Below are 72,089 nucleotides of genomic sequence, written 5' to 3' on the forward strand. Positions count from 1 at the left end.
ACACGCCAAACTGAGTACATTATTTTTTTTACTGATGTACTTTCGGACGACATAATACCAGGCGCGATGACTCTCATTTTAAGCCTTAAAACGTTTCACTGAGTCATGGAATGGCATGTGTTCCAATATTTCAGGTGATAATGCCAGGGCAAGGAGAACCTTTAGGTCCTTCTGTTGTAATCAGCCCCCCTGGATAGACCATGGATCTGGTTAAGAATTAGACGGATGTTAATATGCAGTGGTGACATTAACTGGCTACTGCTCTTACGATAACACATGAGCAGGGTAATGCGTTCGTGCAGCATCTAGTCCTCGGCGCTATCACGCTGTTTTTTTTCACCCAAAATTGTAATTGTGCATCCAACCAAACACGACGCAAGAAATCTATTTCGTGGCATTGTGATACACGTTACAGGACTTTTTTCGTCGGTATAAAAGAAAAGGTGGGGTTCTAACATTTCAATTGTATTAGCTGTTAGTGTAGCTGTTATAGTAGGCCTAATCGAAAATGAGTTCGAGCGTGAAATAAACTAATCATGTTACAGACGTCGTCAAAAAATCCACTGCTTTGGAAGTAATCGATAGTTAAAGCAAGAAATTGTTTGCTCATTTTTTAAACGATAACTCTGTAGAGAAATCTACAAGGCGAATCAACATTGGAATACGCTGAAACGTTAAATGCTTCTACTCTCCTTAAAACCGTAACATTTTTCAAAACCGTAACTGCACTGATTGAATGAGCCTTGGTTGGGGAGGAACAACGTTATGGTGATTATTCAGCAATATTTTGGAGACATTAAAAATTTTAGTAAAGTGGTACTGGCCTGTACGTTCAGTATCTAATATACAATTTTACCGCAAATAATTGATGAAAATTAAAAAGAATATTATGAAAGCTCCTTTGTAAAATAAGTGCGGTTCCTCAGTTATCTTGTACATCCTAGGAAGGAATACGTTTGGATATTTCATTACCACTGGAATTAGGGATATTATAGCGAGGGGTGAGGTACAAAAGAATAAGTATAAAGCCTATTACACAAGCATTACAAAAAAGTTGATAACATTTGTAAATTACCGAAGAGTTATAGGAGTAAAGTAAAAAAACAAAAACAAAGCTTATTGGTAAAGGCAAAAAGAGTAAGCTGCACGTCGCAGTTACATTTTGAAAATGACTGATAATGCAATTTTGGCTAGTGCATTGTTAAAGAGAAGTTCATTGTTTATGGTCACAATGTAAGCTGCAAGGAAGTTCAAATCTTGTAAAGTTCGAGGTGAACGCATTCTATTCCAGCTGATTATAGCCTGGAATTGTCAGGCCTAATCTATCAGCGTGGCTATTTGGAAAGCCCAAATGCACCTTAAAGTTTTTTCTAGCATTAACGTGATAGGTGTTTTAAAAGAGCTAAAAACCTTTTTAGACGTGATGGCAGCAGTGAACCTACTCAATTAGAGCCGTACATTGATGCGTCCCATTCAACAAAACGAGAAATGGAAACAACTAAACAAAAACGGGGCAGGCCAAAAAATTGTCTCACAAAATAAATGTACTTATTGTAGCGAAAGCTGCACTAAGCTACCTCGGGTGGTCTTCGCGGGATGGCCAGTTTGACCTTGATAGCTAGAGGTCAAACCGCAACCCTTTTGCACAAGCGCCCGGCATGAAGCAGCGGCCCGATGGCGGCAGAGAGAGATAGCAGGGAGATATGCGGCAGGGGAGAGATAGGCGAGAAGGGAACGGGGAAGTGATGATGATGATTGAAGATTGCTTTTGGTATCCCCTTTGTAGCGGGGTTTTGACGTGTAATCTTACCAAAAAAAGGAAATATGTTTTACACTCTTGGTTTAATACTAGTGCTGCTTTTAAGGCAGGTACAAAAAGCTATTACGCACAAAATGCTCATTTTTTCTTTTACAGGTGGTAGCTGTCCTGGGCAATATTCCCCTCTCTTGGTTTCGTCCACCAGCATTCTAACATTATTTTCGTCGTCTCGACAGCCTTGCAGGTAACTTCTAAAGTGGTAACGCTAAATCCTAAGGCTTGTGAAAGCCGAATATTTCCCTCATGTAGATTTGGTTGGACACCCTCGCATTCTAACACGATGTGCCGCATAGTTTCTGTTTCTTTTCCGCAGACCATGCATACCCCGTCATTTTGGGAATACTCCCCCACAAAGCTCTTTGTTCGCAAGCAACCTGCTCTAGCCTCAAAAAGCAAAGCAGTGCGCTGAAAATTATCGTAGAAATTTTCCTTTCTGATGTCAAATTTCTTAGCCCTGTACATCTCTAATGACGTTTTAGCTTGCAGTTTTTCTCTCCATTTATTCGTTTATATCTGCATTGCCTCTGTTTTGGTTACCTTGGCTGTTTTGGATTCTTCACTGTTCTTTCCGTGTTTAATCGTTAGCCTTCTAATCTTCCTAAGCCACTGCGTGTCTACGCTTTTCAAGTATAGGTACCTAAAAACCTTAGCTGTCCGCCTAGGTTGATCCATTGATCTCAGTCTCCTCTGAAAACATATCTTACTCTGCGCTTTTCGAACTTCGAATGACGCCCAGCCCATATCTCCCTGCGCTGCTTGGTCAGTGCTTTTTCTATGCGCTCTTAAGGCAAAACGGACTACGTTCTCTGGTTTACTTCAAGGCCTGCTAGAACGTCTGATTTTAAGCACAGCACTGCATTCGCAAATGTGAGACCCGGAAACATTACTCCTTACCACATTCCTCTCACTACTACATATTTGTTCTACCCCCACAGAGCTCTGTGCTTCATTATAGCTGCCTTTCGCTTTACCTTACCCTCAAGGTGCTCCTCGTAAGTCGTTTATCCACGCTCCCAAATATTCACATTCCTTCACTCGCGGTAATTCGCCATGTTGGACTGACGCTGCGTCAGTGCTAGCGTCATTGAAAACCATTATGATTATTCCCGATTTTTCTGCGGTAAAATTTAAACCGGGGTGGGTGGATTCCTGGCAGCTAATATTTATGAGTCGTTGCATATTGGTCTGGTTATCAGCTAAAAGAACAATGTCTTCTGCGTATAACATTCCTGGAATACGCTGTAGTACCACTTCACTTTGCAATATATGCGTTAGGTTAAACCCTGATTGACTTTCTTCGAGTTTCTTTTCTAACCCTGCCATGTAAAGCATAAGCAGTATTGGGCTCAAAGGGCATCCCTGTTTCAGTCCCCTATGGGTGTTGACCTGCTGGGCGCATTTCTGACCTTCAATTGTAAGGTGCATTTCATTACATTTATAGACTGCGATAAGCACCTGTAATAACTCGTCAGCTAATCCCTGGAGTTTCAGCATTCCCCACACCGGTTTTCTGTTTACGTTATCATATGCCCCTTTAATGTCCAATAACGTAATCTATAATGGTCTATTCTGCAATTTCGCAATTTCAATGCATTGAGTTATCACAAGCACATTACCATCCAATCGACTGCCTTGTCTAAATCCATTCTGCGATTCCCCAAAGATTTCACTTTCTTCCATCCATGCTTTAATTTCTGATTTTATCGCCTGCAGTACGAATCTATGCACCACTGACGCTACTGTTAGCGGTCTGGATGAATCAATGCTGCCTTTGTTGCCCCTACCTTGATATAATAAATTCATCCTGCTTTCTAGTCACTCCTCCGGTATTTGTTTCGTTTGTATCACCTTATCTATTGCCCTCTTAAATGATGACTTATTTGTAGGTCCAAGCAGGTTTATCAGTTGCATTGGTATTCCGTCTGGACCCACTGCTGTTTGGGGAAACCTTTTGCTCTACTTTTTTCCAATCAAGGTTGCTCAAATTTACATCCCTTTCCACAATCTTCTGTGGCGCTGATGTTATCAGAGAAGGCTTCCCTCACTCTATTGCCTTACACTTCTCACTAATTACTCGATGAATATGCGCCAATGCGTGCTCTCATTCTAAATGTTTCCTCTCCTCATCAAGCAAAAACTGTTGATGGATATCGTTTTTTGAGCTTAGTAATTTTTTTGCATGATTCAAAAACTTCTTCGATGCGCTTTTGTCCTTCTACCGTATTTCTGCCATCCATTGTTTGCTTTTCTGCTTCATCTCTGCTTGCACCGTTTTCTGCACTTCTAGTTTTTTTCCCCCGTAGATATCCCATTTTGCCTTCACTACCTACGGTCCCATACCAGTTTTTTTGCCTCTCTATGTTCTCTCGACGCCATTTTTCGCTGGTCATTACCCTCTTTTATTTCCTTATTCCACCAGCTTCTCGGCTTTCTGCTCCCTTTCCATCGGTTTCGTTGCTTGGCTTCATTCATCCTACGCTTTAGGAACGCTATCATTTTGTCGTGATCCCAGTTTTTGTCGGGGTATTTATTGATTTTGCCTTTCATCATATCAGTGATTATTTATCAGCGATGACGTGCGCGGGATCCGTGTCGCCACCTGGCGGAGAATGCCGAGAATGCCGAGGGCACCATCGCCAAGGAAACGTCAAACTAAGCGAGTCTCCTGTTGCTCACCAGCCTCCCTACATACCCCTGGATTGGGTGGAGGCGGGGGTCCACACTGCAGATAAGTTGCTTAAGCATGTCTATATATTGATTTTATACAGGCGGAGTTTCTGTGCATGAAGTCCGACCCAGTAAAGGCCAGTAAATGGCGGGGGCGTTCGAGTTGTTTGTCACCGCTTGTCGCCGTTAATGTGTCACCGCTGTTTGGGACCGTTGATGCATACTGTGAAATAGAATGTGCGCCTACTGCAGGGCCTCGTAGACGTTAAAATAATGCAAAATGTTTTCGACGGCGAGGTATGCCGAAACTTCTCAACAAGAAAAAAAGCGAGGTGCTGATGGATTCCTATGGGAATGCGTAAGAACCTCGCTATTTACGATCTACAAATATATCATCATTAAAGTTTTTATTTTTAAACCTCCCGGATAAGGTGCTACGAAACTGGCAGGTATCTGCTAAAATTAAAACATGATGCGCCATTTATTTTATACATATAATTTTAATAAAAAAAATTCGACCACGTCCACAACTGAGACGCGAACACTGAGCAAACTTGAGATGAGAAGACTGAGGAAACGGCGGAGAATGTGGTCTTCACTATCTCCACGGGCAGAACTGTGCAATGTATTTGTCGTTTCCAAACAGGTTTCTGTTACTGAGGTTCTTAGTTGCACACGAAATAAGCTGTCAGTTTTTGACAGGACAGCTGCAAGAACAACAACAACAACAACAACAGCAACAACGGGACTTTTCCGCAGGATGGGGGAATTTAAGGCTTTCGCCTTACAAATGTCTGCTTAGCCGATCGACCCACAACTTTCACTAAACAGCGCACATGGTATCAAGGCGCTGCTTTTTTCTCACCTTCAATCGGACGTCCACTTCTTCTGACGTCAGTGGGCATAATTAGAGAGTTTTAGCAGTCCGTTCGTTACGTTCGTTACGTTGCTACCGGGTTTACCGGGACCCGACTGCGCATGCGCGCGCACGTACCGGGCTCTTTCCGTATAGTGAGACGGAAAACGTGTTTTAGCACTCCGTAGCGTCGTACCGTTCGTTCCGTGTGACGGCTGATTAGCCGAGTTGTTGCAAAAATCCACACGCTAAAAATACGTAAATAAAGAACGCAGTTTCCCCTAAAGCATTGCAAATCTAAAATAAATCGCGCTCGGCCGGACGCATTGTAAGGCAGGGGCTGCGGTGGCGGCGGCGACGGCACCAGAGCGAGCGCAGGTGACGACATGGTCGCGCGCCGTTCACGTGGAGGAATGGCCATGGCCTTGCCCGATTGAAGCGCTAGACACATGTACAATTGGTACACGCGATTCGTATGCGACTGATCGTTACGACTGTCACAACGGCTAGTCGTACGCGTGAATTTGAGACACATGGCCCGATGCGGGTGTGCGATGCCTCGTCGGCGCCGCTCCGCCCACTGTTTTAAGTGCGAATGCACTTTATAAGCGACCCCAAACCATCCACCGCCGGCGGCGGCGGCGGCTTCCGCAGTGCTCCTCTATATTTAAAAAAGAAACAGCATCCGGCGCCAGGTTTCGATCCGAGGACTTTGCGGCCGCAGCGCGACGCTCTACCGACCAAGCCACGGACGCGACGCTGATGTCAGTGTTAGTGACGCGCCTTATATCTTTAACGCATTTAAACTACGTCGTCAGCGGCGTGCGTTGGCGACTCAGCGGCGTTATAGCGGCTTGATAACTGCGTGGTGTACACGTGATACTACAAACCCGATGGAAGAGATGGAAGAGAAGGCGGCGAGGCGGTGGGCTGCGGGGGCCGAGCGCAAGCGCCGCAAGCGGGCCGACAACCGTGCATTCGCACTTTCACATTCTCCCCCTCGGGGAAATGCGGGGGAATTTTTGCTCCATGGTCAACTACGGCGATCGCTGAGCTGAACTAGTTGATTCCGCGCGTTTGTACGCAAGAAATGGATAAAGCAGGCAACCGTGAAGCGTTTTCTGCATCGGAAACAGTCCGCGCACACGCCGGTCGCGCCTGCCAGCTCGGCACACTCAGCGGCTCGAACCAGCGCAGACCACGGTAGCAACCGCTTGTCGCTGCTCTTCCGAATCAGTCTGATCACTAAAACGAAGTTCCACCTGCGAGAAAGTAGGTGTTTCACATGCGAGAAAGGGATGATAGTGAGGTGAAACGTTGTGTTATGGAGTGTCATTCGCAGTTGCACAGATAGCGGCGATCAAATATTCGCCAGGACGCTAAGCCTAAAGTTTCCAACACCCGAGCAAGCCGGTTGCGGGCTCCGGATACGGTAACACGGAAGCAGAGCGACGGGAGAGACGCCGGCCGCGTACGGAACAAATGGCGCATGCGCAGTCGGGTCCCGGTAAACCCGGTAGCAACGTAACGAACGTAACGAACGGAGCATACGTACTGCTAAAACTCTCTATTAAGTGTTTTATTTTGCTAATGTCTATGTCTATGAGGATTTGTTTTCATGGAAGTGAATTCTTTTTGATGATTTTAATTCATAATGGATCTTATGTTTATGTATGGGAAACAGCCCTAACTATTTGCACTGATCGCTTGCGTTTACCGTGGGTGCGTAGAACTATCCAGCTAAATCGGCTTGCCGGGAAAAAAACAAGTGGGAATACTTTTCTTCCGTAACGCACCGCAGTTGGACAGTGAGAGTTGTTATACCAGGAGTGCTATTTAGAGTAAACGCCAAAGTGGTGGCAAAAATATAGAAAATGCACGAATGGCTCGAAAAATCAAATATGCTTAGTTCGTAGGAAAATTGATAAAAGCGCCCCTGGTTATCCCTTAAAACCCTGACGGAATAAGTTGGAGTGCATGGTGACACGTTGACTTGAATGATGTATTTGTTTGCGTCTTGCACAAAAGAAATATCTTAGGGATGAAAAGCGCGTAATTAGGCAGTAAGTAGGCTTACATTCAACCTCACTTTCAAATCAGCTTTAGCCTCAACCGCACACTGCCTCATATTCGTCCGTAGGGGGCTGCGTGAAAAACCCTTTAATTTCAGTCATCAAGCATATGGTATCATTTGATTTGAAATAAGCGCACCTGACGTCTATGCGGAGTTTTATTCGCCATTGAGACGACCATGGGGAGAGGGTAGTCAACCCTCATGTGCTTTTTATTGCTAATGTACTCTTTGTTTGTGAGTTCATCGGTCTGAGGTATTTCGTTACTTGAAAATATCTTTTTTTCGATAGAAACCAAACGCCTTTGCGTTGCAGTTACAAGTATATCGTAAAGATATATGTGATTAGCGCATTCTAATACGCCTGAACCTCCATAGAGCTCTACAGGGAGGCAGAGTTCTGCTCTGTGGTGTTCCCGAAACAGTCTCAGAAATCTTGGCGAAAGTCGCATTAGCTGAATAGTCGGTTCATCAAGCTTGGAAGGGTACTTTTCATTCTCGCCAAAACTAAATCCTGATCTCACACACTGATCGAATTTTGTCACGTTCGTGAGGTTTGAAATGGTGCTTTTCTGTAGTAGAGGCCTCGGTTGGTGCCTGTGCCGAGGGGCCCATTCTCAAGTAGCTGGGTGAACAAAGAATATATCCGTGGATCTCTATGAAACCACAAACAAATTAGTTTTATCCTCTGTGTTTGGTGTGATTCAGAAGGTGAATATATAGTTAGAAAACAGTAAAATAGGTCAATGTTTAGCGAAAATTCAGGCTGAGGTTGCGGAATTATTCATCAGTAGAACGCAGTGTCCGTTCTTTGCTATACAACTACATCGACAAATATGCGTTGTCACTTTATTGTGGAGTAGTCTTTTACAAGTGAACACATCTACAAGTGTTTTACGTACAGCGACAATTTCATTGCCTCAAATGTATTTTGGAGATTAAGTATTGCGCCGTAATTTAGAATTGGGGCAACTCACAAATTACGGTTCTATTAGAAGTCTTTAACACTGCTGTTACCTTCGACCGGTCTTTCTCTGTCCTGTATGAAACAGCCGTGGGAAATCTCAACATAAAACAACCACCAAGAAATTATTCGCAACAGTGCGAAGAGGAACATGGGAAAGAGGGACGATGCAAGCGCTGAAGTTGAACTTTTTTGCAAAAGCTTTAAGCATGGAGACACTGAAAAAAAATCCTCAAATCCTTAAAACTGCTCAGTGAATTGAAGGCCAAAGAAAGCAATTGTCAATGACTTCTCCACTACTGCATCGTGCTTGCGTCTCCTTATTCGCTGTTGTTTCTTCATCCTTTGGTGCGAATCACGCCGCAGTCTGACTGCAAGGCTGCGCAATTTCCCCCACCGTCAGATCTCCCTTCCGCGTGCACCTTTTCTTCTAACGTGCATCCACATTCGCCTCTCACGCGGCAGGCATCTCACTAATTCTTATCGCATTCTGGCAGGACGCCTGGTTAGCGCTGTGGATAGAGCGCCTGGTTCCTGATCTGCAGACCCATGTTCTAATCACACACTTAACCAAATGTTTTTGCATTGGTTTATGTTCTTTTGCAGCGGCGGCCAATTCGGTAACATTTGTGTTAATGCCGACGACAACTAAGGTAAAAACTAAGGTAACAACTAAGGTAACAACTAAAAAATTTAACGGGTGCATGGGATCCCTAACCTTAGTATTTTGAGATGACATTGTGGAACCGGCGAGCGCTTGAGCTTAAGGTGATGAAGACTCTGCCGCACTGACAGTGGCGCCACTCCTATCATACGATGCGTTGCTATTGTGTAGGTTCAAACTATGCGCGTCAGGACAGTTTTTGCCATCTTGTGAATCACCCGTGAGGCAGCGCCAAATACAGTGCACAGCCCCACGTTTCCATAGGTCAGGTTGAAGCTTCAGGCACGCTTATTTTAAATGGAAGCTTACAATGCCTTGCTGATGACACACTGCCGGAAAGCCAGCTTTACCAAACGGGTTTCACGAAAAGATGATGATGATAATAAGCGAAGGCACTTGAAGCGCCTAAAAAAAACCCTTTCGCGTGGTCGGAATGAAGCATGGGTTCCTTGCATTACGACAGCCGACGTCTATCAGATTTCGCCAATCCGACATAGTCGAAGCAGTTTAGAGTTTGGACTTTGACTCAGGTTGCCTTGGAGGAAGCTTTCTGTTTCAACCATCTTTCTCTTAAAGGGACCCTGCAACACTTCTTCCAATTTTTTGAAAGCTTAAATGCTTGCAGAACGTAGTCACCCTACACACTCAGTACTTAGATTAAAGGGTAGCAAAGTATCGCAGTCAAAAATTACTGCTCTATGCCATCAGATAACTAAAAGAATTTTTTTTTTCTTTACCGGTCTTGACGTTGGTCGACAGCTAAAATTACGTCCCTAAGGCCATGTAGCGGCGGTTTGCCTGTTGGCCTTCAATTCCAACAATGAGCGCTTTTCGATAGCAGCATAAAAAAAGCCACAAAAAAGCATAAATGGAAGGTGTAACTGGTGCGACGAGCAAATCACGCTGTGCCACTCCGTGCTGGCGATAACTGCAGCTTTTGCATTGATTCGAGACGCGACGCAAAGAGTGAAAGCGCTTACCGAAAGTGTTGCAGGTTCTTTCGAAAGTGGGGCTTTGATGTTATTCGTGTTTTATTTCGCCTCTTAGTTACCGCACCGCAACAGCGTGTTTCTAGCGGCGTTGTCGTGGGGTAGTGGTTAAAGAGACTCTGGAACACTTCAGATAAACGCTGTCACTCTTTCCTCCGCGTACGGAAGCACTGCGAAAACTATAGTAATCGCCAGCACCAAGCGCCACTGCGTGATTCGCTCGTCGCATCAGATCCGCCTTCCATATCTGCTTTGGTTTTTGTGGTGACTTTTTGTAGCGTAAGCTACACTGGCCGGGGTTGAGCAGTTTCGCGTTGGACGTGAAGGACCGTTCTGCGCAAGCGCGAGGAGCATTGGATTGAATTGGCTTTACTTAGATTGGCTTGGCTTGGTTTGAATTGAATTGGATTAAAGTGGATTGTATTGGATTGCATTGCCAATCCGATTCTAGTACGGGTGTGTAGAGAATTGGGACTTGAGCAAAGACGACTGGATTGGACTGGATTGCTGAACATTAACTCACGCTACGTATATCCTGGCATAGCCGAGCTAAGCCATAACTAACTTTTAAGTGGTTACTGAATGCGTTTACGGCTGTAACTGAAAGGAAACCGGCGAATAGCCGCTACACCACTCTAAGGACGTAATTCAAGTGCTCGAAGAACGTCACTACCGGGAAACAGAGAAAAATATTTTGGGCAAAGTTTTTTGGTTGTGTGATGGGCATAGAGCAATAATTTGTGGCTCAGGTGCTTCATGACCCCTTATTCTAAGTGCTCAATGGGTTGGGGGAGTACGTTATGAAAGCATTTAAGAGATAAAAATGAAGTTAAAATGTTGCAGGGTCCTTTTAATTCACTTGCTTGTCGTCGCGCGTCCTTCATTATGATTCGCGTCCCTGCCCCAGTTTTTACTTAAATTGCGTAATTTGTGCACACTTTTCTGGATTCCTCTTGCGGACTCCAGCTGTGCTTTCGCCATCTAGCCAAGCAACGTTTTCGCTTTATACCCGAACGACTGAGAGACGATCACTCAACAGTGCGTTGACAGCTGTTGACTTTGCTAAAATTGGTATCGTGCGTGCTCGTCTGTGAATTGTTTCAACCTGAAAGCATTATCAATTTCGGTAATACTTTCGGTTAAAAAAAATTGAACGACGTTCACTGCACAGTGATACGACCTGCGCGATTACAATGATTCTCCAATTCTATGGGTATGTCACGTAGTTGTAGCTTAGAACAAGAAAAATAAACGCGATCACGGGCTTGCGTTGTGTGCTTATATACGTAGGTGTGACCTCACAGGCATACAAGTAAAGCCTACTGCCATTATCCTCGTTGGTTCATGTGTTGTGTGGTTATGTGTGTTGTCACTTGTGTGAGGGGGCTGGGGTTAGAAGCAGCAACGAAAAAAAGCATGAATTGGAATTTTCGTATTTTAAATTGTGCCAAAATCTACAACTCTGTATGAATTTCATATCTGTCTCGCAGGTCCTCCCACCTCAAATGGCGGAAGGTGAATTCGACCTTCCTTTGGCCTGTATATCAGGTCCTCTACCGTGTGGCGCCCTTAATGCTCTACAATGGCAGATGCGATTATTTTCAGCGAGCCACGTGATACTCTCAGATGTCTTTTTGACACACACATCCTGCGATTCCTCATATCAGAAAGCAAAATGACGCTGGTGGTATGGCTGCTCTTGATTACGCTATCGGCGTTTGACACACGTGCGTACATAGTGCATCCTCCAAGCTATTTTCGGACATGTCCTTAGCCAAATGAACAGTTACATTTTTCTATTTCAGGCAATCATTAGTGGTAAACATACTAAACTTTTGGAAACAATGCCAAAGAGAATTGTGTTCCTAATTGCGGTGGCTGTCTTTTTTGTGACACACGTTGTAGGTTGCAGATGTGTGAACGTAATGAGCCACCATGACGTATACCAGAAAACGTCGGCATGCCGCTTTCTAATAAAGACGGAGTCATTTCAATTTTTGAAAAGGGAAAACGTATTGTGACATTTCAAGGTACACTAAGGTGTTTTCCACATTTCTTGTCTAGTAGAAAACGCGGCAAACATTCCTGGGAAAATGTCCTTACGCCCTTACTATGTGGAGAGGAACTAATATTGCTTGCCCACACATAAAAGAAGCGGGACTCGAACTATAGCGCAGACGAAGAAAAAGATTAATCACGTCGTGTGGGGCGTCAGGGCAGCACGTCATGCGCTTCATGCACGGGACGTGGAAAAGAGACCTCACATGTTCATGAAGTTCTATAACTCGTAATTTTGTCTCGTACAAAGTGCTGCCGAAAATTGTCAGAATGGGGAAAAACATAACTGACTTTTAAAATGCTTTGAACGGGTTTTTCAGCGTCTCAAAAAAATTTAGAACATTTTCAGTAAGCCCGTCGTCGTTAGATTGGCTGGCCCAAAACACAGATCACATACGAAACAGTGCAAAACCCCTTTTTCCTCTTTCGTGCGTTCTTCATAGTTGGGGTATTCTTTATGTGGTTATGTGATGTTACGCAATTAATGTCTCTGCTTTCAGCCGGCTTCCTTTCAGTCGTCAGAAAAAAAATATTCATTAGCTGTTTTAAAGTAAGCAGCAACAATCTTTCAGTCGTGGGAACAATAAAATCGATTAGCTGTTCTTAACAAAAGCGCAACAACATCAGAGCAGAGGTTAGAAAGTGGCCTGCTTTGATATTATTAAGAAAATTCACAAGAAGATCTCAAAGCGCTTTTAAATAGGCTGGCGATAGCTCAAGCATTCACAAGCATTTAAAGCATGAGGCAAAGAAAGAAAGTGGTATATGAACCATGATGCAGGGAATTCCTATGGAGAAAAAGAAAGTGATTGTTACAGGAGCCTATAGGACTGCTGCAATAGAGGACGAAGGCGTGCCTCTATAACTCGACGACCTCAGGCTTACGTAAAAGTCAAGTCACCACTATTAAAAACAACAATATTTAAAAGGCATAGATAATCTGTTACAGTTGTTAAGAGTAAACGCAATTGCAAATTCAGTGGTACGTCACGTTACACAGAAGAAGAAGGGTAAAGAAACACTGAGTCAACAGGTGAGACAAACTGGCTAAGAAATTCAATGTTTATTTTCCGAATATTCCCCTTCGGTGTACTCGAGAACTGCCTTCAGCACGCCACTGTGGTGCTGCTACTTGCTGTTGTGGTTTCTACTGGTGTTCGTCCCTCTTTCGAAAATATCAAGAAACGCTTATACAAATCACCCACGGCCAGAGACCGGTCGAACGAGATGTGATGGCCGCCGAAAAGCACAACAGCGTGCATTAATTTGCTCGCGTATTTCTCGTAACCGAACATTTCAAGGTAGGGGTTGCCGTCTCTGTGCCAAACCCGGCGCTCTGCTTTCTCGAACTGCTCAGATCCACTCCAATTGAACGATTTCAAGCTTCTTTCAATGTTGGTGGCGGGAAACACCGCGTCTAGCTGTGCCGAGTAGATGAGCACATTTAGGTGGTCAAGAATTTGTTTAAGCATTGTGGGGTGGTCCAAGAACAAATCGTTTAGGGCTATTTTGAAAGCTACCTTGGTCCTCGTAGCACCCAAAGTGCGGTTAGGGTTGACGTGAATTATTTTTTTGAAGGCTGTACTGTTAGCATACTGATAGAAACGAGAGAATTCTTTAGCTGTTTCGGGCCTTGCAATGCTGCCGTGATGTTGGAAACCGGTAAGTTCTTGATATAAACTCCTTTGACCCGGTTTACGTAAATTGAGAACTGTTTGGCGGAGCAGCTGGGCAGCTCCTGAATAATTTTGTTGCTTTACGAGCTGGTCAATTAAATCGAATCGCTGAGCGAACAAACCGCGACCACGTTGGTCTAGTAATCGGGAATAGTAGAGGAAATCGGTAGAGTTGATGAGGTCCAGGATTGGAAACAAGAGGCCCACGCCAAGCATGACTCCCCTGAAGCGCAGCGGAAGCTCTTGGATATATCTTGACATCACTTTTTCCGCCAGAGCAACAGCGACCCTCGCTGCAAAAAAGAACACATAAAACAATACAGTTAGCGCAATAGCAAACCAAGAATGAGAGACAGGTTAAGTCGTGAAAACAACTGCGGGCCATCTCCACTAACGTGAAACCTCATTGATTGATTGTAGGGTTTAACGCCTCGGCGCAACGCAGGCGATGAGGCGCGCCGTAGTGGGGGGATCCGGATTAATTTTGACCACCTGGGATTTTTTAACGTGCACCGAAATCTCGAACACAAGCGTTTTGGCTTTTCGCCTCCATCAGAAAAGCGGCCGCCGTGGCCGGGAACCGAACCCGCGTCCTCGTGCTCAGCGGTGCAACGTCTTAGCCACAGAGCTACTGCGGTGGGTTAACGTGCAACATGGGGAGGGCGAAGCATGCAGTGCATAAGTGTATTATTGGTGCCCTGGCGTTTATGCCAACGGAGATGAAACAGTTACGGGTTGAAAGTTAACAGCTTTGCTGTAAAAGTCTCTTGTCTTTAAAGCAGGAAGCTCTCCAGCGGGATGCGTACATAATTGTCCCGGTGTTTTTTTAGTACGCGTTACAAAGCGCTCCAGCGTGAGGCGCAAACGAGTGTCACGGGTGTTTCTTAATACGCGTTACGTTCTAGCGCGAGGCGTAAACGAGTTTCCCGGTGTTTAGTACCGTGACTACATGAGACGATGATTACGACGACGACAGGAGACGCTAAACGCCCCAGAATTTAAGGGCTTCGCCCCTAAAACTGCTCATATGGAACAGTGTACCTTACTTCGCTAACCCGGTAAAATAAGAAATGCACACTGGGGTATTTGTGGACCTCTTACTCGTGTCTGCATTGTAGTTTACAAGTTTAGTTTCGAATTCAGCTTTAGTTTGTAATTCAGTTTAATTTCAATTGTTTCCTTTAGTTTGCAATTGAGATGAAGTTCAGTGCGCCTATCCCATAACGTGAGACACCTGTGCGCACTTCACGGCGTCCTCACGAACTGCAGCAGTGACGTCACACGAATTAGCAGTGTGATGTCCATTAGCATGGTGAGAGCGCGCTTATCGCATGCAAAAATACGCAAAACAGGGCCCTGGGTGCTTGGCAGGAGTGTGAGGGAACATTCTTTACTTCTATCTCGTAACTAGTGATGCATCGCTAATGACTTTTTAAGTGTCTCTTTGAGGCGAGCTTTGGCTTTTCCAGTGTTCTGGCTAGGATGGCAAAGCTGTAACTTTGCGTATACTGTCTCATCAAGTTCCGGGTCAAGCCGTGTAGCTCCTGTTGAAACCAGTGTAAATTTGCTGATGGGTTCTTGGAGTATAGATGGCTGATGAGAAACATGAAGAGAATAGCGTAATAGAGCCTTTGACGACGGAGGAAAGAAGCGCACCTAAGCAGCAACCAAAGGAATTGTGATGCGACTTTCAGAACGTGAAATGATATTGCAACTTTAACTGAAGTACTTCGATAGTGCCAGAAGACAAGCAATTTTTATTCTTCGGAAGGTATTTTGAAACAGTATGTGGAAGCGTTCTTGTTACAAGTTTTCTGCTAAGCCTTTTTTTCCGATGAGAGAGGAGGAGGGTGGACGCGGCTACATGATCCAAAAAGTCTACCCGTTTGCGTACAACTAGCTCATCGAGTGTAGGAGTACAGAAGGCTGAATGGACGAAATGCGGCATTTATTGCATACAGGTATTTAATTAAAAATCACTGAAAGCAAACTCGGACTTCAGCACATCAACGTTTAGATCTCCCTAGAGAGCAACGAATAACCGTGATATAGCCCAGAACTGCTTCGAAACCGCCATTAGCGAATTCTTGACAGGTGTTCGCTTCGGGATAGACGCACCCCACGACCACGTCGTGTGCTAACGGGACGATATACTTCCTGAAGCTGGAGTGGCAGATTTCAACTATACGTGATTGACAAAACCCTACAATTCGCAGATAGGGTGCAATTCAATTTGAAGGAATGTTTTCCTGGAATGTGCATCTTTGCCATAACCTTTTCGCGCCCGCTTTGTGCGTTTGTAAGATGTTATAAGTACAGGATGAAGGAGATGGTGGAAGAGGGGTGTGCACGCTGAAAGCCCACCCTAACAGTGTTGAAATGCACGGGAACACCTAATTTAACAAGTCCCGAATTTCTGGACAGAGAGAATTTTCTCCGAACACGTACCCGTCATTATCTGACACTGTAAGACATCCGAACTATAACAGATTGGTGTGCGAAGCCCGTAATAATTAGCGACTGCAGCCAGGAAACAGGGCAAGCCGATAAATGGCACGTGGTGCGTGGATGTTTGCTGGTTTGTGTTGTGGGCTTCAGCTTTTTTGCTAGTCATTGCCTGGCAGATTGTTTTACAGCGAAGCTGTTTATGGTTAGCCTTCCGCGCATTTTTATTCTGCGTGTGTAAAACCCCAGGTCCAGGATTTGATACAAAATTGTTCCCTTCTACGGAAAGATCAGGTGTCATCACTTGGATACACATTTTGACTATATTGGTTACCAAAAGACAACATTTTGAAGATCAGTGTTTGCAGATTAGTAATAAAGTATTCTCAAAACTTTTAATCTTTCCGATCCTCATCGGCCATGTCTGCACTCGCACCATCCTTCCTTTGCCGTCATTCTAACCTCTGGCATGTTTAGTTTCGTCCGGCTCCTTTGGGGGGCAGTCCTTTCGCCAAGACAAATCGTCATTCTCCATTTCAAATTCCCCTACTCTGTTGGTTTAGCTGCGTTTGGAAACTTTCTGTCTGGTGTCGCATGATTTGGGAAGAGGGGAGTTAAAACAGAAAGCTACAATTTCTTTGCTAACACGCCAGCAATGTGTGGAACCGAAAGTCAATCGGCTTGTCGTTTCACAAAGAAACATGGTCTGCAGAAACGTAGAATTATCAATCTAAAAAGCTTGTGAAGTCTGATCGGAAATGTAGTTGTTAGCTGTAAAGTAACAAAATCCTTTCGATGCAGTGGAATTACAATGAAGACGTCAGTACCAAAATTGGGTCGTTCGCTGAGCAAAGAGTAAAAAAGATGTTAGGAAAATGTGAGCCCTTACGGATTTTAATTTATGTGGACAATACTCATTAGTCTTGTGATTGTTAGCGAAATTAGTATTCTTCTTGCACTACCTTTGAATTCATGTATATCCGTTACAAATACCCTAATCAATTCACACTTAGTACTCGCGTTTAATGCGTGTATTTATTAGTTACCTAGCCTCTGAATCATTTACAGAATGCCAACAAAATACTCAATATATATTGGGCATCTTGCTTATAGTTCTAGCCGTTTGACGATAGTTTTCAACAGGTGTAGCTGTGTGAAGCCGGAGGCAAAGTTGTAAGGGTGGTGTCCCCATTGTATTCATAGATAGATACACTTGTATGCATGCGTAGTATACACAGTGTGCGGCGTTGAACGATACGACGCTTACTCTGAAAGAAATCCTTCGTTAAATGCATCGTGGGTAATTGTTGCTAAACTTCGAGTGTCCCTTTTTTGACGATTAGTGTCATCTCTTCACGCACAAGAGAAATTTCTAGAATATACAAAATGCTCGCGCCTAAAGCAACTCCGCTATCCTTGATCTTCACTTTGAACGGACTTTTAATTTCACCCTCACTCAGCTCCAAGCCCGCCCCATGAAGTCGAAGTAATAACATTCAGCATCACATACTAAGTCAGCAACCTTTACATAGTTGCACCTAATGTTGTTACGGTGCTACTGACGGATTGTTGGAATTTTTAGGTATTCGTACAGTTGTCTTATCAGGTGTACGTAAGCAACGCCGCTTCCCTGGAATATACTGTTCGACAGGTTGTACGTCTTTCCGTTGCAGGGATGGCTGCGGGTGCCACTTTTACCTGGGGAGTTCTCCTGTGTGATGCAATTTGTAATTTGCAGCGATGACGATATCCCGTATCATTTATTTTGCAGTTATAACTCGACTAAAAAATAACTAAAACCCTGCGCTGTTCTCACCTCCGTAGGACTCTCCGGCGATGTAGAACTTTGTCTCGTGGTATTCAGGAAAGAGTCGCAGAAATCTCCGTAGGAATCGCATGAGATGAGTAGACATTTCCTCAATCGTAGAAGGATAATTTCCATGATCGTCGAAACTATACCCTGCTCCCACAGGATGGTCAACATATATAATGTTCATCTCGTTTAAAATAGTGTGGTTTCTGTAGTATAGCTTTCCTTCAGCGTCAATGCCGAGGGGTCCATTCTCCAGAAACTGGCCGAACAAGGAAGATTTTGCGGGGCCCCCTTGCAGCCACAGAAGAAGAGGCTTTTCTCTATAGTTGTTCTGCAACAAGAAGAGACAGAAATATCAGTTGCGAAATCGCCAACAGGTTTGTAATTCGTCAGAAAAGATTCATACTTAATCAATGCCGATAGAAAAAGCAAGGATGAGAAGTGAAGGTGTTGTATGTCCGGTTGGTAGAAGAATGCCGTATTTCAACGACATTTGCGACGAAGGAAGTAGATACGCTGCCGTTCTTTTTTATTGCTAAGACTGCCCGGTTCCTTGCGAATTTCTGCGGGGCGGTGCTGGCCGAGGGGGTGCCCTTGGGGTGTTTGCCATTATATGTTTCAAGTGTATCGTAGGATGCACATAATTTCCGCATTGGGATTTTTATTATAGTATCTAATCAGGTATGCATCCTTTTGACGCTAAGATCTTACCTTTGCTTGATTTGTTCAAAGCTAGACGTCCCTTACTATTAGCGGGTGAGGCAGTGGTCCTCTGCAGATTGCAGTTTTCAATCTCCCCAATTTGAGATCTTCTTTTCTGTACAACTTATTAAGGCGTAGACGTTTACGATCATGTGCAGGGCTGCTTGACAGACAGCACCTGCTTCCAGCATGTTTTTAACACTAATCCAGCTAGTGTGTTCTCTTTGTCGTTGTGAACTAACACTGCTGCATTGTTGGGCGCAAGACACCGAATATTGTCCTTTCTTATTGCAGGCCAATTGCTTTAAAATACCGATAACGGTACTTGTATGATGTTTAGAAATGTGTTGCGTCTGGATTTAAAAACATTTACACATCAGTTCACTCGTATTTTTTTTTATTTCCGGAGTTATTACAAACTGAGCGCCCCACAGAACGAATGTTGCACAGTGTTCTTTTTCAAAATATCACTTCTGATAATGTGCCGCTTCTCAAGACTCAAGTCGCGGTACAGAAGACTTTGATGAGTGTCAAGTTCTTTCTGATGGAATTTGGTGGGTAGGACGTATGGAGGAATAACTGTCCTGTTTGAACCTTAGAGTGGACAAAGCCTTCAGGGGTGCGGATGGGGCTGTCAGCTCCACTCTTGCAAGTTTCCACCACAGCACGCTCTCTTTCCTCTAATATGAGGAGATATGTAAATGGGAGAGGGATAGGCGTAAGGAAAGCGTAATGTGTGTATACTGCCTGGAGAGCGAGAAAATTTTACATATAAACTGGGCTAAACTCCTCCCTAACCCTTCCAGTTCTTCCTTCTTTTGTCATCTCTTCTTCTTGCTATAAACGGCAAGACATGCTGGATAGTCTCGTGGTATAAAAAGTTGTATGCGGAGTGTACTTGTGCATATTACCACTGGTAGCACGGATCTATGATATTACACAGCTTCTTTCCTTTCTTCTAGCTTTTCTCATCATTTAGTTTTGTAATGTTTCCGCATTCCAGGAAGAGACTTTCATGGGAGATGTTCATACTAATGTTGAGTTGTCAATGCACAGGTAATAATTTTTGAGCCATCAAATCTATACCGCCACAATGACAACAAACTAGGTGCAAAAATTCGGTAAGCGTTAAAGGAATGCCTTTGGGGGATAAGTAGCAGCGTGCTGTTCTCTTCTTGAGATGATGATAGCTCTCGTGAATGATTGCAATCAATTGTCCATGCTGCAATCCTAGCCACGTGTTTTCATGTTTACATACCTAAAGACGGTTTTCTTGTGGTCTGAGCCAAATAAGCGTCTTGCTGTCACAGGTAATATTTTGCTCTTGAAAAGACCTCAGACTAGCTTGTTGTCATGAAATTTCAATGCGCTGTCACTTATGACGAAAAATAATGGCGATAATGGGAATCTCAACCAAAATTCAGCAGAAGTTTTATGGAAAAGTTAAGACAAAATATTTTTCGTGTTTGTCTGCCAACAGGGATAACCACTGTATGTTAAGTAGAATGAAGCATGACATTATTTTCCTTTTAGCAAACGTTAAAGGTGGATTGAAGTGCTTGTACGTACACTTTCACTGTACTGCATGTGTCTACTGACCAGTTGTACACCAAACATGCTTTTTAGTCAGGGCCTCACGACTTTAACCGATGCATACTTGGGCATTTTAAAAGCACTAGAATCACAGTGAGCCATGAATATGAAGACACCTATTTATGAATGCTTGACGGTCTTGAGATGAATCAAGGCTCGAATAAGCAGCCAACAAAATCATAAAAAATAGGAACTATCAATCCCCAAATGTTGCAATCAATCTGTTGGGAACTTCATCAATCATATTAACTTTGTCGCAGTCCTAAAATCGCACCACCGTGTGTAGTCGTCCCCAACGTGCCGACATGTACACGTTTGGAACTGTCGTTGTTCGGAAGGCATGGAAACAGGGTAGGGAAATATAACTCCAAACTGTTTTTTGCGATAAAACCAATTATTTAGTGGATATGTATGTAGCAAATGCTTCAGGGTATACTTGATTCGCAAGCCCTTTATGATGTCCTCCATCTTATGAAGCCGTGTTGAGCAATCGGATGCCATCCAAGCCTACGGTGGGAGGGAGTAATGAGTACGCGAACAATGAAGCACTGCTCGCGAAGTTAGTCTCTCAAGTTGCAACCTTCGGGAGAGAAAGAGAGAATAAGCAGTTATTGAAGTCAAGAAATAAGCTTGTAGTTAAGCTTTAGGGAGGCGTTCTTAGTCCAAGGTGGCTTGAGCTCGGCGGCATCGACAGCCCTTTGGGCCAGCCGAAGCTGGACGTCAAGGCCGGTGCTCGCCAAGGCGCAGGTTGGGGGGAATCAGTGATGACCGTTCACACCCTCTTAACATTAGGGGTGGCGCTTCGGGTTCACTGTTCAATTTTAGTTGACAACACGTGAGGGCGATCGTGCTTTTGTATTTCCTCTGGATGGTGCCATCGTCCGCTTTGAAAGCTTCACCTGTAAAGATATAAGTGTGCTAACGCAATAAATCTTTAATCAGCGGTTTTCTGTTCGTACCCAGCCCTTGCAATATCGGGCTCAGTGAGGGACACGTAGCCGCGAGTAAATTTCTACTTGGTTTGGCAATCAATGCGGACTTAAAATGAAATTGGGCTCAACGCAAAACGCTTGTGACAGTGACACGGTTAGAATTCTTCTCAAATAAAACCGTGGTTGAAAGAAAAATGGCGATATAGCAGATAAATTTAGTGGTACTTTGAAGTGTGATTTATGTTACTTTTGAATATTTTGTATACGTGTCTGGTTTTTTTGTTTTGTTTTTTCTTTCTCTTTTTCTCTACACCTGTACGACTGTGTAATTGGTCATATCATTATCGTTGTACCACCTCCCACTCCTGCTTGGGCCATTTTTAAGGCCCTGAAGTATTTCATAAATAAATAAAAATGAAGTATATTTGAGAAGGAAAATTCTTGAGGGAAATATTCGGTCACCATTACTATACGTTGGAAAGTTTACTGCCTGGACTACTCTGAGAACTGTTTAAAGTTTGTTAGTCGTGTTAAAACTGATATTTGTTTTGCTTTTGTAGAACAGACGTGTACGATAAGGCACCTGAATCCTGTGTGTATTTTTTCTGGTACAACATACTTGACCAAAGTTATCATAGTACAAGGGGAAACTCGTTTGGCCTCCGAAAGCATTTCATTTACTTTTTATAATCTCGAACTAGTTGAGAACGTTTTCAGCCGGCTCGTCAAATCCTTACATTTCCTGCCCACAAAATAACTGGTTTAAATCTTACTCATTACAGACAGAGGGAGAAACTTACCGAGAAGATTTTTTACTATTGCGTGCTCTTCATTGCGGGGGTCTTCTAAGCAATTATGTTACGTCACAGAAATAATATAACCGTTTCTCGTCAGCTTTTTTTCAATCATGCACTCTTAGACAATTGTACACTCTAAGATCGACTGCGTTGGAGGAAAGTTAATTTAGCATAACCCCAATGCAGTCGATCGACCAGTTCATGCAGCCAACAACAGAATTTTGGCAAACAACGCTGTCGAGCACACGATCTAATCGATAAGTTCTGTCAGTGCGGTGGCATTACGCAGTGCAGGCATGACGACCTTCTGCAATATGCAAAGCCAAAGCTCAGGTCAGGTTTTTGAGTCACATGCTAGGCACTGTCCGGTTTTTTACCGAATTCGCTTTGCTGGCGATAGGAATTGCTCACTTGACTTTGCTGTGTTAAAGCTGGATAACAGGAATGGGTCAGTAATGAGCTGTTTTGAACTAAACCGCAAGAATATATAAGAAACTAAAAAGTTGCCTACCTTATGTTGTTAAAACTGTTCATAAAGAAACCACAGAATTCTCGTGTGTGCTGGCGATAACTAGGGTTGGCACAAAAATTTCAGGCGGGAGCGAAAAAAGGAAAGTGCTACAGCTATACAACCCCGCTTTAGGGCATTTATAGAGACAAAACAAATGTGAGATTGTTGAGTAAAACCAGTAGGACTTCTTCATGAGACCGTAAATTCACGAAACAAGTATGTTTTGGGTGTTGATCCCTTACGCTGCTTAGTTATTTTATTTATTAGCCCGGAGTTGTGTTTCTTTTGTTTGGCAAGCTTCAGCTTATCAGCAAGTACTGTCAGCCCCGTTCGTTATAACTGTACAGTTTGGACAGTCCGGATTGGTGCCAGTAAACCCAATCACAAGTTTCGTGCTCCATCAACGTTAAATGGAATAAGTGCAAAAAGTCACTTATTGAACAAGTGAAACAAACTGTATAACAAACAAATTAAATTTTTATTTTCAGAATATTCTCTGTAAGTACACTCGGGAACTGTCTTCAGCACGCCATTGTTGTGGTGCTGGCGGCTGGTGTGGTGGTCTCAATTGGTGGCGGTCCCCTTTCCACAAATTTTAAGAATCGCTTATACAAATCACTAATGGCCAGAGAGCGATCGAAGGAAATGTGATGGCCACCGAAGAGCACGTTAACGTACATGACGGACCCTGCAATTTTCTCGTAACCGAGCAGGTCAAGAGAGGCATTGCCTTCTCGATGCCAAACTTGGCGCGGTGCTGCCACAAACTGCTTAGAGCCACGCCATTTCACCGATTTGAAGCTTCTTTCAATATTGGTCGCTGGAAACACGGCGTCCATCTGAGCTGTGTAAAAGAGAACATGCAATTTGTTAAGAACCTCTATTAGCGACGTCTGGTTGTGTACAAAAAACTCTCCTTGGGCTAGTTGCATCATTACTTTGTGCCTCGAAATGTCCAAAATGTGGGAAGGGTTGACGTGAATTATTTTCTTAAATTCTGTACTGTTAGCATACCGATAATAGCTGGAGAATTCCTTAGGTATTTTAGGCCTCGCAATGCTGCCGTGATGCTGGAAACCGGTAAGTTTTTGGTACAAACTTTTTTCGCCCTGTCGTCGTAAATTGAGGACAGTATCTCGGAGCAGTTTGGCAGCGAGCGAATAATTCCCCTCCCTTGCGACCTTGTCAATCATATCAAATTGCTGCGCAAACAATGCGCGACCACGTTCGTCCAGTAGTCGGGAATAGTAGAGATAATCAGTGGAGTTGAGCAGGTCCAGGATTGGGAACAAGAAGCCGACACCAAGCATGACTCCCCTGAAACGCAGGGGCACCTCGTAGATATATCTTGTCATCACCCTATGCGCCACAGACACGGCGACTCTCGCTGCAAAGAAAGAGGAATGAGAATAAGTGCAATTATAGGCAGTGCAAAGTTGAGAAATGGATGTGGCACGAAAAAAATACATGCATCTCCACGAAGTTAATCATGACGAGTGGGCGAAGCACTGGGAATCGTTTTTACCGTAAATCACCCGTGGCATTGCCCACTCGCGTATGTAAGTGAGTGACAACTTGTGTATATGGTATATACAATTGCAATCCAATCCAATTCAACCAATTGCAGCCCAATCCAATCCAAATCCAATCCAACCCAATCTATTGCAATCCAATCCAATCCAATACAATACAAATCCAATTCGATTCCAACCAATCCAATGCTCCTCGCGCATTCGCAGCACGCGTCTACAGGAGCCAAGCGAAACTGCTCAACCTGTCTCTGTCTTTAACCTTTTGTGAACCTTTTATTTTGTTCTTGTTGACCTTTCGTGAACTTTTTGTTCCCAGATGTTTCTATTTACACGGTACTGGGCGTCTCTCTCTCTTCCCCTTTCTCTCTGTAACCTTTTGCGAACCTTTTATTTTGTTCTTGTTAACCTTTTGTGAACCTTTTGTTCACATATGTTTCGATTTACACGATGCTCTGCGTCTCTCTCTCTCTCTCTCTCTCTTTCAACCCCTTTTCCGTGAATTAACGTTGATAGTTATGGTTTTTGCTTTTTTGCCGCGTTTTGCAACCTTTTAGGCGGTTTGACATGCACATATTGGGTTTATACTGATGTGCGCATGGACGCCAACGGACGGACATTGCGCAGTCCTAACGTGTTTCGCACTTAAAACACGTTATGTGTAACTGTGTCTGAGTTGACATAGTTATATATTAAATACCCACTAACGTGAATTTGTAAGAGTCTTATTCTGGGCTGTCCTATGTACCTTGGCCCGGGTTGTTTGATCACTATAAATAGTGTCCTTGAATCCGCTTTGCCACAATGCTCTTAACGATCAATAGCGGTGTGACAGGGAACTCAAAAATGTCATATACGCTTCTACATTGCGCAAGGCGGACCTCCATGTTTGTATTGCGCAATGTCACAGCGCCAGCCACATATTTGGAGTCGAATCTCACTTCTGCGTGTCGTCATTGTCCAATTTTACCGCTTCGATTGCAGTGACCAGCATTCTCCGTCAATTGTGGAGAAGCAGGTTCGCGGGCATTTTTTATACTGAAGTACTGAGCTTTACTTCATCTGCGAAACCGAGAAGAAGGAAAAAATAAGCCGTTCCACTCAATCTGAAAGCTGTCACAAGTGCATAGTAGTCATTCGCCATAATTGGCTGTATCCGCTAACTGCTACCACCCCATGTAATTCCAATTTCCCGCCTTCGCAGTGCTCTTGCGACCCCTGCCTGAAACTGCAACAGCGGGAGTTCTGTTCTCTTTGTGCTTTTCTCCCCGCACGTGCCAGCGTTGCACTGCCACATTTTGCGTTTACTATCGTAAAAACCAACCCCACGGGCGTCCTTAACTAAAGGAACGCGGGCGCTGCCGGTTAATTACGTGTATTTTTCCTCACATGTACCTATAGTTTCCTTTGCGCTAAACAACGGGAAGATGTATGACAAGCGGCAGTGTTTCACGAGTTTTGAACGCTTTTGACTATATAAACCGCTTGGCTTTCGAAACCTCTGGGGTACGCCGGGAACAGCAGCGTTACTCCGGGACGCCGCCTTGGTGTTATTTATACTTGGGTCGAGCGAGCGAGCTAGAACGACTAGGCGAGCGCCTATAGTGCTCTGCCCCTAAATACAGAGGCTTCAACGGACTCTTCAGGATCTACTTCAGTGACGTCCCACCAGTTGGCAGTGTGGCGTCACCACGGACTGGCGAATACGTCGCCACCGCCGAAGTCACCACTGGGGTAAAAGGGGAGCACTTCTCTAGCCAAGGTACGCACAAATTAGCCCAAGGTATACTCAGAACAATGGTGAGGGTCTCTATGCCTCCGTTTCTTAACTAGTTAGGCAATGACTATCAGGGGCGTAGCCTGGGTGAGGGGGGGGGGGGGTTGTTTTGGTGTCAGAACACGCCCCGAAATTTTCAGAACACTGCAGCTTCACCTCTTATCTTTCGTCCTTTCTCGCCCATGCTATTTGCTCCCAACTTCAATATATGTAATCTAAAAATGAAGCTATAAATGTCTTCGATGAAAACAAGAACGACTACGATTTTTTTTTCCTTTTTATGCTTTGCTGGGGGCATAGAAAACCCACCGAAAACCATTTCTGGCAATGCCGCAGATGCCTATGACTTTTCAGTCATAGGCGAACCTTATGAGACGAACCTTGGAGTGTTGAGGCTTTAATTGAAATGCTGTTAACTTTGTGCAATACATTTGTACGGTTCAAATGTACAGTGCGTACTTATATTGAAATTTGTGTCGGTCGATGAGCGTAATTTTGCTAATAGGTCTGTTCGGACTTTATATGCGCAAAATTTTTCAGGCGTCCTGCTCATCGTCTTAGTCATTTTTTAAGCTATAGTAATTCCAAAGGGGAATGGAAGCGACCAGTGCGGGTTTAATGTTTGCATATAGCATACATTTCTATGAGTACATTGTGCATAACGGTCGACATGCTTACTTGTTCACGTTCTATGTCCACGTTTGAAGCAAGTGCGCTAGTTTTAACACCAGTCGGACCTCATCTTTAATTTCATGCTAACTCAGCCTCAAAACCACAGAATGAGAAGTTGAAGAAGAACGTCCAGCGTCGTATGGCCAGCCTGTGACCTTTTATAATTTCAGCCAACGCCGTTAAGGTGAGATCACTGCGGTGTTGAGTCCTGCGTGATTCTCAGTTTTTAAAACACATATATGTAATCAATGCTGCCTTTCTAGGAGATTGTGTATCTGGGCGCTTTCCCTTATCACTAGATATTAGAGTTGAGAATTTTGCTTTGTGAATTTGCCTCTGTAACATGCCTCGCACTTGGCTGTTTCGAAAAATCCTGCCCTAGTGACCCAGTACGCCATGTCACAAATGTACTCCAGAAATTTCAAGCCTCTAGGTCTAAAAGTGTTGTATGGGTGTTGATGAGTCAGTGAATGAATAAGTCTTCGAGTCATGCACTTCTTTTTATAGGTATAGATTGGCTTCACCGTTTGGTTTGCGCTATGAGGCAGGCACAAACGGCCCAACCAGCGCGTATTCGATGGCGAGACTGAGGGACCAAGCGCCGGCGAAGCAGCCGTTAAAACGTGTGCCTAGAAACATAATGCCGCCGCAGCGAGGCTACAAACAATCGAAGCTATAAGAAAGAAAGGCTCAGCTTGAGCGCTGGCGGATGAGGGTAACTTTCATCGCAAAGTGCGACCTTAAAAGATGTGGGGTAGTCAGATTTTGCTCTAGAATGATTAAAGCCTCGTGCTGCTCTTACCTCCGTAGGACTCTCCGGCAATGTAGAAATGGGACTCGTGGTATTCAGGAAATAGCCGCAGAAATCTCCGGAGGAATCGCATAAGATGAACAGTCATTTCCTCAAGCGTAGACGGATACCTTTCACGGTCGTCAAAACTGTACCCTGCTCCCACAGGATGGTCAACATATATTATGTTCATTTCATTTAAAATGGTGTGGTTTCTGTAGTATAGCTTTCCGTCAGCGTCTATGCCGAGAGGTCCATTCTCAAGAAACTGGCCAAACAAGGAAGATTTGGCGGGCCCCCCTTGCAGCCACAGGAGGAGAGGCTTTTTTCTGTAGTTGTTCTGTAACAAGAGGGGACAGAAATATCAATTGCAAGATCAAGAAGCAGGTTTGTCAAATTCACTCTAACGCTACACAATCATTCATAAATGGAACACGGTGTCAATTCCCCACTATCCTGCTGTGATGATTTCATGTCGGCATTTTTCCCCTAAGAACTCAGCCTAAAATGGTCGTGAAAGGCGTTTTGAGCACATTAAACGGACGAGCGAAGTCGTTAGGTTAGTGCTCAACGTCATCTGTACAAGATATAACTATACGTGTAGTGGAAAACACTTACTTCCGTTGCAAAGTTTGTCGCCGTTTTCCCACCCTTTCCTGCGTGCCTTTGGACACCGCCATTTAAATTCATGTACGTCATCAATTCTTCAACGTGCGCCACGAAGCAGAGATCCTGCTATTGGACGGGCTTTTCTCGCTCTCTCATTGGTGAGCAGCGTCGTCTGCTCAGAGTCGGCAGATTGCGGCGGCTCCTTTGGGTAATTAACGCTTCCTGAATCGCTCTTGCACGCTATCATGTTCGTCTACATTAAACTTTTTTTTACTCTGTTACTACGCTTCTTTGTAAGGCCCACTCACCTAGGATGGCACGACGGCGACAGATCGGTGACGCTGACTTCCGTGTTGGCAGACACGACGCCGACGGCGACACAAACACGTCGCTTATGGAAAGTCCGCGTAGTGTCATTGGCTCACCGACGCGAAGACGCAGACGAAACCGGTCGGCCGACCAATCGGCCGAGCTCTAGCTTTTGCGCACGCACATCGCAACGTGTAGAACTTTGGTTAGGGCCCCTTTAAGCGCCAAAATACAAGAACAGACTGGTGCTGGGGCCCCCTATCCAGCGCTTGAGATCTGGGGGTCTCCCGGGATGGAGCCCAGTGCCTCGGAGGAGGTGTTGCGTTGGGGTGTCTCTATGACCTGTGAAAGTCCACAGCCGGTGTTTAACGTCAGTTTCTGACCGAGGAAGCACTTAAGCAAAGGTTTATCGTGTCTCTAAGTGCCTATTTTGACGATATCGGTTTTTTAGCCCCTGTTTTGACTATACCGGCTTCTTAGCGCTTCAAAATACCTATTTTGTGTCGTATACATTACACCCCGTTGATCAGATCCCGGTTCATTCGACTTCCCGGTATCTGTGCTCACAACTGAGGACACTAAAAATGCCCCATAGAGCTGCGGTGTTTTTTTTTTTCCGGTTACTACATTTTCCTTGATAGCAGTATTTCCCGGTAAGTTCAAAATTTTAAAATGTTTATTGAAGTACGACCGGGCGATACGTTTTACGGCGAACAGAAAACGCGCTGAAGTGCGTGCGGACGCAGCCTCAGCGCGTGCGGTGCAGCAAGCAGACGCCACGCGGCGGCCGGGCCGCCTTGGTCACCGCGGTGGCTTTCAAGCAATGCTGGGCTTGCGAGTCACTTGGTACGTAAGCCAACGTCGCCTGTACAACGACGTCCCAACGTGCGGGACGCTAACCTTGGAAGAAATAGTGGCGGAATCACGCCATGAAGCAGCGCTGGCGCTGGACGAAGCCTCCGAGAAAGATGGCGGCGACAACGGGGAGGAAGAGGTGGCGTCTCCCGCGTCCACAAATGCACACGCCGTGGTCGGCTTGGAAGCTTTCGCGCGAAGGATAATCCAAGTGCAACAAAAGTCTGCAATGTTTATAAAGGAGCTCTTGCTCTGAAAGGGCCGCAGCATGCTCCAGCAGACGTTGAGAAACATGGCCAAGTGAAAAAGGCCATTAAATACTTATGTTCGTCTCTAGATTGCTTTTTTTTACACCACCGGATCATACGTTTTCCCTGACAATAAAAAAAAAACCTTTTTGACCCTTTATCGGCGTCGGTGTGCACAATCTTCCTAAATGGTTTTGTGCATTTCATGGAGGAATACTTTTCCGCAAAGATTTATTGGTTGTTTTGTACAGGGAAGCATATTTTGTGGCAACTTTAAAGACACCCCATTTTCTCTGAAATGCCGATTCGCATCATTACTGTTGGTTAGGAAAAAACAGTAAAAATACTTTTTAGAGATTCTTAGGGGCTACATACATCAGCAAAAGTACTTGGAGGTCTGTGCGGGTGGGCGAAATAATGACGAAATTTCGAACCACATTCTCTCTCTATTTGCGAAACCCCATACACCCGGAGTTCCAAGTCTTAAAGTTTAGCACTTCTGGCTGGGCGTTTCTGAGTGAGTGAGTGAGTGAGTGAGTGAGTGAGTGAGTGAGTGAGTGAGTGAGTGAGTGAGTGAGTCAGTCAGTCAGTCAGTCAGTCAGTCAGTCAGTCAGTCAGTCAGTCAGTCAGTCAGTCAGTCAGTCAGTCGGGCGCTTCCCTTTATATGTATAGATATCGCGGGCCTTGTTCTTAATGCACGGCGAAACGCGGCAAACACTATAATAGAGAGTTATAAAAGAGCGAAGAACCGGTCCCCGGTAGCGTATTCCCAAACCATATCCCGTAGGGGCCCAGGCCGACCACGCCTCCTAAGCAGGGGCGCAGCCAATGAGGTTAAAAAAATTGCAATTTTTTAACCTCCTTGGAGGCAGCACCATGACGTATCTACCTATATGTGCGCGACTTCTTGCGAGGTGGATTTTTTCTTTTTTCCCCCTCCCCTCGTTTCGGCTGCTTTGCGGGCGGCCGATGGTTTCGCTCCGAGGGCGGGGCTGGCCTGCGGCGCTGGGGAAGCTGACGCACATGTGATAGAAGTTAACTTTTTGTACCTGAGCCCCTGATCTCTCCGCGCTCTTCTTGAGCGCCTGCAAGTTGACGCTGACCTCCGATCGAGTTCCTAGATAAGCGCTCGGCTCGGTGCTCGAAGTGCGTGCGCGCGGATGGACGCTTTCACGCGCATGTGGCAATTATACACGTTCCGGAAAGCAAACACCCTCATTGAAAGCTCATTCTACAGCACACAGAAGGGTATACAATTGAGTTGGGGGCTCTTTCACTATATACACACCTCAAAACACGATTCGGTGTTTTGAGCGTCCATCCGCGCGCGCGCACTTCGAGCACCGAGCCGAGCGCTTATCTAGGAACACGATCGGAGGTCAGCGTCAACTTGCAGGCGCGCAAGAAGAGCGCGGAGAGATCAGGGGCCCAGGTACAAAAAGTTAACTTCTATCACATGTGCGTCAGCTTCCCCAGCGCCGCAGGCCAGCCCCGCCCACGGAGCGAAACCATCGGCCGCCCGCAAAGCAGCCGAAACGAGGGGAGGGGGAAAAAAGAAAAAAATCTACCTCGCGTGAAGTCGCGCGCATGTAGGTAGAGACGTCACGGTGCTGCCTCCAAGGAGGTTAAAAAATTGAAATTTTTTTAACCTCAATGGCTGCGCCCCTGCTTAGGGGGCATGGTCGGCTTGGGCCTCTACAGGATATGGTTTGGGAATACGCGTCCCGGTATGCTACTCGGTAGGCGCTACTGCACGTGCGCACGGGCGTGAAAACTGATTGTGCGCATGTACACGTATACCGGGTACCCTGCCGAGACCGGTTATCCGCTCCGCTACAACTCTCTAATAGAACGCAATTTTCTTACCGGTGATTTGATGTGCAGAAAGAACATGTACGATAGATCTTCTTTGTCCACAGTAATATATCCAGAGTAGGCTTTCAAATGTTCGCAAGGTGGCGGCAGGCATACCCTGGTCGACCTCCGCATTTCTCCCAGTTCTTGCTCAGGTATATTGTCGTTTGTCGGGTACAGCACAACATCGACTGGACGACTGAAAAAAAAAAGTTTGACGAGATATAGGTAAAAAGGCCGTTTCATTCTTGCAAGAGTTATGAAAGCAGAAAATATTCATGTTGAATCAAACTCGAATTTAATACACTCTAAGGTATCGCCGAAGATACGCGTCATCACAACGTTCCCGAATGACCAATCAGCGTTACTAAATGTGCCAATTGGGCCAATGACATGGCTCAGCATGCGATTAAAGTAAAAAAGAGAATCTGCGCGGGGACAACAGCGCAAGGCGTTAATGTACTATCTTGATCACAGTTAAGGTGAACACGGGAGCGAGTGTCATTCCGTACGCGGGAGCCGCCTGTCGGCGTTCCAGGTACCTTCGGACACGCATGCGCAGTTCGCTCGCAACGAGGCTATGTGAAGTGCGTGATAAGGTACCCGGAACGCCGACAGGTGGCTTTCGCGCAGGTAATGACACGGGCTCCTGTGTTCACCCTAACTGTGATCAAGACAGTACGTCGTTGTCCCAGCGTCGATTCTATTAGAGCAAAGCTTTACTAATTTCGTCGATGGTTTTGGCCGTCGCGGTAAGGTGGACCTTCATTTTACCGCAGCTGGTCCGTATCCATGGCAACGCACCACGTGACTCGCCGGCCCGAACTCCGCCGACGGCCGCGTTCGCCCAATGCAGTACAGAAAACTGCCGCGTTCGCCGCTGCCGCCACCGCTCCCGGCTTGGCCAACACCCCATGAGCTCTCCGCAGCTGATTCGCGCTTGACCACGTGGCTCGCCGCGTGCGTGCGAGCTGGGTCATGAAGAGAGCGACGACGGGCCGTCTTCTCGTAGCGTTTCGCGGTAGCTGGAGGCTTTGAGCCGCCATAGGGAGCGGCGCCTGACCGTTCGGCTCGGAAAACGCCGTGAGCGGCACCACAACCGTATAGAAAGGCAGGCTTTGGACGTATAGTATAATAATTCCATATAAATAAAAGGTTAACCAAGGGGAATCAAGACAACCAGGCTAAGTCAAACATTCGCTTTGCATATCCACGGTTAGCTAAGCTAAGCCGCAGCCATTTTTTAAAAGACGGTACTCTTTTTTTTGGGCAGGGCATATTCGTCGCACTGGTACTGGCGCCCTGGCTCCTATCATGGCCCGCACAGTGCCCCAACAGAACTAGTTCTTTTCGTGCGTGGTCCGGATGCGGCGCCCCATCCTAAGCGTGCTCTAGAATCAACCCGCCTCTGACATAAATTACATCTGACTGAGTAGAACAGGCTATTGAACCCAGTCCTCTCTCCCTCTAAATCATTTCCCTCCTCTTCCAGCTCTCCCTCCCTTTTCCTGCACTGTAGGGACCGTGTGCTTGGCCCCTCAGTATGGGCCCTTGGTCCTGCCAGCACACCCAAACCCTCCTGGTTTAAGATAAAGTATCGTTATTGCATTGTTATTGCTAAACGCGAAAATTTTAGCCGGTCTGTGCGTCCGCGTGACTTGCTCTCTGTCTGTCCGTCGACTTAGCCATCCGGCCAAAAGTTGAAATAATTCTTGAATGAGAATGTGATATAGCCAGAACCTTTCCCAACCAATAAATCGGAAACACGCTTCATACTTGCCAACATTGTTGAGCAAAAAGAAAACGTTAGGCATATTTGAGGCAAAACCTCAATGCACTTGTGGTGCTCGAGGTGTTTTTTATTTGAAGATGAACGTGTTTTCGAGATTTGCGACAGCGGGTACAAAAATAAGCTTTGAAAACGATACTTTGACCCAAAATATACAAAAAGAGCTCGCCCGAGCGTCGACCTCGTGGCAGTGCTCCAAGGTCAACAGTAGCACAAGGTTCCAGTAGATGGTACGAGCAGTGGAAAGCGGGAAGATTGAATCGACTTTATCAAACTCCCCCATTTTTAACGTGTGAGGAACGAAAGGGAGGAGAAAGGCATGAAAAGTGGGCGAGGGAGAGAAGATAGGCATGTACGTAGCGGATGCGGCGGAAGACTGTCGTCTTTCGACGACATTTTCAGCGAAGTGAGCGGATACGCGGCGATCTTTTAGAGGGGTAGCTATACTACGCTACACCTTTCGAAGTCATCCATCGCGTCGGAACGACTTCTAGCCGCCGGCGCGCAAGCTGCGCCTTTCTTATCGCTTCACTCGCTACAAGCTTGACGAGAAAGGGTTAAACGGCTGCTTCGCCTGCACCTTCTCGCTCAGTGGAGACTGGGCTGTCTGTGCTTGCGGTTATGTGCCAGCGAACCACGTGACTATACAAGGGTTTAATGACTAACATACAAAAACACTGCGCCGACTGAGTTTACAGGAACGAAGACTAGGGTAACACACCGTGCACTCAAACGAAAGCCGTGCGTTGCCGGCTGCTTTGAAGCGCATGGTTCCTCAGCTTCGCGATCGATGAAGCGCCGGCTGGGCTTTCGGTGCATGCCCTTGAGTACGCGCGAAAGGATGAACACAACCATACAGTGGAGATAGCTAGACGGCAGGCTGTGAAGTCTGCAGCAAAACCTAGTGTCACTAGATAAGATGCAGAGTACCGTCACTGAGGCCGTAGAGTTTCATACTATTATACGCTAGAGGGAAATCTGGCGCCACTGTCTAGGGGAGCCGCGCTTCAGCGAGCGTTCCATCATGTACCGGGCAGGCACGTTCCACTTGTACTTGTCATGGCTCACGGACAGGCTGAAAAGTTGGCTCTGGCTGCGAAAAACCGACACTATTACTGTAGAAGGTTCATCAAATTTGTTTTGTTATTATAAAATTAAAGCTCCGGAAAGATTTATTTGCCAGTAAATATTTAGAAGCTTCATGCAAGATGAACATGAAAACAATGTTACCCACGGACTATTTTGGCTTCGAGACAAAAAAGAAGCCATGCGCACAACCAAGCCAAGTATGCGAGGAACGTCTCTAGCTGCAATGTCGGCGCCCACGGCGGCCCGGGAATGCAGCGCCAGATTTCCCTCTAGTGTATATTAGTATGAAACTCTATGACTCAGGCACGCAAGTGAGCAACGGCAGCCATTTTGTTTTTTATCAGTGTTGGCAGGTTGCCGTTTTCCCAGCTCCACCGCTAACTTGGACGAGGTCATTTGGAAACATTGCCGAAGACACAGCAATACGGCATCTTCGGACGCATTCGAAGCGCGTTATCTTTGATTCGCATTCGGAATGACGCCAGTCGCGCGCAGCCGTAGAGCAGGGATGGCGAGCTGAGACTACCATAGTTGACCGATAGAAAATGCATAAACAACAAAATGACGGTGGCCATGATCCATCGCAGTGTAAACAAGTGTCACGTGATGTGGACTGAACAATGACCGCGGCGGCAGCACGGACCAATAGGAGAAAAAAGTGCCGATACTCTGTAACCGGGACACTAGTAAAACCAAGCCTTCGCAGAACACTGTTTCCATGGTCTTCGCTTTCAAATGTGATTACCGGGTTTGGATATATTAAACCTGAGACAATTTTAATCTAATCGCATGCTGGGCCTCGTCATTTACCAAGTTAGCATGTTTGGTGAGGCTGATTGGCCGCTTTGGAACGTTGTAGTGGAGCCCACCTGCGGTGATTTCTCAAAGTGTAGGTTTAAGGGGTAGTAGCAGAAAACTGGAACATCGAGTCGAATGCCGCACTGTTTTAATCTCCATTAAAAGTGAAGTAAGGTTCTGATAGAAGTAAGGTATATGTAAAAATGTGTCGCCTTACGCTGAAAAAAAATGCGTTTGAACTCATTGTAAACCGTACAGTTTTTAGATGTCTGCGTAAGGTGCTGCAACTTTTTCTTTCGCAGTTTGAATTCGTTCAGGCAGGTTGGGGATTTTACCGCAGGTGCGCGGAAAATGGAGTGTCGCTGGCAGCGTTTCCTCAGTACTTGCGGAAAACTCTTTTTGGGAGACTGCATACCACTGCTGGCACCATTCATCAACCAGCGGGAAAGCAAATTCATGCGGGTATTATAAGCGTATGTTTCCCCCTGCGCATGTTGCCTTCTCATTGTCCATACATAGTCTGCCCAGCTGAGCTAGTAGACCAGTAACTTTGGCTGAAATCCACCACAGAAAGTAACAACATCCTCTGGGAAGGTTAAGAAGGAGCTTCTCCCACCCTTTCCTTGTGCTTCAGAGCAGGCCTGGAGCGTTGCCGTTCATCTTGTCGCTGGCCTAGTATGTCCTACCAACTTGCCTAACAGTACATGCTTTATTTGCCAAATATAGTTTGACTTCTGCGCTATACAAACCACGCGTGCAAGGTAGAGTGTGTGCGACCTTCGCGGCGACCAGCGGTAGTAAAACGCAGCAGATAACGATCCATTCCGCCAGTAAAGGTATTAGCCCAGTTCAGCTGATACTGGGGCTCTTGGATTGTTAGCCCGAGACTTGTCGTAGACTTCCTCTGGTACAGCCTGCACTTGTTTTACAGCGGAGCTGTATATATATGTCTCGGTACCCCATATAGCGTGCCAGGAAAGTCGCGTCGACAAAGAATCGCACGCTCTCAATACAGAGCCAGTGGGAAATCCTTTGTAGTTGTTGGTCTAGGGTAGATATTTTGAACAAAATCAATGCACTGAAATAAGCCGCTAAGATTACCAGAATAATACGCGGAGTTTCATTTCCTTGGTGTAATTATTTCACGAATAAGTTGTATATGTTATAAAATTTCCGTCTGATGTCAATACACAGCTCTCTACGGAGGGGAGTATGATTGCAGAAAACGGCTGTAACTCTTGTGTTTCGCAACTGTCACGAAACAAATTGTACGGCAGTTGGCCGCTAAAGTGACTCTAACATTACATCGTTTCACAGACTCTTCGTACTTACGTTGTTCACATATAAGTTGTAAATGTTACGAAACTTCCGTCTGCTGTCAGTGCATGGGCTTCTACGAGAGGGGACCGGATAGCCCCACGTTCGTCCCCTAGAATGAAACTCTAGTTCTTCCAAGTTTGATTCATATATTTGGCTAGCAAGCATGTTCCGTCGCAAATTCCAAACAAATGTCTTTTGTTTTGTGCACTCTTGGGGCTCCCCCAGCGTCACTGGTAATCCTTCTTCTTAAGTTGGAAGGGCACCAGGATATGAATTAGGTCATATGAAGGGCGCTTTAGGTAACCCTTGAAGCTTCAATAAACAGTTTAGTCACCTCAAAAAACAAGATGGAAAGGCTGCCGCTCTGGCTTGAACATGAGCCGGAATGGGAGCATTGACAGAAGACCAACCAGATTTAGGGGAAATCCCCAATTCTGCGAAGGAAAGTTTTACATCCACCTAAGTGCAGGCATACAGCTTGACGAGGACGAATTTGCTCCAACTGCGAAGTTTCTGAGAAAGCTGTGTTGCTTTCCTCTGCAGCCGTATGGCTGCATTTAGGTGGATGTAAAACTTTCCTTCGCATTGCCAGAAGACGTAACCAGAAATTTTCAGTTAGTAATTTCTCATTTCCGAACTTTTCGCAAGCCTCAAAACATTTAAACTATTAAACTAAGTAACAGCAATCCAATTCTGAACACACTCCCACATCAGATGTATCTACAAAAACGGACCGCTTTTTACGTCGGTATCAGTTTTTTTTCTGCCAGTGAGCGGCACCATTCTACTGCCTAGAATAATATATTTTGGCCTCGTTTTTTATTGCCTCATTAATTGCCTATGCCATCGAGCGCGCCCATCTTAGCACACATTTTGCGGAGTATTTTCCGTTGTTTAACTTCTTTGCAAAACGCAAATCATCCAGCGCATACTGCGCGCCACGTTTCTGGTTTTCTCGTTCACACATTGCGTAAGTACCGCCCATGGCTGTACAGCATGGTTCATTTTAACCTTTGCGTTCAGAATCATAAAGAATCCCGCGTAGCTTTTTGTTGTTTAAATACTCAATCAAAATCCCAGTTTATAGTAAGCGTGCGAACGACAAGAGATGAAAAGAAGAGGACACAAACAAGGCGCTGTGTTTGGGCCCTCTACTTGTCGTCTCCTGTTGTTTGCGCTGTTACCATGTCATGTACCAACTCGCCCAAACGTCCGATTTAGCAAGTTCCAAGGGAACTTATGTACATTATTATTAGGAATCTAGTAGGGGGACTTACGTTTTGTTGAGATAGCTGCAGTCCCACTTGCGATCATTGTCGCCACACTTGCAAACAGCGAATATACCAAAGAGGAGAAGAATGACTGCAGGACTTTTACAAAGCTGCATGACTGCAAATACCGGAAGAGAAAAAGAGAGTAAACTAGGCGTTTGAAACAACAATTTTTTGTAACGGTTTGCTATTGCACACTAACACTGTCGTGGAAAAGGCCTGTAGAGATTATTGAAATGAAGTCAGGAGTGCACGCAACCGTCTCCTTAATGGGCATATTGTTTCGAGGTATTTCAGGGAATAAATGCGGGGATTCAATGAACAAAAATGAGTCATCCGAACCGCACCGGTGTTTGAGTTCGATGACCTGTAACCAAAGCGTCACTTGTGATTTAAAGTGGCACTCAACAGGTCTAAATAGTTCAAAGAATGAGATGCTTCGAATGTAAAACATTTCCTGTACATAAAAATAAACGCAGTCATGTTGAAAACAGTGCGTGATTATCGTATCCACATTCAGCGATCGGGTGCTCTCAGACCTCCAACTCCTGCCTGCTGGCTTCCTTACATCGCACTTACGGCATTGCACTCCGCACTGCACGTTTTCAGTCCTTATTCCAAATAATAGTGGTTGTAAATGGCATTGGCAGCGCACATAATCCATTTGGCTGCAGCAGTTCGATACCCATGAAAAATGAAAATGCATGGCTGTAGCAAATACTACTTCTAACACTCCTGGTGGGGAGTATTCGGGGGGACCTTAGTTTGTAGACAGAGCTGAAGCATTAATACCGCCACCAACATTGCTCGGAAAGACCCACAGAATAATTAGAGCTGAGTTTATTGTTATTGTTACCAATTTATTATTTCAGCACAGAAGCCTAGAATATTGTGCCAAAGAAAGCTTTCGATGTCCCCGCTTCTTGATACTCAGTCGGTCAGACAGACAGACAATGAACTTTATTGAATGTCCTGAGGAGCACTGCTGCCGTTCAGGGCGGCAGCGCTGCGGGCCGCTCCCACGTGGGGACGGGGAGGCCGAGCCTCACCGCCGGGTCGTGGGCCCTCTGGACGGCCCTTAGCTGGTGCATTAGATCAGGGCTCTCCAAGTCGGAGCGCCATTATTCCTCGGTTATGCGTTGAGAGCCCCGAAGTGAGGGACACCGCCAGAGCATATGATCTAAATTGCTACGTTCGCCACAATCCGGGCAGTCCGGTTCAAAAGTGTCCGTGTAGAAGCTGAGAGTGGATAGACTAGGATAAGACCTGGTCCGCAACATTCTGGGTGTGGCTGCCTGCGGCCTGGAGAGTTTCTCGTGCGGAAGAGGAAACGTTCGCCTGCCCAGCTTATAGTGCTGAATAATCTTGTTGGTGGTTTAATTTTATTCCAATCTGTGAAGAGTCGCACGTCTCATATATGTTATTGTAACGCGCTATATTTCAGAGATGTGGGGCGGTTCTAGTACTTCGTCCCAACAGTTTTGCATGCCTAAGTTTGATGTCGACGTCTTGAAGGGCAACCGAAAAGTGGTTTGGTAGGCCTGGCGGATAATTATTTAAAATTTTGTTTTTTTTTTTTCATTCTGTTTAAGTGCCAGGTATGGCGTACGCGGTATGGAGGGGCTTTCCTATTGGTTCAACGGATTTGGCGAATGTAATTGATGGCGTTCCAACGTTCTTGGCCGGGCAGCTGCAGCGGGACATGAAGCATTGTAATTCAATCGCGTCTGACACTGCCATTTGTTTAATGCGGGATTTACTGTCTGAAGATGATGTGACAAGGTCGTAGACCCGTTTCCTGCTCGAAATTTGCGGGGCCCGAATTGAGCGTTGCTGTTCTGAGTACTACAAGGAGCTAGGATGTGTTTCTTTGGGAGGTAAGCGTACTTCGGACGTCTAAAATCACCTATGCAGACTTTTTTATTCTTTTTTTTTGTATCACGCTGCAGCCTCCGATTTATACATTCAATTTGTTATGTGTGATTACGCGACTTACGCATCATGATTGTCGCATCATCAAAACTTGCTGGGTGTTTTCAAAAGGTGTTCAGAGTCTTCTCATGCAAACCAGCAATAATTACGCTTTGATAAATTTTCCTTGCTGCCAGCTACGCCAAGGAACAATAGTTCCTATTGTACTTGTTCTTCAACTTGTTAGGGTTCAACTGTGGCAATTTTTCGCAGACGTTGGCCGGTTCCCTATGAATAACTCTTACACGCTGTCGCACTGTCACTGCTTCTTGTTTCTATCTTTGACGTTTCTCGCGAACTTCGTCATCTTTTCTTTTGGAGTAATACGTAGCCAACCACAGCCGCCCTATAGCTCGGCACGTTGTGGTTGGGGGGGTTGATATGTTCAGTGGGCGACAGGTCCTTGCTCAATTTTTCTGGCGCGTTTCGTTAAAAATCAAAGCCACTTTCCGAGAAGATAGATGACTAAAGATGATTTCTCCCGTGCAACCAGAGTCAAAGTTGTGGGCACGCGAGCCCCCACGTGTCCTGTGCCCCGCGCGTGGAGATGACGGTGCATAGTGCGCGCGCAGTGAACGCAGGGGGACGAAGTGCGTGTCAAGCCATGAAACCCTGGACATACGAAGAGGAACCTGGTGACGCATAGAAGCGGCTCTCGGGTAAGCAAACGGGGGGGGGGGGAGGGGTGCACGCGGTAGGCACGCGAGAGCATGTGCCATCTGACGCGGCAACGACTACCCTGGCACGAGTGGCGGAGGCCATGCATCCAGATGCCCGAGTAGTCGAGTAGTCTAGCCACAAGCCAGAAGACTTCCTGTTCCCCACGGGGCCGGGCGCCATCCAACGGGAGGTCTTCCAGCACCTACTCAACTTCCTTGTTACAACAGGACTAGAGCTGCGTTTGTAGCCATCGAGTCATGGACAAAGCGAACGCGATATGGACTATCCACCACTCTCCTGCCACTCTTCCCTTCCCCTTTCTCTCTTCCTATCCTTGAATCCCCAATCCCTTTCCCTGGACTGGGTTGTATGAGGGTGAACTCCCCGTTGAGTTCAACAATATCCCCAGGCCTTTTCTCTTCCCTCCTTTGTTTATCAATCACCACCACCCCACGCGAGAACAGATGCGGCCGCGGGTGGCAGAAGGGAGCGATGGTGGGGCGGCGAATCACAACCACGACGCCCGGAACAGGAAAAGGCAGCCAACGTTCATGGTGGACGCTCATCACCGGACCGAGGCCCAAGACAACGAACACACCGTCGTGAATAAGCCGTAGTATGCTGTGACTTGGTGGGCGGGCAACGCCTTCCTTGCCGCAATGGCCAATGTGCGCGCTTTACGCGCTCCCTTGATGTACGCGATTTTAGTGGCTGAAAACATATTTTTCTTTTGCTTTTTATCTTTGTTTTCCCGTAATAAACCGGTGATTTCTTTTCATGTCGTCGGAGTTACTTCGTCGGGCGGGTCGGAGGCCAAAACGCAGGCCCTTATACTACACCCGGGAGCATGCAGGGCTCGACGTGCAACACCGCCCATCACACTCAACGGACGGCCTCTTCCCTGGCGGCTGACCGTGAAGTACCTGGGGCTGCTCCTCGACTGCCGGCTCACATGACTGCCGGCTGTCAAAGGCGTCCGGGCACGTAGCGAGCGGGTGCTCCAAGGGGTGCGGCAGCTTCTGGCACGAGGCAATGGCTGTTAGCAGCAGGTGGCGCAGCGCGTGTTCCACGGCATGGCCTCCGCAGCTGTGCTGTACTCGCTTCCACTCACCTACCTGGGACCTCGACGCTGGCAGGAGTTGGAGATCGACCAGCGCTGTGACATTCGCCTCTGCCTGGGCTCCCCTCCACGTTCCCGGTGGCGGGCACTTGCACCGAGGCGGACACCTGGCCCATCGACATGCGGGCCTTGCAGATGGGGCTGCGGCACATACAGTGCCTGGTGACCGCACGCGACGGGGCTGCGCTCCTGCAGAGGTTATGTAGCCGACCGAACTCGCACATGGGATTGCTGCTCACTATCTTTAAGAATGGGATTGAGATGCTGATCCGACCACGCCTGGAGCAGCTGTCACCAGACGCCGGGGACCTGCAGATTACCACGACCCTCCGCGGGGTCCGCAACATGCGGACCACACCGCCCCAGACCATTCGCCACGAGGCGGCCGCCCTGCTGCAGGACGAGCTGAGCAGCTACCTTCATCTCTTCACGGACGGCTCCGTAAAGCACAGCACGTGTGAGGGGGCGGCTGCGTGCGTGGTGCCTGAGCTGGGAGCCAGCCGGGCCTCCCGCTTGCTTTTCCCTACTTCTTCCACACGGGCGGAGCTCGCAGCGCTGCACCCGGCCGCCGACCTCCTCCGCAAGAAGGGGCCCCAGAACCACACCGGGGCTGTCATCCTCACTGACTCCAGGAGTGTCCTGCTGCGGCTGCACGCGGCCGACCAGCTTACTAAACAGCAGCGGCTACCCAGAGCACTCCCTTGCAGCCAAGCTGCACACTGTGGCCTCCCGGGGCTGCGGCCTGCGGATCCACTGGCTGCCGGGCCACAGTGGAATCCGGGGCAACAAGGACGCCGACGCCCGAGCCAGGGAGGACCCCCAGGAGGGCACCCCAGTTTCTTAAGGCGTCACCGCCTTCGACGAGGCCCGCACCGCCCTGGCCCACATGGTGCAGGCGATGCACCCCGACACTCGGGATGCCCGCTGCCTGCTTCTCCGCATGCGGCTCGACTGCTGCAATGTGGCGAGCGAATGCACCGACACGGGCGAAAGGACTCTCCCACATGTGCGTACTGCCCGGAACCAGAGACGCTGGAGCACCTACTCTGCTTCTGCCCCCACTACGCGGGCCCGAAAGCAGAGCTCCACTGAGCGCTCCAGCGTCGAGGCCTTCCCAGCGCCGGCATGGAGGACCTTCTGTTCCCCAAGGGGCCTGCGTAACCCAACGGGAAGTCTTCGCCCATCTGCTCCATTACCTGGAAAAGACCGGCCTCACGCAGCGGCTGTAGCCCCGAGAGCAGTGCCCGAACTCATGTGCCCGGACTGACAGCTTTCTAGGAATGACTCTTTAAGGGATGACTGCCTGACTCTAGGTCTCTTTGTACCTTTTTTTCTCTCTCTCCATCTGTCACTCTCCACTTTATCCTGTCACTTCCCCTTTACTTCCCTTCCCCTGCACTGGGGTGTATGCAGGTGAGCTCAGCTACACATATTCCCAGTGCCTTTCCTTTCCTTTTCCTCTCCCGCCAACCACAAACGAATACCAAGAAAATGTCCAGCGCTCCTCAGCGCGTGAATCGTTGCGACCTCCGAGTGCCCGGCTCGTGCAGTGGCTTTAGCGAAAAAATACTACAGCGCTGTCGTCAAGTGCTACCGCGAATGTAAAAGAAAGAAAACTTCAGCGCTAAAGCTAAAGCTGAAAAGACACCGTGCTTAGGAGAGGTCACCGCGGCCGCCGCATTCTTTAGGAGCCCTTATGGATAATTGGAGACATACCCGCCGCGGTCACTCAGTGGTTAAGGCGTTGCGCTGCTGTGCACGAGGTCGCAGCTTCGATTCCCGGCCGCGGCGGTCGCTGTTCTGATGGGGGCGAAAAGCAAAAACGTCCGTGTGTACAATATTTTGGGCCGCGTTAAAGATCCCCAGGTGTTCAAAATTAATCCGGAGCCCTCCATTGCGGCACGCCTTATCGCCTGCGTTGCGTCGGCACGTTAAACCCTACAATCAACCAATCGATAACTGGGGACATGGCTACGAGTGTGCCAGTCCTTCCCGAGACGACTTGGACATCCCCCCGCTGCTGCGTCGAGTCGATGACGAAGAGCTGGAGGAAGTCTACAATGCTGAGGAAGACTTCGTGTACAGCACTCTTCGTGACGAAGACGATGACCTCTTCGATGCATGTCACGGCGATAACTAGCACCGCCACTATGCCAACAATAACTAATACTAAAACTTGTCCGTGTCCGGCAATACTCTCCCGCTACTAAAGTAGTTTGCATCAGTGCAAGCTTCCCTGAAGTTTTATTTTTCTTTCAGGTCATTTTTTTCGTTTCCGTTACACGACATCGCTATATCACCACGGCAACAAGCGACAGACCGCCATGTATACTGGTCACGTGTCACTGGTACATAATAGAAACATTTGACAATTTTAAAAGGAATGACGTACACTGATGCTCTCCGGTGTTGATACTGGAATGCACAAAATCAAACCTACCTGCGTTCACCTGCGGGGAAGCTGAAGTAGCGTTTTCTTTCCGTTGTCTCCGATGGGGGCGGACTTCAGCCTATCCTTCGCCGACGGAACTTTGTTGATGCAAGAGTCTTTTCTGTTTCAACTTTGGCCATCTGTGGTTACATCAAGCATGCCAAAGCCGCCGGTCGTTTTTCGACAGCCGTTGAGGTGACAATACATCATTGTATCCCTCGCGTACTGCTGGTCATCAGATACGTCTTTGTGTATGCACTTAGTCAAACGACCTCTACCATTTTAAGAAAACGCGTAAGGAATGTTTATCAGCGTCAACAGGTGTCACACAGCATGTGCTTCTGGCAAGAAGTCTTGTTTTTATGAAAGTTTAGTTTTTCGTGTGTTGAAATCTACATCAGGCGTTCTAAAAGGTCAAGCATGACGAGTTGGGTAAAATAAATCTGTTTAAGAAATGCGTCGTTTCAAGAAGGATGGGTCCTGATTAAGGTGTGCGAAAAGGCTAAAAGAAACTGTGGATATTTCTTCGCAGAGGCTGGGAAGGTCGCCCAAGAACTCAACTGCGAAGAGGAATCATGTACAAGGTTCCTCGTGTACTGAAAAATGGAAGCTATTTCGCAAGGGTCAAATAGAGGAATTTCCTATCTAGTTTCAAGTCGCCGGGCAGGATTGTGTGCACTATATACGGGGTGCGTGCAAAATAGCGTACCGTTTCCTATCTCTAGAACCTGCCAAGGCACCCATGCTAAATACGCCGTGACTGCACTGCATGTTTGTCGTCTTAGAACGTGCAGTCAGAGCTGTATTCCGAAACGTACACGTAGGTTTCCGAACATACCAGTTCACAGTTTTTCTTTCAAATGGTGTTCTTTATGAGCACACACATGTGCACAAACCTACGCACTGACTCAAGTATGCACGCCCGCATGCTTTAACCTTTCGAGATACATACGAAGGAATACGTTTGCGCGAAAGACAAGGACGAAGATAGAGAGGAAAAGACGAGCGCAACTTCAACCTTTATCACGTATGAAATAGCAACACACATATATAACTCCTACCGGCACCGAATTCCTAGCACGAGCCAAAGATCAAACCGAAAGAAAAATGATTGAAGCCTACATAATTAGAGACTATGGGGATGACTGTGTCAGCACGCCCTTGGTAACCCTCCCACCGACAAAGTTAACTTCTTAGAACTTCATACGCACCCTCGGTGTTGGTCAACAGTTCCATTCTCCCAGCCCTGTTATTATTCTATTTTAGTTGTTTTATGCCTTTTGGCTCTGATTTTATGCTTTTATTCTTTCATCATTTGTGTTAGGTTTGTCCCGTGTTGATTTTAAAAAAGGCGTGTGTAGTATATAAGTTTGATCTAAATGTTTTAGGTTCTGATAAGTCTTGAAAACGCAACCTGTGTGTTGTTCACCACTTTGATTTTCCCATTACTGTTATCATTTTATTCTTAGTGGTGTTTGGTTCTGATTTTATGCTTTCATCTTTGATTTTAAGTGCCACACGTGTTGATTTTGAAAGACACGCACACTGTTTTGTTTTGTTTGTTGTATTTAACATGTGATTCTTGTTACGCCAAATTGGGTGGTGTGGCTGTTGATAGGATTCGGGGTGATACCGGCGGGAGGTGTATATGTTCATGGTTATTTTATGCAAAATGAACTGGGGAGTTGCGCTCGTCTTGTCTCTCTATTTCGTCCTCGTCTTTGGTGCAAACTTATTCCTTCGTACGTCATCAACCGACGAGCCAACAATCAAGACCTTTCAAGATACATTTAACAGTGATACTTTCAAGATATTTTAACACTGATACATTACAATGATCTGGTATACATTCCATGTATACCAGATCACTGTATTACAAACCGTGCTACGTCGACGATAATGCCTGTCTTTTTATGTGCCTTCTTCATGTCCATGTTTCGCCAGTTTCGCGCTGTTTGCAGTACGGCGAGTGCATACCAACTTGCCCGTTTTGTATTATTACCCCGAAACAGGATTTTGGAACTTTTAAGTAGAAAGGGGGATGTCGGGAAGGCTACCAAAAGCGGTTCTCGAGCTGCGTTTTCCAAAACCGAATCAATACCCGAATTGGGAGCCGCAGTTACCACATCAGCAGAACCTTAAGCTGAACCTGGAACCAAATCCTTAAGGGAACTTGAAAACTGCGCAGCCCTTTAAGATAGTACACGGGGCCGTATTTTTTCAGTTCGTATACTATAGCTTCAGTGGGGTGCTTAAGGTGATGGTATAAAAACGAAGTAAACCGTTACATTCTTGACTCGTCTAATGTCTTTGCAATTCCGGTTCCTGGACTGTGCCTTTCATCAAGTATGCCGTTCACGCAGAGGTTCACGTATGCCTAGTTCAGCTTGGGCTCAGTACACATACTTAAACACATAAGGCGCCGCATCCCCAGGGAGGGGGATCGGCATCGCAGAAAAAACACGTAGACAAAGAAATAATTTTAATCTATTTATTGAAAACAATGTGTTTGAATCATAAATTCAATCATACAAAACCATTGGTCCAATAATGCGAAACCAAGTTTTACAATTCAAACAGTGCACACTTTATTTGGTTACGGCTGCTTTACGAAAAGACTTCATCCGGTAAAGTATTTAGACGCGAGGGGAAATAGTAAATGCGAAGACGTTCGCCATATCTAGAGCGCACCCATGGTACAAAAATGCTTAACCGCGCGCGAAGTTGACGTACAAGAATATAGGCTGAGGAAAACTCATTTGTGCAAACATAATTAAGCACTACAGTCTGCTTGAAAAGGTGCGAGAATTTACGCATACGGAAAAGCATAAAATGCTCACACTGGTATCCCGTTGCACGCCGTAAATAACAGACTTCAGTATAGATTTGAGAAAGGCGTCAATCTTGTTTTTTCGAAAAAAAAAATGAACTAAAATAAAACATACGCCATACCACACAACACTGTAAACCAATGCGGGAACAATTTTTTTGCGCACATATACCGGGCAGAGGGATTTTACAGAGTATAATAGACAGGACACTTTTCGAAGCTTTGCACAAATAAATGCAGCATGGCTGTTCCAGGAGAGGCCGCAATCAAAAAGTACGCCTAAGTACTTCACAGTTGATACAGGTAGCATGGGAGGCAGGCGCAGTGTACGCAGTTCGAGTCATGAAGAAATACAGCACAACAATGCGGGATCAGTTCAGCGAATTGTGAAAATCAACCAACTTTGTCTTTTAAAGCAAAGCTTTTTACCTCTACCCCCAAAGTTTTCTTTTTCGACCATTGGTGTCATCAGAAAACTTCCGCGAACAAATAAAAGAATTAAACTGGTACCGCCAGGAATCGAACCTGGAACTAATAGAGTTACAGAGGGAGAGCTCGTTGTCTTTCCGATTTAGCTACGAGCCCACTTTTTCTTTATTTATTTCCTGTATTTTCTAGGTTTACACACTATTATCGGTTTAAAACCCACCGGCCAGACTTTGGCTGGGGAAAACTGCTAAAAACGCCAAAACTTGCAAGGTTCCCAAAATCATGCAGCCACTCGGTTTCTATACATTGCATCTCGTACACTTTGTGGAGTAACTTAACGTTCTCTGCAAAATACTGAGACACAGTCTTCGCATCTACATCGGAGTGCCTTACAGCCATTCGACTTCGCCATATTGCGTACAGGCCTAACAGCATGACAAGGTCACATAGTAAGCCATTTAGGGCTTCTACTGAAAGAAACCGGATACCATGCGATGTGAGTGGGAACTCTTTCTTTAACGTCCTCTGCAGGACGTCCCAAAAAAAGATGGCGTCCCAACACTCAATGAAGACGTGCTCTATTGTCTCTGGTTTCTGACAGAGGAGGCAATTAGTTGGCCAAGGTACAAACAATCCTTTTCCTTCCATCCATGTTTTAACTGGGAGGGTTTCTGTATGTAATTTAAAAAAGAATGTCTTCACTGAGGCCGGGACAACCATCTTCTTAACACGGCAAAGAACATCCTGGCCAAGGCCCAGATTGTACAATGCCCGATACAACGGCACAGGGAACAGCATCTCTTTCAGGTGCATGATTAAATGTTTCCTTTCAACCGTTGACAGATATTCAAACGAAAAACGTGCACCCAGAAATCTGACAGCAAGCACCACTTCTTTCAGGTACCCTTTTACCACACAACAAACATCATCACTTGACGATACAATGTATTCGGGAAGCTCTTTCACCAGTGCCACTTGTAGGAAAGTACGGAGAAATGGGTCTGTGGTGTCCCTCAAAAACAGAAACCTATTCACAATTTGCCGCACAAAAATGTGTGACAGACCTAACCCTCCTTCCTTAACTCTACGAAAAAGATAAATCCTGCTCATTCGCTCCCACGTGGATCCCCACACAAATACAGCGCACACTCCGTGTATCTTTTGCACGTGCAATCGTGAACAGTGCAGCACCTGCATCACGTACCATAGTTTCGCGAGAAAGAACAGATTGCATACACTTGCCCGTGCAAAAATAGACAAAGCCCTGCCTCCCCATTTGATTGGCTTTCCCCGCAATTTTTTTGTCTCCTCCTGCCAGTATGAATTGGTGTCCTGATAGCAGTCCAGCGGCACACCGAGATAGCGCGATGGTATGACCGTCCACGATACGTTTTCAAATACGTCTGGCGTCGAGCTCCATTCCCCGTGCCAATAACCCGTGCACTTTTCCCAGTTCACCGAGCTGCCAGTGACGGAGCAGAATTCTTTGGTGGCTGCTACTGCACTACCCACACTTCTCTTGTCAACACAAAACAAAGCAACATCATCTGCGTATGCAAGAAGACGCACCTCACTTGAGTGCAACTGAAAGCCATGAATGTCCTGACTATGCAGAATCTTCAGACAGAAAGGTTCAAGAAATATTGAAAAAAGAAGGGGGCTAATTGGACAGCCCTGCCTAACAGAAGACAAAACAGGAATTCGCTCAGTGACGCTTTTGTTAATAATTAACTGCGTAAAGCAGTTGCTATAGGCCATGGAAACTCCCTTTATCACCACCTCACCAAGGTTTACATGTTTATGAACACAGATTACAACCTTGTGACAAACCCGGTCAAAGGCCTTTTCGAAGTCGAATACTTCTACTTTTCTGAATAACATTTCGCAACACTGTAAAACGCTCCGCGCCTCGTGAGCATTGGTCACAATGCTCCTCCCGCGGATACCACACGTCTGGTGCGGCCCCACTATGGTCTTGATTACTGTTTGCAAACGTTTCGCAAGTACTTTAATTAAAATTTTGTAATCAACATTAGCCAGTGTTATTGGCCTGTAACCTGACACTGACTGCAGCTTTACGATGTCCTCGGATTTCAGTATTAACACCGTATGTGTCCTTGAAAATGACGGCGGAAGGGATTGCCTCTCATACGCCTCTTTAAATACAGCATACAAAAAAGGGCAAATTTTCCCGCAGTGTTTCGTGTAAAACTCAGCTATTAGCCCGTCTGGCCCAGGTGTTTTGCTAGTTTGTAATTCAGCTATTGCGTTCTCTATTTCCGCAAATGATATCGGTTCTTCTAAAGTGCGTATAACTTCCGAATCGAGCCGTGGAAGCAGGGGTAGAAACGTTTCTTCGAACTCGTCCATTGTAGGTGAGCTGGGACCAAACAGCTGGGTGTAATGCTCGACAAACGCATTTTGTATGCATGTTTTATCTTCAGTCAATCGACCACGATACATTATGCTCTCAATATCGCTCTTTCTGGCATACCGCGTTTCGTCGCAAAGCGCCCGCCTTGTTGGCTGCTCTCCGGCCAGAAACCTTTCTGCGCGTGCGCGTACAATCGCCCCTTCAAACCTGATCTTGTCTATTGCTTCCAGCTTACTTTTTATCTCCGAGATATCTTCCTTAAACAACCTGGCATGTCGCTTTCCAGTTTCAGCAACTGTGTCAAGTTAGAGCGCAGTTTTTCCACTGTTCTTCTTTCGAACTTTTTTAGCACGCTTGCTCTTTCTACTGCTTCTATTTTAACTTCTTGCTTAAAAAGCTCCCACTTAGTGCCCCTGTCAGTGTCGTAATCTTCCAAGTGTTTAATCAAACTAACATCCACTCTATCGCAAAATACAGGGTCATTCAGTAGTCTTGCGTTTAATTTCCATAAATCCCAGTTAAACTTGTTCGCTTTCTCTTTTCGCATCCCAATCGTGAACGAAACCAAGCAATGATCACTGAAAGAAACATTTTCTACCGAATACGAGTTACATTCCTCGGCCACTTCCAACGACGCATATGCCCGGTCGAGGCGCGCATGACTTGATCCCTGAAAGTGCGTGAAACGCAGGCATCTAGAAGGTGGGGCGAACTGACCGATGTCCATAAGCTCGTATTCCTCAATGAGCTCTACCAACACTTTCGTACTTTCGTCTATAAACGGTGTGCCACCACTTTTGTCTTCACTCGTGCAGACGCAGTTAAAATCTCCTAGTAGCAACACGTTTTTATCACACCCCAAGTACCCCCTGATTGATTGGAAAAATTCAAGTCTGCCCCGTACTCTATTTGGGGCATAAACGCATATAAACGAAACGCTACATCTACAAACGTAAAATCACACAAGACAAGCCTTCCTGACTCACAGGAAATCACGTTTTCTACACTCAGATTCGTTGAATTTTTCAACAAAACACAACACCCCGCAGAAGCCCCTACTGCATTGCTGACGCAGACACTGTAAATATTTCCAAACTGTTTAACAAAGCTGTCAGTGCGGTTCTCACTTTCAATTTTTGTTTCTTGTATTGCTAGCACGTCGATTTCATTTTCATTTAGCAACCGTTTCAGTTGGCATTGCTTTCGCCTCTCTCCTAGCCCCCTGACGTTGAGCGTGCCTACGTGGAGTGGTTTTTTAAAAGTTACTTTTGTCGAAGTGAGAACCACACGGAGAGCCTAGTTTCGAAAATACATCGCTTACTCTGAAGCACTCCACGTTTCAATGAAGAGCTGATGTGGTCGTCCAGTGCGTACGAGTTGGCCTGCCGTGCCTGAAACGTTCTTCGCACACCCCCTTCACACAGCACTTTCAAGTTTTCGCTGACCTAGGAACACGTTCAGTCGAAACGTTCGGCTTCGGCCTGAGCGTTGCCCTTCGTAGTGACGTTGCTTTAAGCGGGAGCCCCTCCACGTTTTCACTTTGGCTGTTCGACTCACTACTACTGCGTTTTCTCACACCACTAGCGGCGTTAGCCATTTCCTCGTCGCTCGCTTCCCCTTCCAAAGTTGGCGTAGCAGTTGACACTGTCACACCAGCTGTCGTTGCACCATCCTTGATAGACGTGCCCTTCCCAGGGCTCTGCTCGAGACGACTCGGCGACTCGACACTTCCTGGATTCCCGCCTTCACCTTTTTCGGGCGGTGGCTCCACCGTGCTCTCGGCTTCCGTGCTCTTGCATTTAACTCCGGCTGCTTCCTCGGAGTCTTCCTCGTCCATAATCATCTCCGAGCCATCCTCCTTGGCAACATTCGTGGCCACTGCCGCATACGTCTTCACACAGTCGGCACATTCGTGCCCAAACCGCCGACAAGTGTTGCACTTGGGTACCCGACACTCCCTCCGGACGTGCCCCTCGCGTTGGCACCTCAGGCACTTCGGAGGTCTCCCTGGAACAACGACGAGTGCCAAGTCCCCGGCAATACGCAGCTGATGCGGGATGTCCTCGGGCTTAACGCCCACATTAAGCTTCAGAACCGCCACGCGCGTCATGGTGGACTGCTTGCTGCACCCGTCCACCCTCCACTTTTCCTTCGTTACTTCGGTAACTCGCCCAAAAGGTGCAAACGCTACCTTTACTTCTTCGTCGGGAACGTTGTGCAGGATCTAGTGCAGCTTGATGCGCAGGTCTCTGTTGCCCGGGTCAATGACCAGGCACCGCCGCCCCTTCACAGTCATCTCCGCCACGCCCACCATCTTTTTTGTAGCTTCGGCGCTTGCAAATGTGACGGCCCAAATGTGGTTCATTTGATAAGCGCCGAGCGCTATCACGCCGCCGAACAAGCCTTGTTGCAGCAGGGCATCCCTGAAATCTTCAACCCAGTAGGGCCGCCCCTTCACATCGGCATGTAAAAAAACAGTATTTAAAACAACTGACCCTGTAGGTAGTGCAGGCAAAACAACAGAATAATCCTGGCCGGCTTCTTCATTCCTGGTACCGCGGCCGGATGGACCGCTGAAAACCGCTCCGTGGGAGCCCTGCATCCTGCGTCCGATCACCACGGTGGCCGGAAGTAGAATCTAGCTACGAGCCCACGCGGAGACCGGTACGACAGGTGGGGTATTTGGTATTTGGTGTACTTGGTGTAGCTATTTCTAACTACGCACAAGCGTGGCTTTGTACAGAAAACACAGTAAAAAATACAATTCTATACCGGTGATTTCATGTGCAGGTAGAACATGTATGTCAAATGGTCGTCGGTCAAAGGAAGAAAAGCAGAATATGCTTTTATGTGACTGCAGGGCGGCGGTAAACAAACTCGTGTCTTCCTCCTCATTTCTCCCAACTGCTGTGGCGTGATTCGTTCATTCGTTGGGAAGACCACCAGATCAACGAGGGCCGAGCTGAAAAAGACGTTCAATGAGATTGGATTAGCAGTACTTTCTTATTGTGCCCCGTTTCCTAAACGGGAAAGCTTATACTCAATATAGTTGACTTTCCGCAAGAGAAAAAAATCCTGCACCTTTCCGTCTAACCACGAGAATGGTGGAAAGCGAAGGTTCCTCGTGATGGATTATTTGGTTGGCCAATTCTACACTGCGAAAATGTGTCACTCTGTAGGCGCGCACCACTTTGCTAGCATACCCACACAAACTCTTGGGTGTGCACTCCTAACGTTTGGATCTGGGCTTTACGGGACGAATCGGTGCCTGCTGCTTGGCGTTGTCATCGACCGTGTCGAAATGAAGCAATCGGATAGACGCAGGTTCTATTACGGCCACGGAAACCGTTTTTTCACTAACTTGACCCACAATCAGTCATCTTCATCGTCAGAAAAAGTTGGCTTTCCTGCACAACGTGTTGGCGTACAACGGCATTAGTGAGGACACTAAGGCTTCCCTTTAACGGGACCCTGTCACACTTTTTTTAACTTTTTTTGAAATCCTAAATGATTGCAAAACGTAGTCACCCAACACACACAGTACTTAAATTAGGGGGTTGCAAAGTATACAAGCCAAAAACTACTGCTCTGTGCGCATCAGATAACTTGTAAACTCGCTCAAGAGATTTTTTTCTCTTTCCCTGTATCGGCGTTCTTCAACGGCTTCAATTACGTCACTAAGGCTATGTAGCGGCTGGTGGGCGATTTTCCTTCAATTGCAGCAATGAGCGCTTTTCGATAGCAACTGTAAAAATTAGCTGCGAAAACAAAGCAGAAGTGGAAGGCGTATCGGGTGTGACGAGCAAATTACGCAGTGGCGCTCCGTGCTGGCGATTACTATAGCTTTCGCAGTGGCTCCAGACGCGAAGGAAAGAGTGAAAGAGCTTATCGAAAGTGTGGCAGGGTCCCTTTAAAAAAAATTTCCGCAGCTTCACTTGTGGTGCAAGGCAGGAGAAACAGCTGAGTTGGTTGCCCCTCTGCCTTCGTCGGAGGCCAAGCAATTGCAAATCACATGCATTTCTGAACTTGCCGCTGAAAGATCTCTATGACTGGCAGGCATGGATTGTTTTGTCCGGAGTCTTTCACATCTCTCCCAAAAGCGGACCGCGTTAGCACGCGCTAGAATCAGCAGCAACCGGCTCCACGAACAGGGCGTGAACTGGCGGAGAGAAGAGCACGCGAGTGATCACGCCACAAGCTCTGGCCCGAGTGTTCTCGAAGGTGGAGTTGGACGACGCCGGGCGCTCGTCACGATGCGCGCGCTGACGTGTGCTCGGTACTTGGGGTCATGGATGGACGAACAAGAGCTTGATTAAGCAGCTCTTCGGTTATAAACTGGTTCTTAGCGTGTCAGTTTAGCGTCACAAATTATTTTGCACAGTCGGAAAAACACACATAACGCTATGTCTAAAGTAGGGTAGGAATTGAGTTCTCTAATAAATCTTCTGCGTCTGATTTGATCTGCGGGCTTCCTGCATAACGAAGTCATCGAGAACGCTTGACCCGCCTCGACGCCATTTATTTGAAGTTTCCCGCCTTATAGGCTGTCCGTTCTATCCAATCCTCGCGATGCCAGCCCACCCGCGATTGCGAGATTACCAGTCAGGTTGGTTGGACGTGTTTCAATTCCCAATGCGTCAATATTGACTGGAATAATATTATCAATAATAATGGATTGGAATTGTATATATTGTACCATTGCCTCCTGTATAAATACAGGAGGCGATGATTGTACAGACACGTTGTCACTCATTTACATGCGCGAGTGGGCAATGCCACATGTGATTTACGGTAAGAACGACCATCAGTGCTCCGCCCACTCGTCATGCTTTACTTCGTGGAGATGCGTGAATTTTTTTTGTACCTCACAACGATTTCTCATGAAGCATAGAGGTCCAAGGCTTTCGCCTTAAAAACAGCAGTACGGCGGCTAAGAAGACACTCAAGATTGCAGTCGATAAACATAAAAACCTAATGACACCATGCGGCTTCATTGACATAGTGCGATTGACTGTAGTACATAAGGCATGTTGAAAAAATAACAAAAGAAGGAATAACACATAAAGTCAGGTTCAAGTACAATGCGTGGTTTTGCTACGCACCTATCGTTGATATAGCTACAGTCCCATGGGTTCCCAGTTATTTCGCAGTTGGAAGCAGTAAAAGTACCACACATGGGAAGAAAGAGTGCCATAGCCTTGTAAAGCTGCATTGCTGCAAATACAGGAAAAAAAAGCGTGTGTAACACTCTCTGTGTAAACAGCAGGGCCTGTTAATTATTTCGTAATAACCTTCATTGTCCACGAAAAATAACATCGCAAGAATTCATGCCTACCACCGCCACACAGGGTTTCAACGGGAGTGCCTCGTAATGCGGGTAAACTTTCAAATTCAAATAAGTTAAAGGTGGCGCAAAGGTATCCTAAGGTCGCTTTTAAAGACTATAAAAATAAAGTTTGAGAAACCAAACTTAAGGGGTAAATATGCCAACAATAGCAAACACTTACGCAATACAAAATGTCTCAATGCTTTACTTAGTTTATATTTGGCTTTTAATTAGTTTATATAGTTTATTTTATAATTGGTTTGAACAAAGAAATTGCTTGAAGGAAGGGGGTAAAGACGTAAAGAAGCACATTCCAGTTTTTAGAGCAACAGCTTGTTTAGTGGGACCGATGGAATCCTGTAAAAAACTAACTCATTTCCCATAGACAGGTTGGTCGACCGGAAAGCTCTGATAAGATCTCTGGATACACGGCGCGTGCGTAACACCGGGCTTCCATTGGGTCAGAAGGGTTTCTTGAAAATCGCGAAAAAAGAACGGTTATAGATAGGACAGTACACGCATCGACCATGAAGAAGGGGTACAATAGTACACCTTTATGTTATAAACAACGTATCGGCATGCATTTACATCGTTCGTAGATGCGTTTACTTAGTGCGCGAAAAATGGTCGCATGGGTTAATTCTTCGTTTTCGATTTGGGCCTATAAAGGTTGGATGACCGATTGGACGCACTTTCCTTGGATCGGACGTAGCTTTCTTGCTTTTTTAAACTATCTTTTGGAAGGGATGGTGAAGCTTTTTCTTTCTTCCGCACGTAGATACTGATCACGGTCTGTTAAGTGGGAATCAACACGTTGGAATACGGGGACTTTTAAATTTACTTACTTCAAAACAATGATTGGGAATAATAGCGGCTCTGAATTTTGGGGACGTGACACTGCGATTATGTTAACTTTCTTCTCAAAATATAGGTAGTAGGCAGCATGTTACAATGAGCGCGAAACATAATTGGTCTTACGTTTACAGCGTACCAATCAAAAACCACAAACCGTAGCCCCACAGTGAAGATTTCGGGGTGGCGAATTCTACAGACAATTCTCATACAAATAATTTTGTGCAAGCAATAAAATCAGCGTAACAGCGGCGTATTTAAACAAGAATAATGGTACATATTAAGGACCATTGGCCTATAAATCAAATATTAAAAGGCCGTAAAAGCAGTCGTGCTGATCTTCTGCAGGTAGTTAGCGGAAACAGCTGCATTGTTTTGATCTACTTTAACACACTTCCACATACTGTACGAATAGCTTTCTAAGTATGAGGTGTTAGATTTAAAGTGCACCTCAGGCCACCACAAATGATAGTAAAGATGATAGTATAGCCTAGAAAGAAAAAAAGAAAGAAAGAAACGCGAATGTTTCACTCTCAAGGAGTGCTATTGGTTTGGACACCGCTAATGTGTTGCTTTTTATTAGCTATAATACATTATAACAAAATATGGTGAAATAAAACTTCATTTTGTATTCATGCACCATTCATCGATGAAGCAGGCTTGGTGCTGCAACGTACGGAACTTTATAGGAGCCATGAAGACAAAATACAAGTTGTTTTTTTTCGAAATATTTTGTGTTTTACAGCACCCCCAGCACCTGTTCGAATGCGAACGATGCTTTATTCATTGAGGAATTAATTATTTAAGGTTAAAATTTTTATTTTTGCGCTATATCGTGCTTTTTCGTGGTCTGCAATGACAGCACGGTAACCGACCGCTCTGCAGCCGATTGGGAAGCCTTGTTTACCGTTGGTGAACATAGATGGCGCCACCATACCCTGGCAAGCAGTGTTCTGCCTTTGGTTTGTTTTAGATGCGAAGCATCTCTTGCTCGCTTGGGGGGATGTCTTGCGTCCGTGCCCCGTCCGCAGCGCCTCTGATGATGATTGTGGCAGGATGCCCCTAGGGATTGGCCAACCCAAGAATCCATCACGAGATAGCTTCGCGTTCAAACTCCGTTGTCATCTCCCCGTAGGAGAACCGCTGAAAAAGAAGAAGGAGAAGAAGACAAAGCTGCAAAGAGGACGTCGCGTACGTTGCTCTCAGCCCGTGCACCAACGTCAACAACCTTTACCTCACCAACGCTGACGGAGACTACCGATTCTACCACAGAGACGACAAAATCTACAAGAACATGATGGACGAGATGCGGCGCCTCGAGAACCACCGCCTACTCACCGTAACACAACAGCACTTGCGTGCCTTTGCCACCGGTGTGGACCCGGTCGCGGAATTCCTTCTGGTGCTACTAAACACCAGATCACTCAACATAACGGCAGCACAACGGAACCACACGGAACCCTCATGATGCTTCGCATCCTTATCAGGGTTCCCCACGGGAAGATGGTGTAATTCTTTTTGATCGTATTTAAACGTCGCTTATTTTGTTCAGGGAGAAAATAATCGTTTCGTGAAACATAGTGTTCGCTCGACAAATATGGTCGCGTAAGACACAGCTTCTTGCATCGATCGGCAAGTGTCGTCTGAGACAACCCCAAGGCCCCGCAGTCCTGTGCAGCTAAACCAAGCATAGTGCGCGCAGTACCAACAGCAGTACGCATCCGTACTTCTATGTTTACGTGTGCTTTCGTAACTTCCACTGTTTGTCCCACCATTTAAAAAGAATGTGCCCTAAATTTAAGCACAAATGGCTCGATCGGCGAGGATATAAGCTCTGCCATTTAATTGGCGTTTGCTTTTGCGGGCCTCCGCCCATCGCAGAGCTGGCTGGTATGACAACATAGTTTCTGTTAGGGGAAATGAGCTAGTCGGTCGCATGGCCATTCCTTTTTTTCGTAGTTATGTAGCTTATTTGAGCGAAGTTTACGTTAAAAGTGGTGTCAGTATGATTCTAATGAAGCAATCTTTTTAATGAACTAAACTTGTGTTTTCTCTTCATGGCTCCTTTAAAGTGCAGACTTGAGCACCTCTATATTTAAGGAGGTGCTTTAAATGAACTATTAAATTATGAGCGAAGAATGATGAAGGTCGAGTTCTGGGGCCTTTAAACATCCAAGCTGATGTAATAATCCATTATGACCAAGTTGTTTCAAAGCGCATTTGAATGCTGCGGTATTTTTAGGAAGCTCATGGAACTGAACACAGAGCGGGACAGATGTATGAGAACAAGCGCTAAATAAAATAAATATATATTGTTATCCTTACGGGTTTTCTTTACACGCAGACCTGTTTCTCTTTGGGTCATTGCAGTGCCCATGCAGAGTGCCAGGAAATGTTTTCCTTGGAACTTGAAGGCTCTTCAATGCTAATGGGGGTACAGTCTTAGTTTTCTAACTGGCATTACGAATTTGATTCATTGCTTGCATTAGAACGACACTAAGTAATCGTTGGTGTCACTTTTGGAAAATTAAATTTTGTTACAGCTACAGACAAGCAAAACTTTGCACGAGCATTCGATTTAGTGAAGCTACCTTTTGCAAAACAAAATGCCGGCTGTTTTTGGCAGGATCCCACAGCACAGACGCGACATCAAAGTGAAGAGTGTACCGTAAAGTTACGAGCGAAAGGGTTTGCTGACGGGCCAGTTGTTACATTGTACCACGAAGAAAAAACAGCTTAGACGACAGGACGAAGAAAAGAACCGCAATCTACAGAGCATGTGTTTATGGATCCTTTTTTCGTCCGGTCGTTTGCGCTGTTTTTCTTCGTATTCCGAGGAGACGCTCCCCCCCCCCCCCTTTAGGCGTGAAATATCCAATTAACTGAAATGCACCAAAGATCTCCCACCTGACCTGAACGATCGCCCATACCGTATTTTTCACTTGATATCTCTGTACCTTGGGTGGGTGTTCTTAGGGGTGTTCACGGGGTGTTCACGGTTAAGTTGGAGCGCTAAATATGAAACCCATTTCCAACTTTCGGGCAAGGGATGTGTTCCAGTGATTGGTCCTCAGTAAAGCACATTTTGCACCTGAAATCACCGCGTTAGTTGAAGCACAGCTTGCATTGAAGAGTTCATTTTATAAGACAAGGCGTTGTGCTGCTGAGCCCAAGGACGCAGGGTCGATTCGCGGCCACGGCGGAAGCCTTTCTGATGGAAGCGAAAAGCAAAAGCTCCGGTGTCCAGATTTCGGCGCACGTTAAGGGACCCGAGGTGGTCAAATTAATCTGGAGCCATGCACTACGACGCGCCTTATAGCCTTTATAGCTTCGGCGCGTTAGACACCCTTAATCAATCAAATCGTGCGACAAGGCATTCCCAACACAGTCGTCTAAAGTGTTCCAATCTTGGAAAGGATTACGTCTTAAAAACATTTATTCCAGCATGTTCTTCAGGCCCTTGATTGATGGCAGACAGAAATATTGTTTTATTTTCTACGCTGCATGCTAGATGTACACTGCTTTTAAAACTACGTGTTATCCTAAAAGACCCAAAAGAAATGCTTTGGAAGTTTCTGAAATATGGCGTATTCAACTGCGAGAAATACAGTGGAATCTCGTTGATACGTTTTTCACTGGAACCGGAAAGTAAAACGTATTATCCGAAAATCGTATTTTCCAATTAGGTTAAAAAAAAAGAACATATGGATGCTCCTTCAGCGACTCACTTTTATGGAGACACATTGCCACTAACTTCTCAATTTGTGCTCATCCTTCTTCTTTTAAATGTCCAGGAGTAAATTCCAGGAGTAAATTCTTCATTTAAATTTAAATGTCCAGGAGTAAAATCTTCTAAAGCGTTCAAGAAGAAGCTCCCAGTATTTGTTGCTTCGGCAGACACTGCCTTGTACGACAATCCGAGTAGGCAGCCTCCGGATGCTTTAAGGTTTTGAATACCCAATGAAAGCGGGACGCTGTCAACTGTTTCGCCTAGGGCTGGCCTGTCGAAATTCATTCCTGGCGCTCTAACTTCCTTGAACCATGTAAGCAGGATGGTTTCCTTTTACTCATGCTTCGCACCTCGTGTTCGTTTCACACCAGGTCCAAAAACTTGCAGCTTCTTTAGAAGTTACTCTTGCTGACCGACAATAGTGTTTAGCGTTGTCACTGGCAAAGCGAGCTCGCTTGCCAATTCCACGCACTTCCTCTTAGGGGTTCTTTTCGAATTGGCGTACTATCTGCACTCGTGCCTTGCATTTATTTGACGTTGTCACAAGCTTGGAAACACGGCCGTGCATAGAAACAAGGCAAAAAGAGAACGGTGCGGGAAGCACGGTTCATGGGAGAAGTCGGGAAACGAAGACGCGCCTGCCACGAGCATTGCCCGCCTTCTTCCCTGATTATAATACGATTTGCTGCATGGCGGGGTGCATCGCCTGACTGATCGCCTGCCTTGCACGAAACAGCCACGCATTGCAGTAATGTTTTTGCTGCAGAGCCGGCGCTTCCGCTCCCTCGGTGTCTCTGCAACGTGCAGGTCGTTGCTTGTTGGAATGCGGTTTGAGCGAGTATACCGATGAATAAAACTTTGATTACTAGAAATGTCGCTCGAGATGCGCTTTCGCGATCGTAGTATGCAATTTCCCCCCAAAATGTGGTCGTAATAAACGCCCAAAAATGTATTATTTCTAAGGGGCGTTGGCTGGGAAAGAAACAAAAAACATATTAGGCCGAAAAACGTAATATGTCGAATCGTATCAACGAGATTCCACTGTATTGAAGTTATGCTTATCATTTTTTTCGTTCGCAATCTGTATCTATCGGCCATTCTTGCCGTTTGGGATTTATTGTATATTTAAAACGTCCTCGTGTAATGCCAATTAAGCGGAATCTAAAGGTAGTAAATTGAATAAATAAATTGAATTATCAACTAAATAAAAATAAATATTTCGGCTTCATCTTCTAATGATCATAACACCTTGTTGTAGTTACTGAAACCGAGAGAAAAGCAGCGTTTAAATGCATGCACATGCCGCAGGACCCTGCATGGCACAGCGAGCAGGTCATTGTCACATGCTAGTTAAATGAAATGCAAAATTGGTGGCCGCAGCCTCTGCCCTATCTGAAAGTGTTAACACTTAAAAGTTTACTCTTTTTGGTGACCTTTTAATAGGGGGTTGGCGCAGTGAAGGACTACTATCGTCCTAGCCAAATTAAACGATGCAAAGAAATGATGTTGCTCACATCGACTTCAACAGGGATTAAGAAAAAATGGAAAAGGTACCTGCTGGTTGCGTGCGTGATTGCACTCGCAGCGTGCTTTCTCTGCTCCGGTGCTATGGAGGAGTTTACAGCTACTCCTCCAGAGAGATGCGCTTCCTCTGCCCCAATCTTCGGTGTGTATTTTTATTCGCGACGCCAGCGCTTCCTCATCCACTAAAAACAAGTAACATCAAGGAAAGCCTCTGTCCTAAGTAACGGTTGACATGTTACTCCTCTACATACGTTGATCACAAATGCGGTGTTTATGTATCCACTCGGCCGGATGACCTTTTACATTTTGAATACATACATACAAATTTGTAATGTCTTTAAACATTGGGGAGTATGGCGTGCTCTGCGAAAGGGGTTTTTTCGTTGCGGCTTGTTTTAATTTTTGTAGTACAATGTGTTATGTTTGCAGAATTCTTAGCCATAATGAGCCGGAAGACTCCACCTTCAAAGTAAACACGGTCTTCTAAGAATAACGGAAGCTTCAAAAGTGTAACACCCGATAAAAAACAAATAGTGCCAATTCTTAGCCATAATGAGTCGGAAGACTCCACCTTCAACATAAGTAAACACGGCCTTCCAAGAATAACGGAAACTTATTAAAAAATGTGACACCAGAAAAAACATAAATATTAGCGTCTCCCTAAATACAGACATTCCATCCACCGTTCTTTTTAGAATAGTTGTTTGGCTGATCATTCTGGATCAGAAATACGGCCATGATTCGAACATCTAAGAATGTGAAGACGAAAGCTTAATTGGACCTTCTGTTGATATGACGTTCAGCTTTCTGCTGAAATTTGCGGCCCCTTCCGTCACCATGTTACCTGCCTCCTAGACAGCAACCTCCGAAGCTCGGTCCATTCTCGCGCCATCGCCAGGAGCCACATTTTCGCCCCCGTCGGCACACTCACTTCTCAAGGCGGCTCGTATTGCACTTGCAGAAGTGGTCGGCGCCCCTTGGGCACTGTTGTCTCTTTTCCTTGCATCCGACCTCTGGCTCGCGCTTCAATTTTCTGCGTGATTATCTGAACCTCACAGCGATTTTTGGGGCGAAGCTCCTCTTGCTAAGGCCCTGTCCCGGCCGTGCACGGCAGACTGATGACGATTTTCGCGATCCCCCTAGGGATTGGCCAACCAAAGATTGCTCGAAGAGGTCAAAACGTTCAACCTGTTCGTTGCTACCCAACCCGGAGGAGAGGAAGAAGAAGAGGTTGTCGTTCGTCGCCTGCGAGCTCAAGACTCTTTCTTGGGCCCTGTCCCGTCCCTCGTTGCTGCCATACACGGCGGAATGATGATGATTGTGGTAGAATCACCCTAGGGATTGGCCAAACAAAGATTGGCCGAAGAGGTCAAAACGTTCAACGCGTTCGTTGCTACCCAAAAAAAAGGAGGAGAGGAAGAAGAAGAGGTTGTCATTCGTCGGAGCAGGAAAATATGAACCAGAACACACAAATAGCGCGATTTCTTTTTGTGCAAGTTAAAATGACGTGTTGCTTGGTTAGAGACTCAAAGTTGGGAAATGAGGCCTTCTATATATACCAATAGTATCATTATTTGACCTAAACTAACAGTATTTTTCAATTTTGCATGTTCTGGTTTGTGTTTTCGTGTTCGGATTGGCATTTTTCTATGACTACACACCAAGTAAGCGGTGGCTGCATTCAAAATTATAACGGTAGGTATATAACCTGCGCCATCATAAAAATGGTTACTGAGATTTCATGAACTTGTTACGGAGGCTGTTCAAAAGAATCCTATAGAATTTTGTTAACAGTTTACAGAATATTTCTATTGAGTTTTCCTAAGCTGGTTTTAATCAAAATTCTATAGACAAGTCAATATACCTTCTTGTGAGTTTATTGAAATAAATTTTTCAACAAGCTTTCTGTGCAGTTCTAGCTCAGTATTGTCGTAACACCCTGTTTTGTGGGAGTCAGATTTGTTTAGAGTTTCTGATTAGTTTTCTTGAAGTTTATCTCAAGTAGCTTTCCATGAAATTCTTATTATAGTCGGGACATCCTGTTGCGGCTATGGTAAAAAAATGCTTTTTTCAGCCGTCTCATCCCGTAAGGGTGATTTCTCGTACAAGCCGGGATAACTTACCAAGCTTTGTAGTCCCACACTAGGGCCGAGCGCCTGGCCGGGGAGTCGCTTGTACTTAATTTACCGGTCGGCGCCCGACGCCACCGAGGCACACCTTGGTGACAGCCACATGGAAACTCAACTTGGTAACCGCCTGTGGGAGAACCTGCCGCCCGACTCTTTCACCGCCCGATAAGGCGGTATTGTGGAAGGCCGGTGGATCCAACCAGATCAACAGTTGTCAGGGGCCCCTCGCAAGAATAAGTGCGGCTTTCCAGGCGTGGATTTCCTTTTCAAGGGCCCACACTCGACCAGGGACGCCTGTACCCGTGAAAGAAACCGATGGGTTCCCGGTAGTACGCGGATTCGAACCCGGTACCCCCCCATACGAGGCGAGTGCTGTATTTCTGAGCCATCTTTGCGCTCAAAGGAAGCTGCATTTTCAGCGCCCTCATTCCGTAGGAGCGATTTCCCGAGCAAGCCGGGTCAACTTCCGAAGCGTTGTAGTCCTACACGAGGGACCTAGCGCAGGCCGGGCAGTCCCTTGTACCTATTTCACCTGTAGCTTCCCGGCGCCACCAAGGCACTCAACACCATGCTTCACACGGCCAGCCACTTGGTGAGCGCGTTTCATCGAAACACTACGGCACATTCGTTATCCTTGCGGAAGAGGTTATTTCGATGCGTGCCATGTGAAAGGAGAACGTGGCGGCCTGTGAGCAAAACAGGTGCACGAGGAGAGCCTTGACTATAAGGAGGCTGCCGCGTAAATTGAATCCAGTCCGCCTCGCGGGGTAATTCCAACCAAAAGACGAAGAAACTAAAGCGAAGAAACAGACGAGAACATGTTGTAGCACTAAAGAAGTCGGGTAATCATTGGGCCGTGTCTAGAGTGCCATCCGACGGTATTATACGCATTCGACTATATAAATCGACCCCCACGGGCGCAACATTGCCGCGTCTGGAACTACGTCGCTCTAGAAAACGTAAAGGTAGACAGCCTAACCTAAAAATGACAACATGACCTAACGCACACAAAGAAATCGTTTAAAATACCAAACCTAACCTAAGCCATAAAATTTATAGTTAAATTTAAAGATGAAAAAAAAAACTGAGACCGAGCCGGTATCGAACGTCGGTACATGTGATTACGAAGCTAAGACGAATCCTCTACAGTAAAACTACAGACGCGTTGGCCGAAGCTCGGCTAGTCTTTCACAGTCTAATGTCGCCGGACGGCAGTCTGGACACTCCGTAGTCATTGGCGTTCGCCTTCAAATCGTGTGAGCAGGATTAAGTGCCTGAGACTTTTTGAGTTTCTTATGGCTACAGTCCGTGGGTTGACAATTCTATTTCCTAATAAAAACACAATAGATAGTGTAATAAAACCCAACGCATTGGTGCGTGTTCGGAATAAAAAGTTGATTGTCTGTCTAATCGGAACATTCCAGGAATTAGCAGTTCAATCGATCCTATAGAAACGCCATGCACAGTCTGTAAGAACTAAATATAGGGAAGGAAATAAGATGCCGATTGCAAGTTTATTGACTTTCTATTGGCCGGAGTTTATAAGTTGGGCGTTTTGGTTCACTGCGTAGAAAAGAAAAATGAAGTGTATTAAAACTTAACTTCGTGATATATGAAGTGTATGTCTTTAAGGCAATCATGTTTTTCTGGAGTTTGAGCAATCAAAAGTCTACTGACTTCCTAATGACATCAATCCATAAAATACGAGTTTTAATTGACTGTCTATTAACTCTGTAGAATTCAAGCACAAAGTTTAATATTACTCGAAGTCCATTTTTATGAGTGCATTGAAGTGACGGCTCCTTGTCATGTACATCCTACGCGACGTGTGAGACTTATAACCTTGAGCTACCCTTGCTTGCATCCCTAGATTGGCAAAACACTCGCGTTACCTTGATGTGCTTCCCCTTACAGAAGCTGACGCACTTAGATCCGAATCAGACTATTGCAAAATTTCTTCCTCTTTAACAACCGCTGAAATGTACATAGGTGAATGTGGGTGTGCGATAATTGTGCGTGAAATGTGCTTTGGCAAACCTAATTCAAATTCTTGTGAGCACGTGAACTCGTTTGTAGCGTTCTCATGTCAGGTAATGCACCGGGGCTATTGCACGCGGTTCACAAAATCTTGCATCCCTCCGTCTAACGACGCCGGTGGTTCAACGCGAAGATTTCTCGTTATGGAGTTTTTTGTTGGCCAATCCCACACTGCGAGTATGGGCTACTCAGGCGGTACGCACCACCTTTCTGGAATAAACACACCAACTGTCTCGTGTGCACTCCGTAGGCCTCAAATTTTTGTCGGGGGTGTACAGGGTGCGAATCGGTACCTGCTGCCTGGAGTTAGCGAGCATGTCGAAATGAAGACATCGGTCAGACGCCGGCTTCGTAACGTAAAGGACCCAGATTCGATTCGGCCTACGTGAAGCGTCTTTTTATTTCACTTTACCCACCAGCATTCATCATCATCGTCAGAGAAAGTTGGCTTTGTTGTAGAGCGTATTGGCATACAACAGCATCAGTGAGACCGCTAAAGCTTCGCTTTAAAAGTAACAACATTTGGATTTGGGAGCGCAAAGAACGTACAGTAGCGCGTACCGCGACACCCCCTAACCTCATGGCAAATGAGTAGAGCATGAGCAAACCACCCGCGGAGATCTCTTATTCTAGGGACGCTGTGGCGTGTGCTATTCTGCTTGCTGCCGCAATTCGCACCGCAAGAATGAGGCCCAAGCAGGGTGTATCAGAAAATGAGACGTTCAAAGTCATTTTCAGAGAAAGACAAAGAAACGGAAGAGAAAAAAAGAAGCAGAAAAGAACTAGTACCGTAAAAAAGTTGTAATTTAGTATCTCAAGGATTTTGGCTTCGGGGCACGTAAGCAGACTTACGTCACCTAAAGAATTTATCGGCCATGTACAATTATTCTTGCGCTTTTAACAGCGGAGCTGTTTCAGCTGTTAGTTCCACCGTGGTGCGTTAACAGAAATCTATCATCATGGTCCAAGTGGAGACGTTGAAAATACTAGGTCAAGAAGTCTGAGGGAAACGGTCAAGGAGGCAAGGACCCATGAGCAGGTGTTGGGAGAGAGAGATCAAACTTCATTCTGCAGCTCAAGTCCGAGCCGCGGCGTTATCAGTCCTCAGAGAAAGGGGGTGTCCCACGGTCCTCCGATCGTGGCGGGCTTGGCGGAGGGGCAGAAAGTGTTTCTACGGAGTAGCGGCCAAGGAGGTTTAAAAAAAACCTCCTTGGTAGCGGCGTCCAACCCCGTAGCGAGTAGCGAAGGGGTGGTGCGAGTAGGGTTGACGTCGGGATCGACGAGTGGCTACGTCCGGGCGCAGTGTACACACTGTGTCTGTTGCAGGCATTCAACAAAGACTTCCTTCCTTCCTTCCTTCCTTCCTTCCTTCCTTCCTTCCTTCCTTCAATGTGGGCAGCCAAGAGGGACCACAGGGCTGCCCGTAGGTTTTGGGGGGAAGCGGCCCAGCTATACCATGAGTAGGGAATATCAGGGGGGAAGGGGTTGGCGGAAAGAAATGTGGAAGACGAGGTCGCCCGTACACAGCACCAATATGTTGTTCATTGTCGAGATAGCCACCGCATACCTGACAGTGCGGACGGCCTGGTGACTTCTGTATGTAGTAGAGGAACAGATCACAGAAAAAGGGACAATGTGTGCGCCTGTATAATATATGTAGCGTTTCTGTGTGACATGAATTTAGATGGGGAGGCAACTACTATTTTTCCTGTGCGGAGTTTGCCGAGATGTTTGCGGCGCCTTTTGTGTTGAATTGCTCTATCCTCGTTTGGATTGTATTCCTCAGGCCACGGCTGAGGGCAAACAGTGCTAAACAGCGATACAAACTACAAACAGCGCTAAACCTACCATAATGCCTGTTCTGTCCTCAATCGTCTTTATCTGTGTTTCTTCGGTGTAGCGTTGTTTGTAACAAGGTTGAGAAGGCTAACAAAAGCATTTCTTGTACTGCTTTCTCCCAAACCGATCCGGCGCATTCATGGAACATATCCGAGCGCATCCATGAAACAATTCCCAACAGCAGTTGAAAACACTTACATGAAGCATGTTAACCAAAGCAACTCCGAGCAGATTGAACAGAGGGAGCCTAAGTGGGTCTACATGGTTTCCTTCTCTCTCTCTCTCTCTAGCTCACTTCTGATGTTCACTACTACAGAGTAGTTCTTATGATAACACTGTTACGCTAAAATGTTTTGTTTGGTTTACTCTTCAAGCGCTGCTGTAAAACATAACCTTCAATTTCTGTATGTGTTTCATGATGATGCATTCAACTTGCTTATGTCTTGTTGGTTTGTTTCCATAAATTTGGTGACGCTGATGCCTGCAACTTAAGGTTTATTATTTGATAGTTAATCTCCGCTTTTCATGTAGAAAACCTGACGTACATGTTTGTAGCCTTGTTTTTCTGTACGAAGAAAAAAAAACACTTGTATTTTGTGTTTTTCAAACGTCTGTATCGCCCTACAGGAAAAACTCCAAATGGGATTTGCAGTATGTTAAAATAAATAAATAAATAAATAAATACATAAATAAATAAATAAATAAAACTTTATTAACATAAGGATGGCGACTCGGCCTAAGTGCGGGCGGGTGGGGAGGGTGGCGTCAAATAAGTCCGGTCAAGTTTACATTCTCAGACGGAGGCCAGTGGCGAGAGCAAATTCCCACAAGGAGGCAAACACCCGCTTGGCTGTCGCTGCGGGTGGATAGAGCCAGTCCTGAAAACACGTAGCGCTGCTGGGTTTAAAAGAGGTGGGCTCCGCGTGCAGTCCTGGACATTGCCAAAGTAAAGGATCAATGAGGGACGGGGCTTGCGGAGAGCACGTCACGCACGTAGTTTAAATAAATAAATAAATAAATAAATAAATAAATAAATAAATAAATAAATAAATAAATAAATAAATAAATAAATAAATAAATAAATAAAACACGATGTCGGAGCTCCAGATACCACCTCGACAAAATCTTCATCTGAACCACGTTAACAAAAGCCTGAAGTGGGCTTGAAAACGACGCAAAGCTTTACAATGCTACAAGTGATTATATTTACACAATGCGGAGCTTTATTAGGGTGCTATAAGGCGACTGTATAAAAACTGAGTGAACCATTGCACTGCTGTCTTAGCTGCTCAATTTATAGTTCCGGTTCACGGACTGTACCATTCGTGATGCATGCCGTTCCCGCAGAGGTTTAGGCATGCCTAGTTTAGTATCGGCTAGTACACATAGTTGAACACATGAAGCACGGCATCCCCATTGACGGAGACTGGCCATCGCAGAAAAAACACAGTCGGAGGAATACTTTTAATCCATTTATTGAAATCCCTCTGTTTCAATTGAAAATTCAATCATTTAAAAAATTTCAATTATATAAAACCATGCTTCATATATTTCAAAGATAAAGTTCCACATGCCAAGCGAGAAAGAATATCCAGAATCAATCGTTGGGAATTCTGAAAGGAAATATGTACGGCTAGCCTATATTAGGTAAATATTAAACAATCCACAACTTCCAGTTAACATTTATAACGGTGGAAGTGTAAATATTTCTTGCGTTACGAGAACGTTTACTGCAAAGCCTGAAAACAATCGATATTGATGCATGGGAGTCCCCGTAACTGACGAATTTTATCATACGAACCCATTCCAAATTTGACGTCAGTGGCGCTAAAAATGTTAAAGAAAAATGAGTTGGAGTACGCTACACCAGCCAGCGTGACTGTCAATGTTCCATTATTCTCAAAATGAGATCCTAAATACTTTGCTGAAGTTACCTCCGTTTTTATTTTGTAAGCTAAGACGTGCCACCAAGTCTTGTCATGTTCCTTATGATTAAGCATTTCAAAATGGCCAAGATGTCTGCAGTAAATACAATAAATTGAATGAATACAAAAGCATTCACCGGTAAATTACTTTCAAGTAAATTAAAGATTACAAATCGAAATTTCTTCAACACAACAAAAAAACGGGCTAAAAACTGGTAACTAACTGTTCATTTTCCGAATGCACGCTGTAATTCTTTTATAACTGGTTTTAGCACCCAATTGTGGTAGGCGTAAACAGTGGTGGTCCCGAATTCACGAACTCCATAAAGCGATAGTACAAATCACTCACGGCCTCTGAGCGATCAAACGACACGTAGTGGCCACCAAAAAGCACATCAGCGTACATGACTGCGCCAACAATTTTTTCGTATCCTAATAGTTCGAGTGAAAAGTTATCTTCTCGATGCCAGAACCGGCGCTCGGCTTTTTCGAACATATCAGAGCCTCGCCACTCCAACTCCTTGAAGCTCCGTTCAATGTTGATGGCTGGAAATACGGCGTCAAACTGTGCCTTGTAGAAGAGAACACGTGCGTTGTTTAGAACATCCACAAGAATCGCTTTGTGGTCCACAAAAAAATCCCCAAGGGCCAGCTGGATTGCCACTTGTGGCCTTGCGGCATCTAGAGCCCTCGAGGGGCTAACGTGAATTATTTTCTTAAATTCTGTACTGTTCGCGTATTGAAAGTAACTGGCAAATTCTTTCGGTCTTTGATGCGTCGCAATGCTACCGTGATACTGGAAACCGGTAAGTTTTTGGAATAAACTAGTTTCACCAGGTAGACGTAAATTGAGAACTGTTAGACTCAGCACTTTGGCAGCTGCTGAAAAATTTCCATCTTTTACTAATTTGTTAATCGTATCAAATTGCTTTGCGAACACGCCGCGACCGTACACGTCCAGTAACGCGGAGTAGTAGAGGAAATCGGTGGAGTTAATGATGTCCAGAAGAGGGAACAGGAAGCCGACTCCAAGCATCACTCCCTTAAAGCGCAGTGGTAGTTCCTCTGGATATCTTGTCATTACTCTTTGTGCCAGAGCAACGGCGACTCTCGCTGCAAGGAAACAGAAAAGAAACAAATCTATTGACAAACTTGTCGGCCAAGATTACCAAATAATTCAGTTGCCGAATAAATTACGGTGAACAACTATCCTTTACTGAAAAGTAACGAGTCGAAGCTGACGCTCATTTGGTGCAATATATAGTAGCAACATTTTAACGGAATGGTCGTCAACGGTGTCTGTTTCTTCCCGAAGCTCAGTAACTTCGTTCCTCCTCTCCCTTTTTGGAGGGGAATCACTGCTCCTCTTATCAAGAGGGACAAAACTTGTCAGTGAGTATGGAGAGCGCTTCAAGGAATTGTATCTGCCTACATCAACGACGACCACGGGCGGGATAGTATCTCGCCTTGGTGCCATTAATCGTCGTTGTGCAACAGGTTAAATAAGGGAGTGATTGTAATTTTAATGCAGCTAACGGAGTTTGAATGCTGCGTTTCGCTTAAGAGTGTTTAGATTTATGCTCACATAAAAGAACCTTCAGAATTGCGTACTTTTGAGCGTGTGGCTGCTGGTCCGAAATTTTTTCTACATTGTGCATTGTTTTTGTTTGTTGTTGCGAAGGAATTGCTAGGAAACGTGCATGCGACCCCGGCTGTCCTAGCAGGCACCCATCCCGAGATGATTCTTTATCAGTTCTCGAAAGGGTGCCTGTCGTTAATGAACGACGCGAAAAGAACAAAAAAGATATTTTTCAGTGAGTTTCTAAGCTACCAGAGGTGCTTAGCAGTCGTGTTCCGTACTGGGGAGGAAAATTCCCATTTATCGGTTAAGAAAGTCCCTATTTTGAGCATATTTTCTCCGCAGGTTTCTCAAGAATGCCCTGCGAAATTCCCTACGTTCTCTTTCTGCACCTTACAGATGTTTACGTGGATTCCTGTTCGGTTTTCGGCGTTAGCCAACGTCACCTATGTCTACTTTACGTAGCCTTCCGGACGCAGGCACCGTTCAGAGAAACAGAGTTTCAGTGTGAACTATATTTCACTGCACATTAGCTATTGACTATGTATTTCACGCTTTGTACCAGACAGCATGCTTACTTTACATACTAAAGATTTAAGTTTAAAGTGCCCTAAAAAGAACTACACATTACTTGGTAATCAACATGATTTTCGCTTAGCGCCGGGACTTCTGGCGCCATCGGTTGTTGACTGCTAGAACGCGGACTAAGGGCACCCGAAATACATTTTTTTACATTGCCCAGGAACACATGCGAACACGCTTCAGCCCATCACCAGCCACCGCTTCACGCTTTACTAGCTCGTTCTCACAGTGTTGTTTCCGCTACGCACCCTCGTGTTTTATGAACGGTATCGGAAGCGGAGAGAGAGAGCAACTTTTATTTAGCGTATTTATGCGTGGGAGTGGCTTCTCAGTCCAGAAGTCCAAACGCTGTGTTCGCACGTTCAGCCCTCTCCGTCAGCATGACCTGGTCGGCGAGGTGTGCGCTGGACAGCGCAGTCTACCACTGCTCGAGGTTTGGGCTAGAAAAAGGGGCTGGAAAGTCTGGGTTTTGACTGCATTCCCAAATTATGTGATACAGGGAGCCTGTTTGTCCGCAGAACTTGCAATGCGGTGAATGCTGGTTAGGGTATTGCTTATGAAGTCGAACCGGATGAGGGAACGTGTTGATTTGTACCAGTCGAAGCGTGGATCCTTGGTGTTTACTTAACTGTGGGTGTGGCGGTGAATAGATCCTTCGTTCAAGCCTGTAGTGCTGGGTAATGTCTCGGTAGGAAACAACGGGGGTGGGGTCAGGATCTCCTTCCGTGGCCTGGTTGGCGAGTGCGCAGGCCGTCTCGTGGGCGAAATCGTTGCCCGCGAGAGAGGAGTGTGCCAGGGCCCATACTACCACGACCTTCCGGTTTGGGGGGTTTGCGCTCAGGAGGCGGTGTGCTGTTGGAGTCACCATTCCCGCGATGTATATTCTGCAAGCCTGCTGTGAGTCAGAGATGATTGTAGTTGCATTGGTTTGAGTAATAGCCAGCGCTATGGCCACTTCTTTCGCCTCTTGACTTGATATTTTTGGAATGGTTGCGCTGGTGTGGCATTTGTCACTTGTCGTCACCACCGCCACTATTGCTCTCTTCTGTTTGCAGCTTGCTGCGTCTGTATACACTGTTCCCTCATCACTGCCATAAGTCTTATCTAGGGCATTGGCCCTGGCCTGTCGTCTTCCTTCGTGATGTTTGGGATGCATGTTCCGAGAGATTGGCCTGATTTGTATGCACTGCCTCGTATTTGACACAAGAGCTCTGGATTGTAGCTAGCCCTGGGGGGTCCATTGAAGTTTCCCCATGAGCTTTCTGCCAGCGGGTGTCAGTTCAA

At 45.9% G+C, this 72,089-nt stretch overlaps 1 protein-coding gene across 2 annotated transcripts; it reads right to left on the reverse strand.

The window, feature by feature from the left end:
- Window positions 1-13,139: 13,139 nt before the first annotated feature.
- On the reverse strand, window positions 13,140-43,927 carry LOC144159010 (venom serine carboxypeptidase-like). 2 transcript variants are annotated; one of them, XM_077690239.1, is made up of 5 exons: window positions 43,659-43,927; window positions 37,474-37,585; window positions 31,213-31,399; window positions 18,026-18,353; window positions 13,140-14,057 (listed from the first exon to the last, which is right to left on the reverse strand). In XM_077690239.1, exons 2-5 carry the CDS (start codon window positions 37,581-37,583, stop codon window positions 13,195-13,197), a joined length of 1,488 nt encoding a protein of 495 aa, XP_077546365.1. In that variant the 5' UTR covers window positions 37,584-37,585; window positions 43,659-43,927; the 3' UTR covers window positions 13,140-13,194. The 2 variants fall into 2 exon arrangements, with proteins under 2 accessions (XP_077546365.1, XP_077546364.1); XM_077690238.1 differs by lacking the exons at window positions 13,140-14,057; window positions 18,026-18,353 and adding exons at window positions 23,061-23,944; window positions 27,338-27,665.
- Window positions 43,928-72,089: the final 28,162 nt, after the last annotated feature.

Source organism: Haemaphysalis longicornis, unplaced genomic scaffold (assembly GCF_048455015.1).
Source record: "Haemaphysalis longicornis isolate Haplotype H1 unplaced genomic scaffold, Haemaphysalis longicornis Haplotype H1 scaffold_10, whole genome shotgun sequence".
NCBI classification, from domain to species: domain Eukaryota; kingdom Metazoa; phylum Arthropoda; class Arachnida; order Ixodida; family Ixodidae; genus Haemaphysalis; species Haemaphysalis longicornis.

Excerpts from the sequence above, each read along its gene's own strand:
- LOC144159010 (XM_077690238.1), bottom strand. The coding sequence starts at position 37,583 with ATGCAGCTTTGTAAAAGTCCTGCAGTCATTCTTCTCCTCTTTGGTATA. Across the intron at positions 31,400-37,473 it reads TGCAGCTATCTCAACAAAAC|TCGTCCAGTCGATGTTGTGC; the intron begins GTAAGTCCCCCT and ends TTTTTTTTTCAG. Across the intron at positions 23,945-27,337 it reads TGCCGGAGAGTCCTACGGAG|CGAGAGTCGCCGTGTCTGTG; the intron begins GTAAGAGCAGCA and ends CTTTCTTTGCAG.